At 43.4% G+C, this 55,000-nt stretch overlaps 1 protein-coding gene across 5 annotated transcripts; it reads left to right on the plus strand.

Moving 5' to 3' along the window:
* Window positions 1-5,306: 5,306 nt before the first annotated feature.
* On the plus strand, window positions 5,307-50,528 carry gabrg2 (gamma-aminobutyric acid type A receptor subunit gamma2). Of its 5 annotated transcripts, none has more exons than XM_035527299.1 (10): window positions 5,307-6,052; window positions 14,652-14,800; window positions 17,446-17,513; window positions 20,804-21,024; window positions 21,411-21,493; window positions 22,844-22,981; window positions 36,045-36,197; window positions 37,859-38,064; window positions 39,750-39,773; window positions 45,694-50,528. In XM_035527299.1, exons 1-10 carry the CDS (start codon window positions 5,946-5,948, stop codon window positions 45,973-45,975), a joined length of 1,431 nt encoding a protein of 476 aa, XP_035383192.1. In that variant the 5' UTR covers window positions 5,307-5,945; the 3' UTR covers window positions 45,976-50,528. The 5 variants fall into 5 exon arrangements, with proteins under 5 accessions (XP_035383192.1, XP_035383193.1, XP_035383194.1 ...); XM_035527300.1 differs by having other exon boundaries at window positions 45,697-50,528; XM_035527302.1 differs by lacking the exon at window positions 45,694-50,528 and adding an exon at window positions 40,783-42,019 and having other exon boundaries at window positions 5,308-6,052.
* Window positions 50,529-55,000: the final 4,472 nt, after the last annotated feature.

Consider the following 55,000-nt stretch of genomic DNA (forward strand, 5'->3'; position numbering starts at 1 on the left):
TCACGGTTAGTCCCTCCCATCTTCCCTGTTCCATGTTTTCCCTGTCTTGTGTGTTTTAGTTCCATGCCGTAGTTTAGTTTTCTCTGCCCCTCGTTTGATTGCTCACACCTGCCCCTCATTTCTACCTTGTTAAGTTCATGTATTTAAACCCTGTCTGATTCCCTGTGTGTTTGGCTGTGTGTTTGTGTGGAGTATATTGAATGATTGAAAGTATTGGATGTATGTAAGCCTGTCTTTGTTTTGAAGCCTCTGTGTCCATTAGCCTGTTTGATTCCAGTTGTTTTGTTTTTCCTTACCTCCGTATGTTCTTAGTTTCTGTTCTAGCCTGCTTTCCCTGTTTGCCTTCATGTGCTTTTGGTTTGTGTTTCATAGCCTTCGCTTATCCCAGCCCTTGTATTTGTTATCATGTATTGTAAACTGTCCGTGTTGGCTCTGTGTCCCTGGACTATCCCAACGACTACGACTCTGGATTTGCCCCTAATTAATCTCGCTTCTCTCTGCACATGCGTCCGCCTCCTTACTGCTCAACGTTACATAGTGGAAAATATCAGTTGACAAAGATTTCTCTCTAGGTGCCTTCATTACTGTAACCTATGACTGGAATGAAATGTAAGCAGTGTTGAGAAGTGCAGCCCCTAATGAGGCCATCTTTCTAAAGTGTGCTGCACAGCAGAGAGCAGCTTTGCTTCAGCAGTGGGAGCACACACAGGTCCTGTCCCACTTCACCCCTGCGCTGGCTCGCTTACATGCAGAGATGCCTCGGAAACCTGCAGACCCGATCCACCAATCACACTCCTCATCCACCTCCCCTGCTGGAAACAGAGGTAGCGAGAGGGGAGCTGGGCGAGGTAGGGCCCAGCATGTGGCGGAGGGATACGGCTCGTGCTCCGCCTCATTGTGACCATCAACACTTGATCCTGTTCAGACTCATTCCATGTAATAAAGGCCATTTCCAACAGTACATTTAGAAAGAAAGCAATTTTCTTCACTGACATTTGACATTTCACTTGTATCTAATTAATCTGTTCTTCCTATATATATATATATATATATTTATTTATATATTTATTTATATATTGTTATATTATATTATATATATTTATATATTTTTATTTATATATTGTTATATTATATTATTTTATATATATTTATTCATATATTGTTAAATTATATTATATATATTTATATATGTTTTATATATTCTCCAAATTCTCCACTCACCCTCCTCTAGGCCGTCCTTTTTTCTTTCGAGTTCAAGACTTTGAGGGTTATTGTGAGGGGTTTCTTTGTCTTTATATCTGATAACTGGTGTAGGTGTTGATATATCTGATGACTAGTAGAGTGTAGGTGTTGGTAGGTGTTGATAGCCCAGATCTGACTCTCAGGACGTGTCTCACTCTTTGTAGGTATTTGGCTGGAACTGTTTTCCTTGTGGCCTCTTCATAGTTCCCTTTCCCCTGTGGGATTCCAAGGTAGCTGCCCTCAACACCTGCTCTGTTGCCCTCTGGTAGTGGTAAGTGGCTGTATATTTATACAATTACACACACTGGCATTTGTCTGGTGGAGTATTTAGCAACACAGTTTGCTGTAACACATAGCATTCATCAGCATGAAAGATGCATACAACTATGGCCTCAGCATAGTGAATCTGCCAGCTGTACCTGAATTGTGACTGTCTGTATCTCAACTGTGACTGTGTCTGAACTGTGACTGTCTGTACCTGAACTGTGACTGTATCTGAACTGTGACTGTACCTGAATTGTGACTGTCTGTATCTAAACTGTGACTGTGTCTGAATTGTGACTGTATCAGAACTGTGATTGATTCAGAACTGTGTCTGAACTGTGACATTTAACCACAAGATAACTGGCCACAAACTAACCACACACACACACACACACACACACACACACAGAGGAAGTACATTACTAGTCAACTGTATGTTCATGACGCAACAGATACTTTTCCTGTTGGAAAAAAAAAGTAAAAATAATAATTAAAACTGCTTAAAAATATTTAGTGAAAGGTCACGTCATAGGTTATTGTACTGGTGCAGCACTGTTTTGACGAATTCTACAGATCCATCACGTTTGGTGCTATTACATGTCCAAAATGCAGCAACTAATTTTTCCCTAAATATATATGCAAGCCTGAAATTAAGGCTTTTCATTGTCCGTAAAGATGAACCACATTTTGCTGTGGTTGTGCTCATTATCGGTGTATTTCTAATACACATTCTCAGGGGTCTCCATGTAAACAACAGTTGTGTACAGTTCAGAGTGCAGTGGCATCTGTCATGACTGTTGTGTATTTATGAGACAGACAGCCTGCAGTACACAGTGCTGCACCCCTGCGGCTCAGGTTTACAGCAATACAGAACACTGAAAAAGCAGTGACCGTAAAGCTGGGTTTGGGATTCATTCTCCAATATCTATAGACTCTGACCAGAAACATTATTGACTAAACATGTTTTAAGTTATGCTGATAAACAGAATAACTAAATTATTATTATTCATAATACTACTACTGCTACTACTACTACTACTAATAATAATAATAATTACAGCTTTCAGTTTTGTTATTCTGTTAATTACTATACTTAAAACATGCTTAGCATATTTATAATAATAATAATTATTATTATTTATTATTATTAGAAATACTATATTTCTGCTGCAATATTACACTGGCTGGTAACACAACATATCAAACATGTTTGTTTGTTTTACTCTTGTATCAGCTAAATATATGATTAACATCTTCATTCTTTAAATTCAAAGTTTAAAGGAAATTTGTTTTGGTGCTCAAGTGCTAATCCTAAATGGCACTAAACTTGATTTTACATTCAGGTTTTTTGCTGTTTGTGTGTTAGCCTTGACTCATGAATCCAGCCTAGTTTAAATCCAAATTATACAGATTTGTTTTGATTCAAATTAAGGACTGAGGTCATCGCATAAGAAACAGAAGACATACACTTGCACTGTTATAACTCGTCATGATGATTTGCATTATTGTGTTCATCCAAAATTTAAATATGTAATCCAGCCCTTTGTAGTAAATGGGAATGTGTGGGAGCTCAGACAGTAATAATCTCCCACACTGTTATTGCCTCGTTTACCTCTGAGGGGCTGCCGTGGTTTTTCTCTCTTTAGATTCCAGGTGGAATGTGAACTATGTCTTGCTCTCACATGCTAACTTGCCTGAATCTTCAGTCATTTCCTGTCATTACTGCGGAGTTCCTGCAGGTCACTGAGAGGTTGTGAAGTTCTTATCTGCAGCAACTCATTGTGCTGCACTGCGGAGCGTTCTGACTGCGCTGAGACTGCAGCCCGTCGCCGTAGGTCCCAGGCTGTGGGAACACACATCCCCAACCCTCAAACGCACCGCACTGCCGGAACGCACGCCACGCCTGAAAGACCGTCCATGCCTGGCACAGCAATTGCAGCTCTGTCATCTAATAGCGCAATCAAAAGAGAAAAGCCCACTTTTCTTCTAGAGCTCCAGGGGCTGCCGCTGTGGTCCATGCCTGGCGGTAACTGGGACAGTGGGAATGTTCGCTCTCATTTTAACAAACTGCAGGCTTGGCAAATATGATATAAAACAGTAAATCTCCTTTTGCATGAATCCTCATTGTTCATGCGTGAACACTACAGGTGGTAAGAGGCACCTTTCTGATTAGACGTAGTTGCTCTGTTGTTACCAGTGCCAGAGAAATGGCCCTCAAACTATCACTGAGGAGAGAAGAACTGGGGAATATAATGGATATAACTCAGACATGCTGAGATGTGAGTAGTGTAAGACAGGTATGTGAGAGAAAACCTGACTGTAGAGATCAGCGAGGCTTTTTGCAAGCACTGAGGCTCTGATGAGTAAATTCTTCTTCCTTCTGCTCAGTGTCATGTGACACACCTCCACAGCTCCGGAGGCTCCAAGGCAGAAGATAAAAGTTTTGATGATGTGTTAATGCAGGACTGTCACAATAAGCTTTGCAACAGCTGTACACTCACCCACAGTAAAATAACAAATATAATAAAGAAAATGACAATTCATGTGTCTACTCTTTCTGTGTTTGTTTCTCTGTGTGTGTGTGTGTATGTGTATGTGAGCACCTGTGTGCTTGTGTATGCGCATGCGTGTGTGTGTGCCTGTGTGTGTACGTGTACATGGAGCTGTTTGTAGGTATGACAATACTGTACCCCATCATAGATACTGTGTGTGTGTGTGTGTATGTGTATGCGTATGCGTATGCGTGGCACAGTTAGACATCACACACAGATGACAGTCATGAAGTTCAGTATGTTTCCTCTTCCACAGGCTCACAGGAACATAGCTGCTGTGACAAACTGCTTTTGATGTTCGTGGTGCTGCTTATATTATCTGAGTTTGATGATACAGTAACTCATGGCTAATTTTGTAGTAATTACAGTAGGGCAGATATTGGGCGCCCATGGTGTGTAACAGCTCCCTTTGCGTTCTTAGAGGTTTCCAACAGTAACCAGCTAACATTACTCCGCTCGATTCTGCAACATTATTAAAAAAAACCAAAAAAAACCCAAACAAGCCAGCCAACAAACAAGCAATTAGACAGACATCAAACAAACAGTCAAACCAGTAAAAGAAATCGGCACGTGACGCTACACGAGTAATGGCATCGCGGGTTACATAAGACACTCCACATCATGTTGGGATTCAACGGAGTCTTGAATCGTGGAATCTATTCTGAACGCGCAGAGCAGCATCCTGTGCACTGCCAGAGACGCCCGTGCATTTGAACAATAACAGGATTATGCGTTTACACCAAATCGTCCACGACAGCAAACCAGGAGGCTGAAGAGAGGGCGACGCGCTCATCAGTGTGGCGGCCGCCTGCGCTGTCCGTGTTGCTGAAATGCGACGGCGCTGACCGCGGTCCCGGAAACAAACCCGCCTAAAGGCCACCGCGGAAACTGCTAAAAGCACAAACAAAGTATGTCACGTGGAATTACCACGCTCCCCTAAAAAATAATGTCCATATCGTGATGCACGTGCAGCGCGATCCACCACCATTAATTATTACTTGTCATATATTAACTCAAAAGCAAACCAGTATCGTTTACCTACTCTACGGGATCGGGACCTCGTCCAGATCAATCAAACCCCAGAATTTACGCTTAAGAATTTCATTTTTTTTTCCTTTTACCTATCTTTAAAAAGTAGGTATAGCGATATTTTATGCACAGACCATTTAATGTGTCAGAAACAGATTAGCATTTACACTCTTATAATAAAAATAAGTAAATAAATAAAATTACAATAAAAATAAGTTTAAAAAACAATTACAGCCACGACTTCAAAAATAAATGTATGCAAAATTATAATCATATATAGTACACATACGGTTCATCATATCATAATACTCACTACTCCGGTGAACGCGATTTGGATACGTTATATGTAGACTATTCGGTGCCGAATTTAATGATTTTTCTATATTACTGTCTTGTAAAAAGCTTAGCCAGTACAAGGCTGTACAGACCCGAGCCCAACACGCCTTGCACTACACAGCCGCGGTGTACGGAGTCTGGATGCTGGCTGCTTTTATTAATAGTATCGAGCTGCCGCGCGATGAAACCACGCATGTGTTGCTCTGCGCTGCGCTAGTGATCAGCCGTTCCTGGATCAGCCTTCTGGATCAGCCTCCTGGAGCCCAGAATGAATCTGCACTCAGACTGAAACCTCACTGCGCGCTCCGGCAGGACCACTGCTGTTCCCGAGCGTGTAGATCTGTGGTTTCTATAAGCTTGCCGTTATAGCCCGGGACGGATATAACGGATTTCTGTGGCGGGTCGAGATTCTGGGAGCCGATACCAGTACCGTGTTCCGTGTGCGTAATGTGTCATAGCAAAGAAAGGCAGTAAATAAACGGGACACGTCCATCTGCAATAACGAGCGAAGAAGACGCGATCATGGCTCCTCCACATCCACCCTGTGCGTGCTCGACTGCCATGCCTGCACCTGCGCTCACTTTCAACCTCCTTCTCTGGACGTTTTTAATCGCCGATCTTCCGTCAAGGTAAGGAAAAACGATTGCGAACGACGCAAAATGATATATATATATATATTATATAAATATATATCTTATATATTTATTTGGAGATGAATGTTTTATGAAGTACATCCCGACCATGTTGAAATGTTCCGTTTCTCCCACGAGCCCGTTAAGATGGCTCGATGTGCAAGAAAGTAGCTCGTGTTATGTTTGAACAGCCCACGAGAGAGGGGAACACATGCAATTATGCAGAAAGACGAAAATATGACAAAAAAATATTCTGTAGTTTATGTTTACGCACGAGGCCACAATACACAAGAATCAAACCAAGGGTTTGTCGACATCCGGGTTTGGCCGTTAGGATGTGAGTGGGGAATCTTACCCGTCTCATGGCCTAAGCGTGATTGCCGGGTTGGCGATGCTACAACCGTATTACAGGATTAGTTTGTTGTGTTTTGTCAGTTAAGATGTTCAAATGTCGTACCTCGAATTTCACAAACGGTTCTGACTGTATCATTGGGAAAGAAAAGCCACTGCTGTCGGTTGTGTAAGGATGGAGCAGTTTCACTTCCAGTGTAACTCCGGTTTAAAAGCGGCCTGTACAGTCAGTGTGTCTGTGTCATTACCTGTACAGTCAGTGTGTCTGTGTCATTACCTGTACAGTCAGTGTGTTGGTGTCATTACCTGTACAGTCAGTGTGTCTGTGTCATTACCTGTACAGTCAGTGTGTCTGAGTCATTACCTGTACAGTCAGTGTGTCTGTGTCATTACCTGTACAGTCAGTGTGTCTGAGTCATTACCTGTACAGTCAGTGTGTCGGTGTCATTACCTGTACAGTCAGTGTGTCTGAGTCATTACATGTACAGTCAGTGTGTCTGTGTCATTACATGTACAGTCAGTGTGTCTGTGTCATTACCTGTACAGTCAGTGTGTTGGTGTCATTACTTTTGCAGTCTGCTTCTGCCATAAATTTGCATTAAACACAAAGATGTATTTCCATCGCTATAACGAGCAGAAACAGGGCACGTGGCCAAAATCTCTTTTCGGCAGAAGTATTTTGCCCCCTTATCCATTTGTCCAGTACGAGCAAAAACGGCAGAGCACGAGTGTATTTGTCACGCCATTTCGGCCAGGACACGGGAGCGCTTAACACGCACGGATAAAGGGCTTGTTTGGCGTCTGTCATCCCTGACGTGGGAGGGGTGGGGCAGAGGAGCAGCCTAGCCTAGCTGAGAAATACTGATAGATCTGCTGTTATGGGATTGACTCCGATAGCTGTTTAGTTTCGCATTCTCTAAACATGCATGTTTTGGCCTGAAATTCTGAAGCCAGCTGTTGTGTGAATCAGTCCTCCAGACACCTGGGCAACAGTCAGTAAGATCGAGCCGTCCGACATCTATCCTACAACACATTAACAGGAGGCTGCTGAAGTATTACTTGCACCTGTGAATGACACAAGCCAAGCTCCCCTTATTTGTTTTTACATTTGTAACTAATTCATAGTATTGAAACATGCAATCTCTATTTAAGTATTTTTTTTAGGCCTAGTTGTATAAGTTTAGTGACTCTTGTACACTGCCCTCCTGGATACAGGTGTTGTTTGGGTTTAATGTTACTGTTGTTGCCTGCCCTCCTGGATTAAGGTTTTGTTTGTGTTTAGTGTGACTGTTGTAGCCTGCTGTCCTGGATAAAGGTGTTGTTTGTGTTTAGTGTGACTGTTGTAGCCTGCTGTCCTGGATAAAGGTGTTGTTTGTGTTTAGTGTGACTGTTGTAGCCTGTTGTATTGGATAAATGTGTTGTTTGGGTTTAGTGTTACTATTGTAGCCTGCTCTCCTGGATAAAGGTGTTGTTTGGGTTTAGTGTTACTATTGTAGCCTGCTCTCCTGGATAAAGGTGTTGTTTGGGTTTAGTGGGACTCTGTTGGAAGGTGTTGCAGACCTGTTGTTGGGGTGTTGACGTTTTTCAGGGAGTTTTTTTTATTTCTGAAATTCTGCTGGACACCAGGCAGTTCCTCGTCTGATGTTCTTCAGGCCTCTGCATTTCAGGAATGGAAGTTAATGATGGAAACATCCTTTGTATCATCTTTAGAGAAAATAATACAAGCACTGAGCACTCATTATTTTGAGGTTATAATGGTTTGAGGTTTCATACTTCTGTCATGTCTGGCAGTTTTAATAATTTGGTTCTTTAATTTGGATTTTTTCCCATATGGGCTCCTGCTCTAACAGTCAAAAATCTCAGGCAGATGTGTATGGCACCTGTGTACGGCACCCGGCACCTGTGTATGTCAGTGCCAATGGCAGGTCTTATTGGCTGGAGGTGCTTGAGGAATAACGCAGAGGGACTTTCTCATCCATCCTAAATCGGAATACAGCCAGGTGTGAAGAACCCTAGCCAGGTGTGAAGAACCCCGAGGCTTCACCCTGAGTCGTAGTGATAGGACTCTCCTCTGAGGCAGAAGGGAGCTGGGTGTGTGGAGGATAATGCCTTTGGTTACAAAGGCTGAACAGATGTGATGGGCATAAATTTAGTGTACAACCCTCTACAATTACACTCTTTTCCTGACACCTACTCTACTCCTCTGTTGAGCTGGTGAAGTGGTTGATCATAAATCATACTAGAAAACACAATAACACAACAACAACACAGTAATAATAACTCAGCAACAATAATATTTTTCATGTTAATGTGAAAACTTTGTTGATTTACATCAAAGAGAAGGTTACAGGTGTATAGACCTCAGTTGACCTTAAAGGTCTCAAGACCTTCCTTAAGGTGGGAGACTTTTACAGGAAGCTGCTTACAGTCAGAGATTTCTCCTCTGCACCAGGCCAGTGGGGCGAGGCATCATGGCATTATCTGGCTTTCCTGATTTGTAGGGGATGGACTGTACGCTGTGACATTGCTGCTGACATCAAAAGCGTCGTGCTGAGTTGGTGACAGTGTGTTAGGGCTGAGCTGTGTTTCATCTCCAGGGGTGTTGGGGATATCATAGGCCCCCCATGCCTGCCTTTGAGCACATGGAATCCAGATGCCATGCTGGAGACCCAGGAGCAAGGTCCCCAGACATGCCTGCAGAAGCCTCAGTCTGCAGTCTTGCTCTCTGGGCTTGAGTGGACGACAGTGGCCTGTCTAACTGTGTGGTCTGTCTGCCAATACAGGCATCAGGCGTTTATGTGCTAATATGTGTTGATTGTAATTCTTATTTTATGTATCTCTATATTTTTATTTGATTGATGTCAGTTTAAGATATTTTTTCCATGGGTGTTGGGCCATTTCACCATTTGTTTATTAATCTTTAAGACCACACTGACAGCAGGACCACACTGACACGTCAGAATTCTTTTTAAAAATGACTGAAAATTGTCTTTGTATTAAATATTTCTGAAGCATTGGTGCATTATTCTTTACGTCTTCTGCTGTGCGCGTGTATTTTTACAGTATTTTAGCCCATTAGACCTGGTGAGATGGAGCGCGTTTGGCAGCACCTAACGTGTTCTATTAATAACTGTGCTATTTAAAGGTCATATACTTAGGGAATTGTGGCCTTCAGTGGTTAGCTCATGTGTTGTTAGTAGCGCCACCTCCTCGGGCTGGCAGTGTGGCGGGGGGATGTACCTCCAGCTCCCTTCAGGGGTAAAGCAGACATAAGGGGAAGGGACTGCTCTTCCCCACCACCTGCACACCAGTACACCCAGTGGCACTGGAGGAGGCCTCTTCACCACAGTGATGGCTGTGGCCAACTGAGGAGACTGACATAAACATACTCATTAGATTCTGAGAACAAGCGGGATATGAAACAGAAGACAGTGTGTCTACAGGGCAAGACTGCTTGTATAATTCTTATCCGGGGAATGTAGAACACTGCATCAGTGGAAAAACACATGAATAGGCAATAGTAAATAATTGATTGATTTGGATGATGTTGGTAGTGGTGTTGATAGCGGTGATGGTAGTGGTGTTGGTAGCAGTGTTGGTTGTTGGTAGTGGTGGTGGTGTTGGTAGTGATGTTGGGTGTTGGTAGTGGTTACGGTGTTGGTGTTGCTAGTGGTGTTGGTTGATAGTAGTGATGTTGGTCTTGGTGTTGGTTGAGGGTAGTGGGGTTGGTAGTGGTGATGGTAGTGTTTTTGTTGGTGGTGTTGGTGGTGGCGGTTGGTGTTGGTGTTGATGGTGGTGGTAGCGGTGTTGGTTGGTGGTGGTCTTGGGTGTTGGTAGTGGTGGTGGTGTCAGTGTTTGTGTTGGTGTTAGCTAAAACAAGCTGAGACTAATGGGAATAGAACAGGGAAGCCATTTTTAAATCTTGAAGACACTTGGTTTAAAATTCCAGGACCACACTGACATGTCAGACATTTTTTTAAAAATGACTGAAAATTGTCTTTTTATTAAATATTTCTAAAGCATTGAGGCATAATTTTTTGCCTCTTGTGCAGTGTGCATGTTTGACATGTTTACTGCTGAAGTTCTTACATTTAAAGTCATGCCTGTTACAAAGCAGGGTGGCCATGCATGTTAATACAGGAAATTCAGGTGCCTGGCATGGCTGGAACTTTACCTCCAAATAAAGAACAAACCTCAACTTTAGCCATGGACATTTAAAGGAAATCAGCATGCACTTAAAATTTAAAACCATGCAAAGTCTGGGCCTCAGGGTGAAGCCATCCCTGTGTCAGGATATGTCTGAGTGTTCCAATCCAGAGAGCAGCCTCACACAGCATGGGCTCCTCCGCCTCCTGCTGATTCCATGGTTACTGTTTCACGTTGCCTTTTGTTGCCTGATTGCCTTGGCGAGGTCTTCACAGAGTCTGTGCATTCATCTGCTACCAGCTGTCTCGTGTCCCCTTTCAAAGTTTGTCCTTTCTTCTGTTTACAGCAGTATTTCAAAGCTTTGCTTGTGACTAACATCTGCATCATACTGGCGTAGCACTGGCCTGGGGTCAGGAGTATAAACAGGTTGTGAGACTGAATAAATCAGTAGACTGGAACCTGAGAGAACATGCACACACGAGAGAGGGAGGCATTATGGGGCAGTGGACTAGGGGTATGGGTGGAGGGAGAGAGCAGGTAAAGACTCAGTGCAGCTCAAAGACTATCAGAGAAGACCAGACTCAGTTACTGGGGTAAATAGGTTAAAAAAGTGCATTTGAATAAATGGTTTGTTTTCGCATGCTGAGACACTGGAGGCAACACAGTGAATGCATTAAAAGAGGTGATGATTTATGGAATCGCACCTACCGACCACAATCAGACAGAGAAAGAGAGAGAAAGAGAGAGAAAGAGAGGCAGAAAGACAGAGAAAGAGAGGCAGAAAGAGAGCACACTGTCCACTTTACCACTAATGCATCGATATTACTACACGCCTGTCTGGAGCCAGCAGACTCACCTCTCACTCACCGTCAGGAAACAAAACCGTCTAAACACTGTGTCATTTACACAAATACTGTAGGCCCAAGTGGCAAGAAAAACAGAAAATATTCATTAAGGGGCTGTCTGGGAGACATTACAGCGTGACTGTGTCTAGTGTGTGAGTGTCGCAATCCATATTTACACACAAACACACACACACACACACACACACACACACACACACACACACAAAGTCCTTCCAAATAAGGCTCAGCCTGATTTGTATCACATTAAGAACAATATAGGGAGTGAGACAGAGAAAAAAAGAGACAGAAGAAGGGCGAGAGAAAAGGAGAAAGACTGAAAGAAGCAGAGAGGGGGAGATATATGTAGAGAGGGGTATGGGCAGTGAAAATGGAGGGATTTAATGGCCAGTGCTGCACAGAGAGGTGGACAGGAGCTCACAACCTTCTCCAGACCCAAGCTGCCATACCATCACGCTTTACTGTCCTCTCTGCTGACGGCTCTCCTCTGTGTCAGGAGAGACGGGAGTGTTTCAGAGCTACGGATCATGTACATTTGGTCGTGGAGTTTAGTAGTCAAAGTCAAATTTATTTATATAGCGCTTTATACAACAGCTGTTGTCACAAAGCAGCTTTACAAATGTCCAAGTCCAAGCCCCCAGTGAGCAAACCACGGGTGACAGTGGCGAGGAAAAACTCCTTAGAGCACGAGGAAGAAACCTTGAGAGGAACCAAGAATCAAAGTTCCTCCTCGGGCCAACAGCAGATACCACAATAGTAACAATATAAACAATAAACAACAACAATAAGAACAGTCAAGAAATGGAAATCTATTCTAGGTTCTTAAAGATTCCTAGAAGCTAAGGACTCAATATGTAGCAGCTAGGCTAATGCTATGTGAGCATGTGTGGTATTTGAGTAAGTAATCATCACTCAGAAGCTAAGCTAATGTGCACACAGCCAGAGGTGATGTTTGCACCAGATACAGATGGGCAGTCCCCTCGTGCACCCATAAGCCCACAGATACAAGTGCAAATACAAGCGTTACAAATTCAAATGAGATTTATGTTTTAATTTATTCTTAAATACATGCCTGTTGCTATTGTAGCCATTATGTTTAATAATATTATTTCCCTATGACCTCTGATTAAAGTTGTAACCATGCGTTTTTGCCTAATGAAGCCACTGAGTGAATGCAGACCAGTGATAGCTACAGTGTGGAGAGGTGGAGCTACAGTGTGGAGCCATGCATTTTGAATATTTCTTTGTATTGATCTGGATCTCGAGCTAGGCCTCATTAACTGAGTTTGATTATTTTTTCCAGCATGACATCTCTGAAGATGGTTTACTCACACTGTTACCTCAGACCTCGCGGTGACAAAGCTTCACTGCTGAACGGTGACATTCATTACGTAATGTCTGTCACTTATACAGACACGTGATCTGTGACTCCAGTCTGTGACTGGAGACTTTGGCTTCACATCCCTGTCTGAACGTGGTCTCTTTAAAAGGACCTGACGGCTTCACTGTAACGGTAGAACAGGAACTGTCTGCTCCTCCATGCTCTGATCACTCACTGTAAAGAGCTGGCATACCACACTGGTCGTGATAGCCCTGACACACCCCACTGTACAAGAGCAAACTAGACAGGGCAGTGTGGACGCAGAGGGGAAACCAGAATAAATACCTGTGGATGATGGGTGGGGTGGAGGGGTGGAGCTCACTCCTGGCTTTCATCTAGACACACACACACGTCAGTACTCTGGAGGTATTTTACTTTGGACAATTCGTAAAACAAACTAAAAGTAAAGTTTTCAGTAAAACCGGGCTGTTCCCCAATCACACGCATTACAGTCAGATCTATCTGCTGGAATATGGTTAGACTGATGAGGGCTTATTGTGTTCTTCAGAGGGATGTGTTACTGTTTATTTGCTCAGTAAAAAAAACACAAAAAAACGAGTCAATATCTGGTCACAAATAGACATAGTTTTACTGATTATAGTTCGGTTGAAAAACACAGCAAGAAAACAGGCAGAAGTCACAATCAGAAAAACAACCCCAGCAGAAGTACAATGGGGTAAATCCACAAACAGCAGGAGCAGAAAACACTACCGGAAACAAACATAGAAGAACGTTTCATTGTACAGAGGAAAGAACCGTGGAAATATTTCACAAAGAACACCTGGTTGAGAAGGTGCTTAAACTAACAACAGGTGGTGATGATCAGAGCGAGCCTATTGGTGGAGACATGTGGAACAGGACCGTAGATGATGGGAAATGGAGTTTCCCAGGTGGGGGGTAACCATAACGAATACATCTCCAGTACACATTGAAATACACAGCAGTTCAAAGTCTTTCCATGTGCTTAAATAATATGCCACTAAACTCTTTTTCCCTTTATGTTGGTTTCTGGACTTGAGAATCAAGAACATTTTTGTTTGGAAATCGGAATTTCTGGAATTCAACAATAACCACAAGGCTGTTTCTCCTTTGCAATTAAAGGAATCATTTCAAAAACATTAGAACATTTTTCAATTTTCTATTTTCCTTTTTTAATGTAAATTGTTTATTGGTATCACACAGGTCCCTTAAAGCTAGCTTGTACAAGTAATATAATTTATATTTAAACAACTTTCTAAAATAGCAGAACAAGTTGGCATCTAAAAATGTAAATATATACATTTACATTTATATATTTACATTAACATTTAGAATTTTATATATATATATATATATATATATATATATATATATATATATATATATATATATATATATATATATATATAAACACACACACACACACACATTATATATACACATGTACTGGTACTTGACTAGGTTGCCTATAACATTCATGTGGGTTGAGCATTCACAGATACAGCAGGAGGAGAACACTGTTAGCATGTTAGCATAGCACAATAGCAAGAGTGAAGATCCCAGAGTCTTTATGAGCTTACAGCTCGGTTGTGGTAATTGTTAACAGTGCTGATTAACGTTCTGTAGTCGGTCAGTCGGCTATTATGATTGTGTAAGTGTCTTTTTCATTGTATCAAAATTTGTTTGGAAGTTGGTTCTTTCTGCAGGGGATCTATTATTACGCTGCGCTCCTCAGATTATCTCTGCTTCTGACGTTCCTGTCTCACGTCTGTATTATTTATAATTTTCTGACGTTCGTGTCTCACGTCTGTATTATTTATCATTTTCTGATGTTCCAGTCTCACCCTGACCGTCTTTCTGTCTTTTCTGTTACCAGTTCTGTCCAAACAGAAAACGATGATGATGAAGTGACTAACAAGACATGGGTGCTGACACGGTCAGCGAAGGTGCATGAGAGTGATGTCACTCACATTTTGAACAGTCTACTAGATGGCTATGACAACAAGTTACGACCAGACATAGGAGGTGAGTGTCCTCTATTCTACTGCCAATGAGCCAAGAGCGGCCGATCCCTGAACGGGCTGCCTCCCAATCCCATGGTTAAGATAGGTTAAACAGATGGACACCTAGCTCTGTAAGTGTTAGCTAGGTTAAACAGATGGACACCTAGCTCTGTAAGTGTTAGCTAGGTTAAACAGATGGACACCTAGCTCTGTAAGTGTTAGCTAGGTTAAACAGATGGACACCTAGCTCTGTAAGTGTTAGCTAGGTTAAACAGATAGACACCTAGCTCTGTAAGTGTTAGCTAGGTTAAACAGAGGGACACCTAGCTCTGTAAGTGTTAGCTAGGTTAAACAGATGGACACCTAGCTCTGTAAGTGTTAGCTAGGTTAAACAGATGGACACCTAGCTCTGTAAGTGTTAGCTAGGTTAAACAGAGGGACACCTAGCTCTGTAAGTGTTAACTAGGTTAAACAGATGGACACCTAGCTCTGTAAGTGTTAGCTAGGTTAAACAGAGGGACACCTAGCTCTGTAAGTGTTAGCTAGGCTAAACAGATGGACACCTAGCTCTGTAAGTGTTCGCTAGGTTAAACAGATGGACATCTAGCTCTGTAAGTGTTAGCTAGGCTAAACAGAGGGATACCTAGCTCTGTAAGTGTGTTAGCTAGGTTAAACAGATGGACACCTAGCTCTGTAAGTGTTAGCTAGGTTAAACAGATGGACACCTACGTCTGTAAGTGTTAGCTAGTTTAAGCAGATGAACACCAAGCTTCATAAGTGTTAGTTATGTTAAACAGATGAACACCTAGCGCCATAATTTACCCTGGCCTAATCCGTTTACTTTCCCTTTAGAATTCTGTGGCAACACCCTGCTACTGCCCCGTTCTGTATTAATATCATTCTGGTCCTTTAGTTGTACTGGTTTTACTGGTTCCGTCCTGGCTGAAGTCTAAAGAGAGCAGCGTCAGGAGGGAGTACTGCCTGATATTAAAAGTACAAGCTTGTAACATTGATTCATAGTGTAGGTCTGTGATTTTCACTTCCTGCAGGAATTCTCTATCTGCAGTATCTGCTGAATTTAGGCCCAGAGTTGGACTACAGCTACAACAGCTATGATCCAGATGTTCATCCCTTTTCTAAATTGGTCATACCATCAATTCCAGGACCAGGCTCTGCTCTGAGGGATGCAGGGGGGCCTGATGTTCTGAGCTCTTCCCAGGACTGCTCTAGGTTGAGCGTGCAGGGGCGTGGCATGCTGTGGGCGTGGCGTTGGCGTGGCATGGTCCTGTTGCAGATGCGTTCTTCGGCATGCCTGTGAAGAGCCCAGTGGAGGTGTCGCATACCCTTATACAACCATCCCCGTCTAAACCTAACCCTAACCCTAACCCTAATCCTACCTCTACCCCTAGTCCAAACCCTAACCTTAACCCTAACCCAAACCCTAACCCTAATTCTAAACCTAACCCTAATCCTACCTCTACCCCTAGCCCAAACCCTAACCTTAACCCTAACCCCAACCCTAACAGTAACTCTAATCCTAACCCCAACCTTAACAGTAACCCTAACCCTAACCCCAACCCCAACCCTAACCCTAACCCCAACCCTAACCCTAACCCTAACCCCAACCCTAACCCCAACCCTAACCCTAACCCTAACCCTAACCCCAACCCTAACACCAACCTTAACAGTAACCCTAACCCTAACCCTAACTCTAACCCTAACCCTAACCCCAACCCTAACCCCAACCCTAACCCTAACCCTAACCCTAACCCCAACCCTAACCCTAAGCCTAACCCTGACTTTCCACAGAGGATGGGGAAATGTCTGACATACTTTTTCTCAAAAAATTATAAATGCAGCTCTTTTCATCCTTGAAAGTGCGCTGCCACAGACATACCAGACGCTCTGGACTCAGACTCGGCGCTGTGTTTTCATCACGCTGTGGATTGATTTTGCGTTCCAACCTGTGCTCACAGTGTCAGTGAACACACGGCCCTTCGTGCTTCTCCAGGCACGAGTGACGTGCCGCTTTCCTTTCGCAGAGATCTCAGTCAGGACGTGGGAAGCTTTGGTCCATGCTTCTGTTTGTGCGTGGACAATGTGAGACAGAGACGTCTCAGCCTGCTGTCCGCCGCGCAGGCTGCGTGTATTCCGTGACACGCTGCACTCGTCCTGACATCACACCGCCTGCAGGAGCTGCCAGGATTCCTCTCCCATCCTCCCCTTTCAGGACATTGCAGGACTCCTGTCAGGAGGTGTCAGGATTTATGGGGGATGGGTCTGACCAGCTAAACTTCCCAGAATGCTACTGGTCTTACTGAATAAGATCGCACTGCTGTGAGTGGTGGACAGCTGTGCTCATGTGGTTTATTAAAGTTTATTGCCATAGAATTTCATATTGGGCCAAGATATATTCATGAGTAATAAGATTCTTCACAGTCTCTACTTTAAAGCGAAGGAACCTTAAAAGTATGAGAACCACATTTTGTCCGTTCGACTCTATTAAAGAAGTTTAACATGTCAGCCATTTGGTGATGCATAAAAACTTTTTTTTTTTATTATACTTGCATTTCTCACTTACTCACTCTTTCACTCTTTTTTCTCACTTACTCACTCTTTCACTCTTTTTTCTCACTTACTCACTCTTTCACTCTTGTCTCTTTTCAGTCAAGCCGACGGTGATACACACGGACATGTTTGTTAACAGTATTGGCCCAGTAAACGCAATCAACATGGTAAGTGATTTCCCGATGGGGGAAACCTTGTTTTGTGCTCTTAATGTCAGTTAAAGTGCTGATTACAATTCTGATTCATATTTGGTGAAATAACTGTGCTCACTGTGGTGTTTGATTGTGACATTGTATCCTGTATATATCTCGTTCATTATAAATAAAATGATCAGTGTTTTTACCATGTCAGTGAGAGACTTCAACTGTAACATGCGGGTTTCATGTAGTGTTTCATGCTTTCATGTCTCAGCTCTGTTTCTGTATTTTCTGCTGAATTGAGTTTATCTCTGACTCACGTGGGATTAAATGAGACTTGAATAATCTACTAAGCTTGTGCTTGGCCCCCTTTTGGAGACTGAGCATGGACCTTAAATGAGCAGACACAGCAGTGTTCAGGAGCTAAACTGGTAGTCTACCATTGCTGCGCTGGCCATGAGAAAAATGCTTCTTATCAAACCTATTGAATCATGTTTGTGGTTTTTACAGGTGTGTACTTATGTTTTAGTGATATGAGAGAGACAAATATATATATATATATATATATGAGACAAATATATATATTGCTGGTTTGGATTGCTGGTTTGGATTATATTCAACTTTAGTAGTGGTGTGTAGCAATAAAAACAATATGATGTCGGCAGATCTTAAATTCAGATCTGAGCCTATGTGTCCTTAACCTGAGGATGAGAACTGCACGCTGCTCCGAAGCTCCTGCTTTTGATGTGAGGAGTTTTGCGTCTGTGCCATCCAGAGGGAGCTGAACGCGCCTCTGGAAGCTCGAGCTTTTTCCTTTGATGGTGGGAATCAGAAGACGGCCCTGCCAACGGTGGTCGGACACGGTGTGAATATGATAGATAAAAGGTTTAGTCGAGGTTAAAATCGTGTGAGAAAGGCGACGTGATGAAATGGTCCTGTGTTCAGCAACAGAACTGCACCATGCAGTGGAAGGAGGGTGGGGTGAGACCTGCAACACTCATTCTGGATTCTGGCTTTATTGCAAGGCCAAGCTCTGGAGAAAAGTCACTTGTTAATACCTCTGTCTCCTCGGCCACTACCAAAGATTCGATCTCCACCCTGTCTGAAATAAAAACTAGAAAAAAATCTCAGTGATTTGATTTGGAGCCTTGGGCTCTCCTGTTTCATAAAGTCCCAAATAACTAAATAAATAAATAATAAAAAATAATAATAAATGCCAGCAATAATGAAAGCTCCCACTGCCCCATCTGCTTTTGTGCTGTATCTAGAGAACAGAAGGTGTGCACCTGGGGACATGAAGGAATGGGCATGAAAGAGAGAGAGCTGCAGTGAGAAGAGTGTGGGTCTATGATAAAGAGTGACATGGGAGTGTGAGGAGAGTGTGGGTCTATAATAAAGAGTGACATGGGAGTGTGAGGAGAGTGTGGGTCTATGATAAAGAGTGACATGGGAGTGTGAGGAGAGTGGGTCTATAATAAAGAGTGACATGGGAGTGTGAGGAGAGTGTGGGTCTATAATAAAGAGTGACATGGGAGTGTGAGGAGAGTGTGGGTATATGATAAAGAGTGACATGGGAGTGTTAGGAGAGTGTGGGTCTATGATAAAGAGTGACATGGGAGTGAGGAGAGTGTGGGTCTATAATAAAGAGTGACATGGGAGTGTGAGGAGAGTGTGGGTCTATGATAAAGAGTGACATGGGAGTGTGAGGAGAGTGTGGGTCTATAATAAAGAGTGACATGGGAGTGTGAGGAGAGTGTGGGTCTATGATAAAGAGTGACATGGGAGTGTGAGGAGAGTGGGTCTATGATAAAGAGTGACATGGGAGTGCGATGAGAGTGTGGGTCTATAATAAAGAGTGACATGGGAGTGTGAGGAGAGTGTGGGTCTATGATAAAGAGTGACATGGGAGTGTGAGGAGAGTGTGGGTCTATAATAAAGAGTGACATGGGAGTGTGAGGAGAGTGTGGGTCTATGATAAAGAGTGGCATGGGAGTGTGAGGAGAGTGTGGGTCTATGATAAAGAGTGACATGGGAGTGTGAGGAGAGTGTGGGTCTATGATAAAGAGACGCCCAGGAGTGTTAGGAGAGTGTGGGTCTATAATAAAGAGTGACATGGGAGTGTGAGGAGAGTGTGGGTCTATAATAAAGAGAGACCCAGGAGTGTTAGGAGAGTGTGGGTCTATAATAAAGAGTGACATGGGAGTGTGAGGAGAGTGGGTCTATGATAAAGAGTGACATGGGAGTGTGAGGAGAGTGTGGGTCTATAATAAAGAGTGACATGGGAGTGTGAGGAGAGTGTGGGTCTATGATAAAGAGTGACATGGGAGTGTGAGGAGAGTGTGGGTCTATGATAAAGAGTGACATGGGAGTGCGATGAGAGTGTGGGTCTATAATAAAGAGTGACATGGGAGTGTGAGGAGAGTGTGGGTCTATGATAAAGAGAGACATGGGAGTGTGAGGAGAGTGGGTCTATGATAAAGAGTGACATGGGAGTGTGAGGAGAGTGTGGGTCTATGATAAAGAGTGGCATGGGAGTGTGAGGAGAGTGTGGGTCTATGATAAAGAGTGACATGGGAGTGTGAGGAGAGTGTGGGTCTATAATAAAGAGTGACATGGGAGTGTGAGAAGAGTGTGGGTCTATGATAAAGAGTGGCATGGGAGTGTGAGGAGAGTGTGGGTCTATGATAAAGAGTGACATGGGAGTGTGAGGAGAGTGTGGGTCTATGATAATGAGTGACATGGGAGTGTGAGGAGAGTGTGGGTCTATGATAAAGAGTGACCTGGGAACATTATGAGAGTGGGTCTATGATAAAGAGAGAACCAGGAGTGTTAGGAGATTTAATTTTCTGGTTGAGGGACTCAAGATGTCTGTGTCCCAGGGGTCTATAAATACAGATGAAAAGCAGTACAGCCAGCCTGATCTCAGAGCAGCCTGTACTCAGTACAGCCTTATCTCAGAAAAGCCTGAGCTCAGTGCAGCCTGAACTCAGTACAGCCTGATCTCAGGACAGCCTGAACTTAGTACAGCCTGGTCTCAGAACAGCCTGAACTCAGGTTGCTAAAGAGCTGCTCAGCTCATCTGAGTAAAAATGGCCATCTAAGAAGAGGTGTTGAGTTGTCTGGTGTTGGCTGGAGGAGCTCAGGTCCAGTCCCGCTTCGTTCCGTTTCTGGTTTTCCTGTACACTGTGTATGAACATTTTGAACAAAGTTGAGGTCATCTGTCACTGACATGTCTCCAGTTGCCATGGCCATGTCACACAACGAGCGCGGACTGTGCAGGTGTGTCTTTAAGGAGCTTTGTCCTCTGGCTCCTCCCACAGGAATACACCATCGACATCTTCTTTGCTCAGACGTGGTACGACAGACGTCTGAAGTTCAACAGTACCATGAAGGTCCTGCGTCTCAACAGCAACATGGTGGGCAAGATCTGGATCCCTGACACCTTCTTTCGTAACTCCAAGAAGGCTGACGCCCACTGGATCACCACGCCCAATCGCATGCTCCGCATCTGGAATGATGGGCGGATACTGTATACTCTGAGGTACCCTGGTGGTGCCCCACGGACACATGCGTGATACTCAGACAACATTAGCTGGTTTATTGAGGAGAGAGGACACTGCTGTTAGCGAACAGCTGTGAAATTGCAAAAAGCTCCAGAGGTGTTTCTCTAATTAACTGATGGCCTTAGCAGCAGGTTTAGCACCAACACTAAACGCCAAACGTGGATTTCACTTCCTGTTGTTAAGTCCATTATTATGCCCACTTAAATGGGAGTGATCCAACATTGCATTACAGATGGGCTGCATTTGGACATACATGTGTGTGTGTGCGTGTGTGCGTGTGTGTCTGTGTGTGTGTGTGCGTGCGTGTGTGTGGTAGTTCTTGCCGTGTGCTGGAGATGTAACTGGGGGGTATTTCTGTTGCTAGGTTGACCATCGATGCTGAGTGCCAACTCAAACTGAATAACTTTCCCATGGATGAACACTCATGTCCCCTGGAGTTCTCCAGCTGTAAGTCTGGCCATATGTCCCCATACTTGGACACCTGTCCCTCTCTACGTCCCCTTGCATGGACACCTCTCCCTCTCTACGTTCCTCATTCCTGCTTCTGTACCTCGGTACGCCAGCCAAACCCACAGAGCTTGTTTGCGCTCTTATAGAGACATGGATGCACCAGCTGCACAACTTCATGTCCGTTTCCTTCTCTTGGGCTCTGAGTCACGTAGCATCATATTCATGATGTAGGCTATGTCAGGGGCCAGGAGCCCCTGTCTCTTGCTGTCTCATATGATTGGTCAGGAGGGGTTTTTATGGTAGTAGGGATGTTCAGGAGAGGCAGATGCAGTACACGAACTGTGGATGTTTCTATTGATAAGGTATGAGTCTCATACCACCTGTAGTCTCAGGTGTGGACATAGGGTATGAGTCTCATACCACCTGTAGTCTCAGGTGTGGACATAGGGTATGAGTCTCATACCACCTGTAGTCTCAGGTGAGGACATAGGGTATGAGTCTCAATACCACCTGTAGTCTCAGGTGTGGACATAGGGTATGAGTCTCAGTACCACCTGTAGTCTCGGGTGTGGACATAGGGTATGAGTCTCAATACCACCTGTAGTCTCAGGTGTGGACATAGAGTATAAGTCTCAATACCACCTGTAATCTCAGGTGAGGACATAGGGTATGAGTCTCATACCACCTGTAGTCTCAGGTGTGGACATAGGGTATGAGTCTCATACCACCTGTAGTCTCAGGTGAGGACATAGGGTATGAGTCTCATACCACCTGTAGTCTCAGGTGTGGACATAGGGTATGAGTCTCATACCACCTGTAGTCTCAGGTGTGGACATAGGGTATGAGTTTCAGTACCACCTGTAGTCTCAGGTGTGGACATAGGGTATAACTCTCAATACCACCTGTAGTCTCAAGTGAGGACATAGGGTATGAGTCTCAGTACCACGTGTAGTCTCAAGTGTGGACATAGGGTTTGAGCCTCATACCACCTGTAATCTCAGGTGTGGAAATAGGGTATGAGTCTCAGTAGCATCTGTAGTCTCAGGTGTGGACATAGGGTATGAGTCTCATACCACCTGTAATCTCAGGTGTGGACATAGGGTTTGAGCCTCATACCACCTGTAATCTCAGGTGTGGACATAGGGTATGAGTCTCATACCACCTGTAGTCTCAGGTGTGGACATAGGGTATGAGTCTCATACCACCTGTAGTCTCAGGTGTGGACATAGGATAGGAGTCAATGATCTGAGTCACAGGGAAATTACGGCTTGGCCAGAGGCTTGACTGAACCCTGAACTGTTCAGTGACAGTGCTCCTGACTAAACCCTGAACTCTTTCTTTCCTCAGATGGCTACCCTAAGGAGGAGATCATTTACAAGTGGAAGAGGAGTTCTGTTGAGGTTGGTGACATCCGCTCATGGAGGTTGTACCAGTTCTCCTTTGTGGGCCTGAGGAACACTTCAGAGATCGTCCGAACTGTGTCAGGTAGAGGTCTCTCTATACCTTCTGTCCCATACTAACATACACTGCATCTGCCTTGCCCCAGGCTTGTTGCTCCCAGGCACCTCAGTGGAGAAGCACACATCCATCCCAGCTTGACTCAGGGTGCCATTAAATAACGTCGGCCCAGACAGAACTACACAGACATCAGGAACTCACTAGGAACATGCAAATATTGCATTTGTAATGGTTGCTTGCTCTGAGACTGAGCTTGCTCATGTTGCACATGTGGCATAGCACAGAAATATACTGCACATTACTCTAAGAATAATTATTATCTACTGGTTTGAATTATTATCTACTGGTTTATTGTGCTGGCAAACCACATATTCTTGTTCCATCACTTGTGTGTGTGTGTGTGTGTGTGTGTGTGTGTGTGTGTGTGTGTGTGTGTGTGTGTGAGAAATGGAGATGGACAGAAGAAGAAACAGCGACAGATGAAAAGACCCTCAGAGTGAACACACACTAACAGAGTGTAATACAGAATGAGAGCTGGAAACAGAGACATTAAAAATGTCCCCCCGTGAAAGAGACATGTCCCCGTCCCAATATATCACGTTGTTTGATTGGTGTAGAAACACTCGAGGCAAAGAAGCCATTCATCCCCTGAGAGACCCAGCGCAGTAAGTGTTTACCAGAAGGTCCATTACACGTTGCCATTATCATAAACCTGACAGATCTAGTCTGGGGCTTTCGAGGAAAAGCCAAACAGAGCAGGGAGTGAAATCTTGTTTATCGAAGCGATTTGCTTAAATGGTTATTGATTGAAGTAGGAGTTCTTGCACTCCGCTGATGCATTTCAGAGATTAAATCCCCCCACACACGCATGCATACATCTGTTTTCCACATACGTGTTGCTGTCTGAGGGGTGTGTGTACTGTGATTACTGTGGCAGACACTATAACGCACTGTCATGCTCTCCCTGCTTGTGGTGCAGTTCCTGTCGTGCTAGTCTGATGTCATATTTTGTGTTTTGTCTTGTCACCATGGTGATTTTGCTATGTGATTGATTTGTTTTGGTCCTGGTGTGACCCATAAGGGTTTAAAGGTTATTCCTATTCATTTTGGGGACAGAAGATTTAAATAAATGTGTGCTAGTTACACTCTCAACCTGAGAAGACAGCAGAGAGAAAAAAAGTGAATCCTCTTTAAAATGTAATTTCATATTTTTATATGGTGGTACAATATGTAGAGTTTAAAAATGCAGTAGTGGAATAGTGGAGCAGTGACCTTTACCCTTAATGAGGTCACACCCACCACAGTGCGGGGGTCACACTGAAAAGAGAGAGTGAGAGTACATGTGACTCGATAAGGCTGAGAAACTGGGAAGACGCCTGTTCCACAATACCTGTCAAATCTGGGAAAACAAAATTTTCTCTCCATGTTGATTTTAGGCTAGAAAGTTTGGATTTGTCATGGTTGTGTGTGTGTGTGTGTGTGTGTGTGTGTGTGTGTGTGTGTGTGTGTGTGTGTGTGTGTGTGTGTGTGTGTGTGTGTGTGTGTCACCCTCAATCTAGCCCACCTACACGACTTAAACCCACTAAACCTTAACAGCGGAGGTAAACTCCGACCAAAACAGCGCTGATAAAACAGATTTAAAACTGAAAACACACATTTTATTATTTTATTTCTCTTATTTTCATAGTTCACTGTGACATACACTGTGATATACACTGTGATACTCCTGGTTGTATTGTTATCTATCATTCATACAAACAAACAAAAAACCACATCAGTAAAAGAGGGAGAGTAAAAAAGTTTAGGTGGTGGGTGTTGACACATGCCTGATCTGATAGGTGATGGGTGTTGACATATGTCTGATCTGATAGGTGATGGGTGTTGACACATGTCTGATCTGATAGGTGGTGGGTGTTGACACATGTCTGATCTGATAGGTGGTGGGTGTTGACACATGTCTGATCTGTTAGGTGATGGGTGTTGACACAGGTCTGATCTGATAGGTGGTGGGTGTTGACACATGTCTGATCTGTTAGGTGATGGGTGTTGACACATGTCTGATCTGATAGGTGGTGGGTGTTGACACATGTCTGATCTGATAGGTGATGGGTGTTGACACATGTCTGATCTGATAGGTGGTGGGTGTTGACACATGTCTGATCTGATAGGTGGTGGGTGTTGACACATGTCTGATCTGTTAGGTGATGGGTGTTGACACATGTCTGATCTGATAGGTGGTGGGTGTTGACACATGTCTGATCTGTTAGGTGATGGGTGTTGACACAGGTCTGATCTGATAGGTGGTGGGTGTTGACACATGTCTGATCTGATAGGTGATGGGTGTTGACACATGTCTGATCTGATAGGTGATGGGTGTTGACACATGTCTGATCTGATAGGTGATGGGTGTTGACACATGTCTGATCTGATAGGTGATGGGTGTTGACACATGTCTGATCTGATAGGTGGTGGGTGTTGACACATGTCTGATCTGATAGGTGATGGGTGTTGACACATGTCTGATCTGATAGGTGGTGGGTGTTGACACATGTCTGATCTGTTAGGTGATGGGTGTTGACACAGGTCTGATCTGTTAGGTGATGGGTGTTGACACATGTCTGATCTGATAGGTGATGGGTGTTGACACATGTCTGATCTGATAGGTGGTGGGTGTTGACACATGTCTGATCTGTTAGGTGATGGGTGTTGACACAGGTCTGATCTGATAGGTGGTGGGTGTTGACACACCCTCTCCCTGTCCTCTCGTCCTTCTGGTTGGACTGAAGTCTATTCTTTTCGTGACCTTCCAGAAGCGTCATGCAGGTGCATGCGATTCTGCTCAGGTTGAGTTCACCCAAGGACATTCATTCATTCATTCATTCATTCATTCATTCATTATTCTGCTAAATCACACATGTAAACACAACACCCCCAACACTTCCCCCTCCTGCTCAACCTCTTGCTGTAGTTGTAAACTCTTAAGTGTGTGTGTGTGTGTGTGTGTGTGTGCGTGTGTGGAGTTACATCACTTCCTCCTGATTTCACCAGGCAGTGGGAGTGAGTATTGCAGTGAGTCACATAGAATCCCCTAACCAGCACACAGCTAAATACCAATTAAGCATGTCCCCCCTTCCTCTCCCTCTCCGTCTCTCCCTCTCCATCTCTCCCTCTTTCTCTCTCTCTCTCTCTGTCTCTCTCTCTCTCTCTCTCTCTCTCTCTCTCTCTCTCTCTCTCTCTCTCTCTCTCTCTCTCTCTCTCTCTCTCTCTCTCTCTCTCTTTCTGTGTCTCCTTTGGCAGACTAATAGGTCTGTAGTGACTACCTGCACATTGACATCCCCCTGGTAAGCTAAACAGTGCAGACAGTAGGGGGTGCTAATGATGCTTTCAACCCCACTGGGAACCTGCATATTGATGTCCACCACAGGCCCCTTAGCTCTTACCACACACACCCCACACACCACTATACACCCCACACACCACTATATACCCCACACACCACTATACACCTCACTATACACACCACTATATACACCACACACCCTTACACACCCCACACACCATTATACATCCCACACACCACTGTACACCCCACACCTTTACACACCATTATACACCTCACTATACACACCACTATATACACACCACACACCCTTACACACCCCACACACCTCTATACACCCCACACACCTCTATACACCCCACACACCACTATACACACCACTATATACACCACACCCTTACACACCCCACACACCACTATACATCCCACACACCACTATACACCTCACTATACACACCACTATATACACCACACACCCTTACACACCCCACACACCACTATACACACCACACACCACTATACACCCCACACACCTTTATACACCCCACACACCACTATACACCTCACTATACACACCACTATATACACCACACACCCTTACACACCCCACACACCACTATACACACCACACACCACTATACACCCCACACACCACTATACACCCCACTATACACACCACTATATACACCACACACCCTTACACACCCAACACACCACTATACATCCCACACACCACTGTACACCCCACACCTTTACACACCATTATACACCTCACTATACACACCATTATATACACACCACACACCCTTACACACCCTTACACACCCCACACACAACTATACACCCCACTATACACACCACACAGGCTTTACACACCCCCCACACACCACTATACACCCCACACACCAATATACACCTCACTATACACACCACTATATACACCACACACCTTTACACACCCCACACACCACTATACACACTACACACCCCACTATTCACACCACTCTACACACTATACACACCACACACCCGTACACACCTCACACACCACTATACACACCTCACACCACACACACCACTATATACACCACACACCCTTAAACACCCCACACACCCCACTATACACACCACTCTACACACCATACAAACCTCACACACCACTATACACCCCACTATACACACCCTTACACACCCTTACACTCCCCACACACACCACTATATACACCACACACACCACTATATATACCACATATCCTTACACATCCCACACACACCACTATACACTACACACCCCTACACACCAGGGCCCCTATACCTCGTACATGACACACTCCACACATACCACACACTCTGCACACACCCCACACACATACCATATATTGCACACACCACACACACTCCATACACACTGCACAATGCCCAAACACTTTGCACCATACCCTACACACTACACAGAGCACATACACCCTCCACACACAATGCACTCCACACACCCCAGACACCGAGCCCTAAACTACCTGCAGTCTCCAAATCCCAGTACAGTATTTACACTACAGTGATGGTTGTGTTGTATTTCTACAGTCTGTATATATTCTACTTTGTAATATAATGAATTAGAGGTGTAGGTTATAATTGTAGTTGAAACTTGCTGATCTGTTTCTATCTCTGCTGGTCGCAGTGTCCTGTGATGTGAGCAATAACTCTCGGGGTATTGGGGGATAGAGACAGCTGGATACATGGGAGAAATGAAAGGACTAGTTACTAATGAAGAGCAGACTGTAGTGAGCAGGGTGAGCCCTGGGTGGAGGACAAACCAGCCTGCCATTACTGCAGACACACACACACACACACACACACACACACACACACACAGACGCATGCATGCACGCACATGCACACACACACACACACACACATGCACACACACACACACACACACACACACACATACACACACATACACACAACTCTGATGCAGTCATGACAGTGTTCTGAAAAGACTAGTGTCACTGTCACTGGCACAGGTGAGTGGTGGGGGTTAATAATACAGCAAAGCCAGTGTAACGGGTATAGTATAAAACATATAGTATAATGGGCATAGTATAGTATAATGGGTATAGTATAAAACGCATAGTATAATGGGTATAGTATAGTATAATGGGTATAGTATAAAACATAGAATATAATGGGTATAGTATAGTATAATGGGTATAGTATAAAACATATAGTATAATGGGTATAGTATAGTATAATGAGTATAGTATAAAACATATAGTATAATGGGTATAGTATAGTATAATGGGTATAGTATAAAACATATAGTATAAGGGTATAGTATAGTATAATGGGTATAATATAAAACATAGAATATAATGGGTATAGTATAGTATAATGGGTATAGTATAAAACATATAGTATAATGGGTATAGTATAGTATAATGGGTATAGTATAAAACATATAGTATAATGGGTATAGTATAGTATAATGGGTATAGTATAAAACAGAATATAATGGGTATAGTATAGTATAATGGGTATAGTATAAAACATAGAATATAATGGGTATAGTATAGTATAATGGGTATAGTATAAAACAGTATAATGGGTATAGTATAGTATAATGGGTATAGTATAAAACATAGAATATAGTGGGTATAGTATAGTATAATGGTATAGTATAAAACATAGAATATAATGGGTATAGTATAGTATAATGGGTATAGTATAGTATAATGGGTATAGTATAAAACAGAATATAATGGGTATAGTATAGTATAATGGGTATAGTATAAAACATATAGTATAATGGGTATAGTATAGTATAATGGGTATAGTATAAAACATATAGTATAATGGGTATAGTATAGTATAATGGGTATAGTATAAAACATATAGTATAATGGGTATACATTTACATTTACGGCATTTAGCAGACGCTCTTATCCAGAGCGACTTACAAAATTGCTTTGTCATTTACTCATAGAATATATCCAAGAACAGTATAGTAGGTTAGAATTAAACATACCAATGAACTAGAATACTGTAGAATACAGGGATGAATGCTGATACCTAGAAGTGCAAAATTCATAAGGTCTATCTTAAACAATGATAAGTGCTATAAACAATAAGTGCTAGAGTTTATTAAACAACATACAAGTTCAAGTTCGGTTTATTCGTCACATACATAGTCATACACAGTATAACTCGCAGTGAAATGGTGGAGAGTGCTCTGTCCAAACTGAGGAAAAGAAAACAGGGGTGCATAGAGAAAAATATATATATACAGATAAATATATATATTCTATGTATGTACAAAATATATTAACAATGTATGTACAATATATGTATATTATGATTATATACACAATGTACAATGTATATGTTTGGGTATATATGTACACAGGTGTACAGATATACAGTCATGTTACATGGTGGTGGTGGTCCCCACAGTTTATCAGTTTCCCTGATTCAGGGCCCGAATGGCCTGTGGGAAGAAGCTCCTCTTCAGCCTCTCTGTCTTGGTCTTCAGGGACCGGAAGCGCCTCCCTGACCTCAACAGAGAGAAGAGTCTATTGTTGGGATGGGTGGGGTCCTTCACAATTTTCCTGGCCTTGGTCTGGCACCGCTTGTAGTAGATGGTCTGCAGGTCATGAAGTTCCGTGTAAGTGATGCGCTCTGCTGAACGCACTACCCTTTGGAGTGCTTGTCTGTCCTGCTTGGTGCTATTCCCAAACCAGACTGTGATGTTCCCCGTGAGGATGCTCTCGATAGTGCAGGTGTAGAAGTTCCGCAGTACTTTGGAGGGCAGTCTGAAGTCTCTTAGGCGTCTGAGGTGGTAAAGACGCTGAGGAGCCTTCTTTGCCAGGGAGTTTGTATGGCGGGACCAGGACAGGTCCTGCGAGATGTGAACTCCAAGGTACCTGAAACTATCTACTCTCTCCACCGTGGTTCCACTGATCCTCACAGGTTGGTAGTGCCGCTCCTGCTTCTTGCTGCAATCCACGATCAGCTCCTTTGTTTTACTGACGTTTAGGAGGAGATTATTTTCCTGGCACCAGTTTTCCAGGTGTTTAATCTCCTCCAGGTAGGCCCTCTCGTCGTTGTCCGAGATCAGACCCACGACAATGGTGTCATCAGCAAACTTGACAATGATGGTGGAGCTGGCTGTGCAGTCGTAAGTGTACAGTGAGTAGAGCAGGGGGCTTAGAACCCAACCCTGAGGAGCTCCAGTGCTGAGGGTGAGGGTGGATGAGGCGCAGTTGCCCACCCGTACTGATTGTGGTCTGTCTGTTAGGAAGTTGGAGATCCAGTCGCACAGGGATGTATGCAGTCCTAGATCCTCCAACTTAGTAGTGAGTAGGGAGGGGATGATAGTGTTAAATGCTGAACTGTAGTCGACAAATAGCATTTTAACATAATTTCCCCTCCCTTCGTCCAGGTGAGTCAGTGTAGTGTGGAGCAGATGTGCAATTGCACAATACCCTACAATAAGTACTAATTTAGTCAGTCAATAAGGGAGCAGTGTAAGTTGTCCTTTAAATATTCTTCAAATAGATGGGTCTTCAGTCTGCGTTTGAAGACTGCAAGGGACTCTGCTGTCCAGACAGCAAGTAGGAGTTCATTCCACCATCTTGGACACAGGACAGAAAATAGTCATCCAAGTTGCTTGTTGTCCATGAGACCTAAAGCAAGGTATTTCAAGCCGAGCCATACTTGGGGCTCAAAGTACTCAAGATATAGATAGACCACTGACCTCATGTATGAAGGGGCTGGTCCATTTTTGGCTTTGTAGGCAAGCATCAAGGTTTTAAATCTGATGCGTGCAGCTACAGGGAGCCAATGAAGGAAGCACAGCAGTGGAGTAACGTGTGAACTTCGGAAGACCAGCAAGTAGCGAGTTGCAGTAGTCTAACTTTGAGATCACAAGAGACTGCACAAGCACCTGGGTAGCTTCCTGCGAAAGAAAGGGTCGAATCCTTCATATGTTACAAAGGAGGAATCTGCAAGACCGGGTTAGATTAGAAACATGAATTGAGAACGACAACTGGTTGTCAAAAGCTACAGGCAGCTTCGGATGGTGATACCAGGGAGTATCAGGTATAGTATAAAACATACAGTATAATGGGTATAATATAGCATAAAACATACAGTATAACAGGTATAGTATAGTATAAAACAGTATAATGGGTATAGTATAATATAAAACAGTATAATGGGTGTAGTATAGTACAAAACAGTATAATGGGTACAATATAAAAGATATAATGGGTATAGTTTAAGGGTTATAGTATTGTTTAGTATAGTTTAAAACATATAAGGGGTATGGTACAGTATGAGTGTGAGGCTAACAGAATTGGGTGAGGGATGTTGGAGACCTCGTAGTTAAGCACCTAATCCTGTCAGCACTCATCCTGTCAGCACTCATCCTGTCAGTACTCAGTCCTGTCAGTACTCAATCCTGTCAGTACTCATCCTGTCAGTACTTAATCCTGTCAGTACTTAATCTTGTCAGTACTCATCCTGTCAGCACTCATCCTGTCAGTACTCATCCTGTCAGTACTCAATCCTGTCAGCACTCATCCTGTCAGTACTCAATCCTGTCAGTACTCAGTCCTGTCAGTACTTATTCCTGTCAGAACTCATCCTGTCAGCACTCATCCTGTCAGTACTCAATCCTGTCAGCACTCATCCTGTCAGTACTCTATCCTGTCAGCACTCATCCTGTCAGCACTCATCCTGTCAGTACTCAGTCCTGTCAGTACTCAGTCCTGTCAGCACTCATCCTGTCAGTACCCCTTCTGTCTCTCAACCCTCATACTCAGCCTTCCCAGTCTGCAGAGTGTCAGTTAAAGATCATGTGTGAGGGCACCTGTCACCATCTAAACTGACGTCATACATCAAAAATAAAATGTGAAAATCGTAATGGATTTAATATTTTTTTATCTTAAAAGTTTCACAGCTTTCTGTGTTTTGATCCATATCCATAGTGGTTGAAAATGTCTCCTTTTCAGTCTTTTCACTACAGTCTAATCCTTTTCTAATCCAGTCTAGTGCGTTTTCTTATGGAGGAAGGTGGTTGCTATGCCAACCAAAACAATGAGTGTGTCCCAGCTCCTGCTGTTAGCTGTGAATCTCATCTGATGTCATCGTCCTTCTAACGCCTTTTGTCAAGAGATATTTTTTACACTTCGTGACAGAATATTGAAAGCTATGTTAAATAATGTTTCCGGCAATGTTTGCTGCAGTCCTTGATGTGGATCTCTCTGTGTCTCTCTCTCACTTTCTCTGTACTAGAAATCAAAGTCCAATGAAATCTTGCAAACCAAGCTGGTTTGCTGTATGTGGTTTCTGAATCGCTAAATCAGTGTTTGCTGGATTTTGCTCTTGGTCAGCATGTGTATGACTGTTCGGTAGGTCCAGGACTTGACATACAGAGCTAGCATGTCCAGGACTAGCATTCCCAGTGCTCTCTGTCCTCCCTACCTGCCAAAGCAGGTCTGCCACTTAAAATCTCACCTTGGCTAATTAGATCATGTTGTTTTTAAAAAGCAGATTATCTATTTTCGTGCCTTGCAGTACATGTTGGATTACACCTTCATCTGCGCTGTGATTGCTGGATACAGATTAGCTTCCATGAGAGTCATCCGAGAAGGGATAGTGGAGAGAGCTCCTTTGAGTATCCAGAAAGATCTCCAGAGATCTGAACAGAGAGATAAACACCAGCTAGGAGGCATAACACAGAGAGAGGGAGGGAGAGTAAACTGGATGGTTTTCAAACAATCCGAAGCCAAAGACTTGGTCCAGGCAGCAGTTCGGAATGTTGTGTGCAGTCTAGGATTTGGAATATAATGGGTACATAGTTTACCTTTGCTCCCTATAACTGGTCCCCTATACTCATATTCCCCTTTAACTGTGTTCCCCTATAACTGTCTTCCCATATACCTGTATTCCCCTATACTCGTGTTCCCTTATACTTGTACATACTTGTATACCCATGTTTTCCTATACTTGTGTTCCCCTACACCTGTGCTTCTATACCTGTACATCCCCTATACCTGCATTTACCATATACCTATGTTTACCTTACACCTGTGCTTCTTCTATATCTGTCTTCCCCTATACCTGTGTTCTCCATATCCCTGTGTTCCCCTATACCTGTGTTCCCCTATAGCTGTGTTCCCCTATACCTGTGTTCTCTCTATACGTGTTCCCTTATACCTGTGTTCTCTCTATACCTGTATTCCTCCATACCTGTGTTCTCACTATACGTGTTCCCCTATACCTGTGTTCTCTCTATACCTGTATTCCTCCATACCTGTATTCTCCCTATACCTGTGTTCCCCTATACCAGTGCTTCCTGTGTGCCTGTCTTTTGTCTTCTTTGACTAAGCATTGTGTGTTAAATATACACTATGTATGATGATTCATTCCCAAGCACTGACTTCACCATAACGCATGAATCCCTGACTCAGGAATGTGTTACACCAGCTCCCCCTGTCAAATCACCCAATTTTCTCCTTCAGAAATGGGCAGAAAAGTCATATTTATGGGTGTAATCTTGTTGCGGTGCAGGAGGACGAGTGTGTGTCCTGTGGTGGTAATCCCATTCCTGGATGTCCCACCGCCGGGCTGATAAATGATCTTCACGGCCACATTATTGTAGCACTCCACAATATTATATAGGGGAAGGAGATTACTGTGGGGAGATGATTTCACCAAAGCACATGTGAGAGGAAGATATGATATCATATTAACGTATAATATGTGATAACATATTTAACCTGGACCACTGTGTCTTTCCTCCTGGGTGCCTAGGTTGGTTTTTGCATAGTAATGATAATGATAACCAGGCTCAAATAAATATCATTTTGCATGTTGGTTTTGCATGTTGGTTTTACTCTACAAAGCCAACAGTGATTTGTTTCCATTATGAGGAAGCAGGCGGAGTGCAGATCTCCAGGGCGATCAGAGCTTTCAGGTGTTGTGCTGGCTTTCCCTTCGTTAAAGGGAAAATAATCACAACAAATCAGGTTTGAGCCTGCTGTGATGCCCTTGAGCTGAGCGAGGAGATGGAGTTGAAGAAACAGTTGAGCAGCTGTAGCTCTTTTGTGAGGTTCCCGCATGCTCAGAAGAGGCACATGGCACTGCTGATCAAATCAATGTTTTATTTGTGTGTGTGTGGGTGTATGTGAATGAATTCTTTCAACATGTCAAACTGAATTCTCTGAATGTGGTCCCATTCGCTTTCTGCTGTCTGGAGGTCTGTGCAGTACAGAGTTCGGTCGTGTTAACTGGACAGTTACGGAGCTCCCTTTAAAGAGGGCTGCATCTCCACACGCCTGCTATCGACCCGTCCTGGGCGAGCCATGCCTCGCGTCTTAATGGAAGGCGTGTTGTCAATAGCCATTCACCAGCCTTCACCGCGGCTTCTAATGAGTCTCTGTCTCTCTCTCAAAAAAAGAAAGAACAAAAGAAAGAAAAACACAGGAGCTGGTGCACGCGGCTTCTAGCAAGGTGCAAGCTCGCTCTGCACGAAGACCATTAGCATTATTAATGTAGGGTTGGGGTGGCGCCCCTCAGTGTCGCTGACTCGGCAGTGTGTGAGTAATAACAGATGGACTATGGGCAGCGCAGGCACTGTGGGCTTCTGAGGGGCCTCAGCAAACATGGCTCATAATAAGAACAGAGGAGAGCGTACATTAAGACCCACCCAATCAGCAGGAATACGCGGAAATACACGCATACACAGACACCACAGGCACGCTTAATAATGATGCTATTTGGAGAGACCAACAGTGAGTGAGAGGTAGGTATCTCCCAGTTAAAACGTCGGTATCTCCCAGTTGTCTTTCCAGCCCTCACCCTTCATACCCAGCTGTCTCCATCATGTTGTTGAGGAGGACAGTAAAGGTCAGTGGATCTCTGGATTATTAGCACAGCCAGTGTCTGGGTACAGCCAGAGGGGACAGGAATCCAGGGCTGTGTGGTACATATCACCCAGTCAGAGCAAAGGTGCTTCATCATTAAAGCACAGGTGTCCTCTATATTTACCTAACTGCTGCTCTGATGTTGCAAATGAAATGGAAAGTTCTTGACCTAGTAGGCAGCTATGAGCATAAGGAACGTACTGGGAGAAGGAATGGGTCTTTCTGTACTGGGAGTCGGAACGGGTCATTCTGTACTGAGAGACCGAATGGGTCATTCTGTACTGGGAGACAGAATGGGTCATTCTGTACTGTCATTCTGTACTTGACTAATTAGTAGTCTGTCAGTGGTATTCCTATTGCGAAAGTCAGAATCGGTTTCTTTCAGTTTCTCCTGCAAATTTTAATTTTCAGTTTCTGTAATATGCTATGTCTTTGACATATGTGTGATATCTGTTTCACATCTCTGGGGAATATCTGTATGCTTTTCTTTTCCTCTCTTTCACCCACTCATCCTGACATTGCTTCTGATCCCTCCATCAGCTCGTCATGCAGGGAACAGAAGCGAAAGGGATTCAGAAACAGCTTCAGGATGAGGCGTTAAAGACGTGACCATCATGCAGTTCTGTGGTGTCAGCAACTGCTAGATGGGCAATAGTAATAGACACCCAGTAATCCCTGCTGTGGGAACAGGATAACCTACCCTGGCCAAAAGCAGGACATGGCTTTGATCTACTCATGCCGGCCTTTCCCTTACACTCCATACATGTGGCCTCCATTCTAAATGTCATTCCCTTCTGTTCCACACTGTTCCTCTGCTCTGCAGGTGACTACGTCGTTCTGACAGTCTTCTTTGACCTGAGTCGGAGGATGGGATACTTCACCATCCAGACGTACATCCCCTGCACCCTGATCGTCGTGCTCTCATGGGTCTCCTTCTGGATCAACAAAGATGCTGTGCCCGCTCGCACGTCCCTGGGTACTTATATCAACAACTACAATGACTTAGTGACACACGGGCAGGCGAGAAAAGAGATCTGTTCCCCATCTGAGCCTGCTGTCCCTCGGCTGAGGCGTTACCTTTCATTTCCATAATGGTGCAGCCTCGCCCAAGCGGAGACAAACACCGCGCTGGAATTCATTAGTGAAGGTTGTCTCTAATTAAGCTCTTCCTCCTGGTCCCGTGCACAGCCCCACCCCCACGAATCACAGGCCAGATGAGCTCTCTGCACCCAGTCAGGCTGGATGAAGCTTGGTTTTTGTCTTGTGCATATCTGATAAGTTATTCATTATACAGCCATGTGTGCGTTCAGCGCTGTAACCCAGGCGTCTGGCTTGCCTGAGCCACACAAGGAGAATTTGAGGGATTTGAGGATGTTCTGACTCCGCTCTGGTCCCACTGAGACAGGGTCTGCTGAGGATGCATCTTTGCACCTGACCTTCTGCAGCGTGCTTTCTCACTTATGGTCTTTACTCTGATTTAACACTGGGTCTTTGCAAAACTACTTCACGCTAGCATGGTTAACAGTGGAGATTCTTTATGTTTATTTATAAGGGTAGATTTTCTAAGCATAAGATTGGTACAAGCCTAGAGGCTGGAGTACACCCCCCACGCACACCCCCACCTCCCTCAAGTGTGTGTGATTTTTCCTTTGTAGCTCTGGGTGTGACCCATTGGAGCAGATGGCCCACAGTCATTCCACCATGGCTCATTAGAATGCTCGCTGTTATCTTGCCTGTGGTGCTAATCAAAGTGGTGGGAGTGTTCGATTAGACACGAGCTGCAGTGGAACATGCTAACTCTGCAGCCCTGCGCTAATATTTGCTGTGGTAATGACTGACATGTTTGGTAGATGGAAGCACAGAACGGTTCTTTACGCTGGTTAGGTTAGCATGCTAACCTAAATATAAGTGATGGTGAGCTGTTCTTATTAGCACACGGTCATCCGGGCTAGCCTCTCCTACTACTACTAATATGAGTATTACTACTACTACTATTAATACTACTACTATAGCCTCTCCTACTACTACTAATATGAGTACTACTACTACTACTACTATAGCCTCTCCTACTACTACTACTACTACTACTACTAATACTACTACTTCTAATGCTGCTAATACTACTACTTATATAGCCTCTACTACTACTAGTACTACTACTACTAATACTGCTAATACTACTAGTACAAATACTACTACTACTACTACTACTACCACTACTATTATAGCCTCTACTACTAATACCACTACTAATACTACTATTATAGTCTATACTACTAATACTACTATTATAGCCTCTACTACTACTACTACTACTGCTACGATTACTACTATATCTACTACTACTACTACTACTACTACTACTACTACTGCTAATACTACTACAACTACTACTATAGCCTCTACTACTACTACTTCTATTACTATAGCCTCTACTACTACTACTACTACTACTTTTATAGCCTCTGCTACTACTAGTACTACTACTAATACTACTTATACTACTACTACTAATACTAATGCTACTATAGCCTCTAGTACTGTTCTTTAGTGTTTAAAGTGTAACTTTGCCTTGCACACTAAGACACTGTTTTTGCTCTGGTTCTTAACCTAAGGTGGCTTCTCTCCATTGTGCAGGAATCACAACTGTCCTAACTATGACCACGCTAAGTACCATAGCTCGGAAGTCCCTGCCAAAGGTGTCCTACGTCACGGCTATGGATCTGTTTGTGTCCGTCTGCTTCATCTTCGTCTTCGCCGCTCTGATCGAGTACGGAACGCTGCATTACTTCGTGAGCAATCGGAAGCCCAGCAAAAACAAAGACAAGAAGAAGAAGAACCCAGTGAGTGGCCTTCTAACACCCGCACACGCATCACGGCACTCCGCAGAAAACGTGCAGTACACGGAACCTCTGCTTCTGTGCCTCGTTGGCAGGGAGACAGCCAACAGCTTGTGCTGCAGGTGTGAGGTATTGATTCACGCTACAGGTGTAGTGTATTGACTACAAAGGCACTGAAGGTCTGGGGGCTAAAGATGTGTTTGGGTAATTTTTTTTAATACACACCGAGAGAGGGAGCAACATAGTTCCCAGCCCTTTGATCCAGTTACACTGCAAGGAGCGTCCTGTGTTCAGTGGGTGTCACTGTGGAACAGTGGAGGAGAGAAGAACTGTTCCTTATCCCTGCATTTATCCTCTCTAGTAAGCCCACAACACAAAGTGCTGGAATGGCACCCATATGGCACCTTTCAGTCTGAAGGAGATCATTCTGCCTTTAAACAGACAAATGGGCTCCATGAACCTCTGATTTGATTTGTGTGTATAAGTGTCAGGCAGAGGAATGATTTTTAGGTTTTTCCAAGTTTGGCTTAGAAAGGTCTCTAGGATAGCAGATAGGGTTAGAGTTACAGTTAGGGTTCTCCACATAGTTTGGCAAGGGACTTCTTCTTTAGAGTCTTTCTGTAAAGTTTTTAAGATGTTGATACTGTTGTGTCCAGTTTTATTGTCATTTGCGTCAGACATCGTTTGCGTGAAAAAGAGGACCAGATTCATATTTCAGCTATTGATATTTTATGTAGAATTTGACATAATGATGTACAATCTTGCTTACACTGTAATTTAAGTCTTCCAATAGACCATTTAAATCATAATGAAAATATACTGTAATCCACTGGTTAGATGTGCCCATATCCTGATTTGGGTTGTTCACATTAAACTAAATATGTGCATCTGTTGCCTCTAAGACAGTTATTTTTTTTCTGACTAGTCATTTATGTAAATTATGCTCATTTGGTTAATTATGATTGATAGATAATTGTGGCCAGTTAGAATCAGCTCATTTGTGTAATGTTGTCCATCCCTTCCAGTAACTCTTCATTCGTTCACAGCATTGCTGTGTCTTATTCAATGTTTGTGAGAGGTTCACTCTGAAACGCGAGCGTTTCCGCATGACTTTTGCTGCTACATTAGCTCTGGCCTGAGCCAGAATTAGTGAATCTCCTGCACTCTGGTTTGGCAAGACTGTTGTGCCTGTGCAGCATTCCAACCGTTTGTAATAAGTTTCTATTAGGTAATCACGTAATGCAGTGGTTTGTTTAGACCATAGTTCAGCTTGAGCTTCACATCACAGTTCGTGCTCAGCATAAACCCTGCGCAGAAGCGTTGGTAACGGTGGCTTTTCCAGCTAACACTGACAACCTCAGGCCTGGCCGGTAAAGCATTTACTACCCACAGAAGAGGTACATATTCATTTAATTTCATTAATATTAAACTGATAAGTTGGTGGTCTTGATTTCTCAGCTCACGTGCCTTCCCCCTGCGTCTATGTCGTGGTCGTTACAGTGTGGGAGTGATTGCTCTATTTATTAGACGTTGTTCTTTTCTCACTTTCGGGTTTCAATTTGTCCTGGTTGACATCACTTTGCATTTTTTTACATTTGTTGTTCTTGTTGTGGTTGTTGTTCTTGTTGTGAATTTGTTTCCCTTTTCTTTCTCTGTTTATTATTTTTTTATTTCATGTTGTTTCTCAGCTCCTCCGGCTCTTTTCATCCAAGGTACTTTGCTTGCATGGGAGTTGAACCCCTCTGCATGTGCCTGTGTCGTGCCTGCGCTTTGACGCAGCCCTGCCCTGCTGTGTCGTACCTGCACTGACGCAGCCCTGCCCTGCTGTGTCATGCCTGCGCTGACACAGCCCTGCCCTGCTGTGTTGTGCCTGCGCTGACACAGCCCTGCCCTGCTGTGTTGTGCCTGCGCTGACACAGCCCTGCCCTGCTGTGTCGTGCCTGTGCTGTGACACAGCCCTGCCCTGCTGTGTCGTGCCTGCGCTGTGACACAGCCCTGCCCTGCTGTGTCGTGCCTGCGCTGTGACACAGCCCTGCCCTGCTGTGTTGTGCCTGCGCTGATACAGCCCTGCCCTGCTGTGTCGTGCCCGCGCTGTGACACAGCCCTGCCCTGCTGTGTCGTGCCTGCGCTGTGACACAGCCCTGCCCTGCTGTGTCGTGCCTGCGCTGTGAGACAGCCCTGCCCTGCTGTGTCGTGCCTGCGCTGTGACACAGCCCTGCCCTGCTGTGTCGTGCCTGCGCTGTGACACAGCCCTGCCCTGCTGTGTCGTGCCTGTGCTCTACCCTGCTCCCAGATGTCACACTCCCCTGCAACACCCTTAGCATTACCCCGCCACTAACAGGCGCTGCGTCTCATGCTGGACCAACAATGACACACAGAGACACACACTCTCACATACCTACACACACACACAAACACACACACACACATTTCAGACTGTCCTTACATGAGCTTTAAAACCTAAACACACGCGCGTTACACTGCTGACTATCCTTGAATCTTGTCACATGCACGTTGCAATGCTGGCTAACGTTTGATTCTCGACACACGCACGTTGCACTGCTGGCTAAACTAGGGTTTACGTCTTCAATGTTCTAGTAATTTAATAGTGGCGGTTTCCTTCTCTCCCTGCCTACTGACCTTCCTGTGTGTGTGTGTGTGTGTGTGTGTGTGTGTGTGTGTGTGTGTGTGTGTGTCTGTGTGTGTGTGTGTGTGTGTGAGGGGGGAATCACCCAATTCTTCTTAAACAGTTGACATTGCTTTAATTGTCTGAAAGAGACAACCCTTAAGAACCCCCTTAAAGCCCAATAGCGTTAGCTTTACAATAACACAGAGCTACACTCTCAGGTCTGATTACCCAGCACTGAGAGCCAAAGCCAGCGGAAAGAACTGATAAATATGTCAAATGAATGGAAATGTGAACTTGAAATGTGTAAAATTCACTGATCTCTAATAAATAAACTGATATCTGATGCAATAAAATGTCTAGACATGGCCATATTGCCTTCGGGAGGACTGCATACTATGCTGCCTCTCCATGCCAGTCAACCTTCTGTGACGTGGCAGGACGTTCTGGTACTTTATTGGTGTTGTTCATATATTGTGGATGTGCTTATTCATTTTTCGCTTATTTACAAATTTGAGATCTAGCACCTGCTTAGCTGCTGTCTAGCATCTGTAACTGTCACTTTTAAAATGGTTTAATTAAATTCCAACTGATCTATTGCTAATTTGGCTAATCAGACAGGTAATACTGACATCATTAGTTTGTGCTCAAACCACAATTACACTGAAAGCTTGACCAGGCTTAGTTAGCTAAAGTTAGCTTAGCTAACGTGGAGGGGGACAAAATGAATAACTTTATAAATATTTTTATTTTAAGGTAATATACATTTGTATTCAAGCTAACATTATTGATCACATGTTAAAATAAAAACCCAATCTTTCTTTGGTGTGTTTCCATCAAGGAGTCATTCAGATCTATGCATTAAAATGCTGTAATTACATTGTCTGGTGGATAAAGTAGTTTTTAATACATTGCATAATATATTGGATAATATATTGTTGAGGATTTTTGAGATGGAACTATTACTCACACATTTTATTATTATTTATGGCATTACTACCAGTCCACTTCTTTATTATAGATCAGTGGTGAAATCTGAAATGCTGATTTTAAAGGTCAAAATATGATTTGTTTACACTCTTTTTGCTCTCAGAATCAATCTCTGCGTTTAGAAAGAAATTGAGGTTGGACTTTAAAAGTTTAAAATTTACAGTGAACAAAAAGCAGGAAAAAACAGGAAATGGAAAGTGGAGACAGGCGCAGGCGTCAATCTGAGGGTCGTCTGCTTCCAGACAGGCAAAGCTGTTTGTGGGTAATGGAGACGGACAGATGCTCAGCTCTCCTGGCCTGCCTGTGCATGTCAGGAGCAAGGAGTCATGTGACCCTGCTGGCACCAGGGGTGAGGAGTCACGTGACCCAACCAGCACCAGGGGTGAGGAGTCACGTGATCCTGCCGGCACCAAGGGCAAGGAGTCACGTGACCCAACAAGCACCAGGGGCGAGGAGTCACGTGACCCTTCCGACAACAGGGATGAAGAGTCACGTGACCCCGCTGGCAACGGGGGAGGAGTCACATGACCCTGCTGGCACCAGGGGTGGTGAGGAGTCACGTGACCCTGCTGGCACCAGGGGCGAGGAGTCACGTGACACTGCCGGCACCAGGTGCGATGCTGGGCTGCATTGGCGCGCTTTGTTTTACAAAGGGACTACAAGAGCCCATAATGCTCTAGTGCTGGGCAAAATACACATGACACATGACGTCTCCCATTCTTAAAGGTAAAGGTAATAACACTTATTCAGTTGTTGATGAACTGTTTGTTAATCTGCAGAATCAGTCAGCAACCTTGAGTACATTATCCACAGACTGCTTAGGCAACTGGGGAAATGGGGTTATTGGGGATTTGCAGGAATTACTGTCCAGGGTGAAAATCTTCCCTGGTTTGACAGTCGGTGCTGTGCAGAGTCAGACCTGACGCTGACTGAAGGCTACAGTTCATTAGTCTGGTAAGAAGGCATCAGTTCTCATGGAGGCCTCCTGCACACAGATTAAAGGGAGCCAGAGACTCATTTAAATGTCAGTGGAGTCGATGGCCTACAGTCAGAATGGGTAAATAGACTCACATCTTAAAGCACTGAGTCCTCAGTAAGAGAGATTTAACTGAGGAGCTCTAATGCCAGTGTATTTTCAGACTTACTGAGCAAACCACTGTTTTGTCTTCATACGAAACTGTAACACAAGATCAGAGTGAGGTGAGAAGACGCCACGCACGCAGAGTCCGTCAGGAGCAGATCTACGTAAATAAGACCTGTGATGTCCAATCATTTTCAACTTTGTTTACATGTCTAATGACAGTTGACGGATTTTCACGGTCGTATTGACACTCTCATAACCACGTCCACCTTTTCAAAACACTGAACACATTCACCATATCCGTAGACTATGTGAACTAAAGTGTCGCCACCAGTCAGTCTGTATTGCTACAGCAAATTCCACAGACACATTGAGCACATTGGAAGGACCGCTGATCACAGTGGATGAAAATATGTCACATTTTGACATATTAGACTGTATTAGAATTACCGTATTACAGGACTGTATTAGAATTACCATATTACTGGACTGTATTAGAATTACCGTATTACAGGACTGTATTAGAATTACCATATTACTGGACTGTATTAGAATTACCGTATTACAGGACTGTATTAGAATTACCATATTACGGGACTGTATTAGAATTACCGTATTACAGGACTGTATTAGAATTACCATATTACTGGACTGTATTAGAATTACCATATTACTGGACTGTATTAGAATTACCGTATTACAGGACTGTATTAGAATTACCATATTACGGGACTGTATTAGAATTACCATATTACTGGACTGTATTAGAATTACCATATTACAGGACTGTATTAGAATTACCATATTATGGGACTGTATTAGAATTACCGTATTACAGGACTGTATTAGAATTACCATATTACTGGACTGTATTAGAATTACCGTATTACAGGACTGTATTAGAATTACCATATTACTGGACTGTATTAGAATTACCATATTACGGGACTGTATTAGAATTACCGTATTACGGGACTGTATTAGAATTACCGTATTACAGGACTGTATTAGAATTACCATATTACTGGACTGTATTAGAATTACCGTATTACAGGACTGTATTAGAATTACCATATTACAGGACTGTATTAGAATTACCATATTACGGGACTGTATTAGAATGACCATATTACAGGACTGTATTAGAATTACCGTATTACTGGACTGTATTTGTTACTGATTGCATTTATTTTTCATTATTTTTCTGAACTACAGTGAATTGTACTGTGGGAGCAAACAGCAGATCCAGTGAACCTGAAGAATACAGTGAACCTGAAGAATACTTTTCTTGATCAAATATGGTTTTACTGTATACAGTAAATATTGCTATTCTGGGTTTGCAGTGCAGTAAAACATCTGTTCATTTACAGTTCACTCAGTCATGACATCTACTGTGAGCTGTACACTAACAGATCACACAGATCTTTAGCTGCCTAGGAACAGCAAACAGGAAAGACAAACACATAGTGTGTGTGTGTGTGTGTGTGTGTGTGTGTGTGTGTGTGTGTGTGTGTGTGTGTGTGTGTAATGGTACAAGCTGTTTGTGTTTTGAAGTTGATTGTACTTGCTGATTGTGATTGACAAAGCAGTCTTATGGGAGCTTATGTTAGAATTGTGTTATAGCTGTATTATAGTTATGTTATAGCTGTTATAGTTAAATTATAGTTATGTGAGAGTTGGGTTATAGTTGTGTTATAGTTGTGTTATAGTTATGTTATATTTGTGTTATAATTGTGTATTAGTTGTGTTATATTTATGTTATAGTTGTGTTATATTTGTTATATTGTAGTAGTGTTATGGTTGTTATATTTGTTATAGTTGTGTTATAGTTATAGTTATGTTGTAGTTGTGTTATATTTGTTATGTTGTAGTTGTGTTATAGTTATGTTTATGTTATAATTGTGTTATAGTTATATTGTATTTGTGTTATAGTTATGTTATAGTTGTTATAGTTGTGTTATAGTTATATTATAGTTTTGTTGTAGTTAAGTTATAGTTAGAGTTTGGTTATAGTTGTTTTATAGTTGTGCTATATTTGTGTTATGTGCATTTTGCAATAAATTGTAACAAGTGCTGAGGTATGATTCAAACTGTTTGAAGAGTTTTGCGGATGTGGACGTAGTACTGAGACAAGTGTGAAACGAGTATAAAAACTCTAATGAAATTAAAGGAAAAGCTCAGAATTTGTCCAACGCTATTGCATTCTGAATGACAGCTTAGCACGTGGTTTTATGATTTAGCCATAAATTAATTAATTTGCATCTCATTTGACTCAGGTTTAAGTAGTGCCTTTACCCCAGTTATACACAGATGAGGCCAATATTCTTAGTCATATATGATGTGTGCTAACAGAACCACTACCTAGAACAGGTGCAAATTACCTTTGGGAAATGGGAGGGGTAGTTGGTTCCCTGGTTTGTGTGTGTATATTGGTGTGTGTGTGTCCGTGTGTGTCCGTGTGTGTGTGTGTGTCCGTGTGTGTGTGTGTGTGTGTGTGAGTCTGTGTGTGTGTACGCGTGTGTGTGAGTCTGTGTGTTTGTGTGTGCGTGCGTGTGTGTGTGTGTGTGTGTGTGTGCGTGTGTGTGTGTGTATGTGTGCGTGTGTGTGTGTGTGTGTGCGCGTGTGTGTGTGTGTGAGTCTGTGTGTTTGTATGTATGTGTGTGCGTGTGTGTTTGTATGTGTGTGTGTGCGTGTGTGTGTGAGTCTGTGTTTGTATGTGTGCATGTGTGTGTGTGTGTGTGTGCGTGTGTGTGTCTGTGTGTGTGCGTGTGTGTGCGCGTGTGTGTGTCTGTGTGTGTGTGTGTGTGTGTGTGCGCGTGTGTGTGTCTGTGTGTGTGTGCGTGTGTGTGTCTGTGTGTGTGTGTTTGTGCGCGTGTGTGTGTCTGTGTGTGTGTGTCTACGGGGCACCCCACTGATCTGCTCTCCTCTCCTAAAGCAGACACCGACCGTGGACATCCGGCCGCGCTCAGCCACTGCCATCCAGATGAACAACGCCACACACTTGCAGGAGCGCGACGAGGAGTACGGCTATGAGTGTCTGGACGGCAAAGACTGCACCAGCTTCTTTTGCTGCTTTGAGGACTGTCGCTCAGGCGCCTGGCGTCGTGGCCGCCTGCACATCCGCATCGCTAAGATCGACTCCTACGCACGCATCTTCTTCCCGACTGCCTTCGGTCTCTTCAACCTGGTCTACTGGGTGTCATATCTGTACCTGTGAGATGCCTGGGAATGCCTCGCCCTCCCGGGAATGCCTCGCTCGCCCTTGTCGTCCGCGTTCTGTAGTCCAGCACCATTTCAATTCAGAAGATCTGATCCACTGAGAGAGCAGAAGTTGTACTTTTTTTGGTATCATTCTCTTCTTCTGAATTTCTGAATTTTTTTTTTTCTAATGAATGTGTGTTGTGTACAAAGCAAAACTTGTAGCAAAATAAGTTGAAGAAACAAAAGAAAGGACCTGAAGTTTCTAGCACATCGAGGGTTCTCTGCTATGTTCTGTTGGTAAGAGTTTGGGGCCATGTTCTCGATGACATGGCCTGATGGGAGTAAGGGGGGCGGGTAGCACCGCACAGAGCTATGAAAACAACTTTGGACAAGCACATCCAAACAAGTACATGTTGTTATTTACAAACCAGTCACCATTTTTAAAGGCTCTGTAAGTGGTGTCTGAGTTTACATTGTTTATTAGTTAACAAACCTGTCCTGATGTCACTGTCATTTTAAAGCTACACAAAAAGTCAGCTGTGACACTTTAAGTATTTGAGGTTTTAGAGTACGTGTTAACCCTCTTCTGTTGTCACAGCTGGTCAAATCTATGGTCGTCTGTACAGAGACTGTAAATACTTTAATACTGTACACTGTAGTATTTAAATATAATGCATGCACCTTTTCAGGCCAAAAATGAACAAATATTTAAAAGTCTTCTGTTGATGGTTATGGGTAAAGTACAAACAACAACCACAAGTTAAATGCTGTTTTTAAAAATGAAAAGAACAAACAGAAAACTATTTATTCTTTGTCTCGAGAACTAAGCTTTCACCAGTGACTCAGTTAACAGTATTCACAAGAACTGCTGTTCCATAAAAGCATACATATTTGAACAAACTTATCAAGACGTTTTTTTTCCAGCTCTTGACTGATGTCAACATTTCTCCATTTCTGTTGTTGTATATAGGCTACGCTTCCTGGTCTAAAATATTCTGCACTTTGGTATCTGAAGTGAATTTTGAGTGTATATGCATTATTTCCTTTACCACAACACAGTCTTTTTCCCTTTTTCTCTGTTTGAGACATTTGTCCCACAGCACAAATGTGAGGATGTGAGGATAAATTGATTCTGTGTGGGACATTTCAGCTCAGTGTAGTTTGCCGTGGAGGACATTAGTAGCATGACGTAGAGGATGCGGAGGCGGGTGTGGCTACACATCCACTACATCTAAACCTCTGTACATTTCCCCAAAAGGCTGCAGGTTATTTCTTTAGTTCATCATTTATATGAATATCAGTTTTGCACTAAATTGTTATTTTGTTGATTATTACCAGTCCAGGTAACATGTGGAATATCAGCCTGGTTGTAAAAAAAAGAAAAACTTGCAATATACCTGTCACTTCAATAGAGGCTGTTATCCAGGACACACCTCACACCTGTCACTTCAATAGAGGCTGTTATCCAGGACACACCTCACACCTGTCACTTCAATAGAGGCTGTTATCCAGGACACACCTCACACCTGTCACTTCAATAGAGGCTGTTATCCAGGACACACCTCACACCTGTCACTTCAATAGAGGCTGTTATCCAGGACACACCTCACACCTGTCACTTCAATAGAGGCTGTTATCCAGGACACACCTCACACCTGTCACTTCAATAGAGGCTGTTATCCAGGACACACCTCACACCTGTCACTTCAATAGAGGCTGTTATCCAGGACACACCTCACACCTGTCACTTCAATAGAGGCTGTTATCCAGGACACACCTCACACCTGTCACTTCAATAGAGGCTGTTATCCAGGACACACCTCACACCTGTCACTTCAATAGAGGCTGTTATCCAGGACACACCTCACACCTGTCACTTCAATAGAGGCTGTTATCCAGGACACACCTCACACCTGTCACTTCAATAGAGGCTGTTATCCAGGACACACCTCACACCTGTCTCTTCAGATCGAGGCTATTATCCAGGACACACCTCACACCTGTCACTTCAATAGAGGCTGTGATCCAGGACACACCTCACACCTGTCACTTCAATAGAGGCTGTTATCCAGGACACACCTCACACCTGTCACTTCAATAGAGGCTGTTATCCAGGACACACCTCACACCTGTCTCTTCAGATCGAGGCTATTATCCAGGACACACCTCACACCTGTCACTTCAATAGAGGCTGTGATCCAGGACACACCTCACACCTGTCTCTTCAGATCGAGGCTATTATCCAGGACACACCTCACACCTGTCTCTTCAGATCGAGGCTATTATCCAGGACACACCTCACACATGTCCCTTCAGATAGAGGCTATTATCCTTGAAACACCTCATACCTGCATCAGTGTGTGTTTAACTGCTGTATCAGTAACATGCATCAGTGTGTGTTTAACTGCTGTATCAGTAACATGCATCAGTGTGTGTTTAACTGCTGTATCTGACCTTTGGCAAGTGCCAGCGTGTGTGTGCTGATGTGTAAACGCGGCAAGTGTATTTACCACTGTGCAGAACATCCAGTTCCAACATCACACACACCAACTACACCACTATCACTTAGCTGCAAAAAAATACACTCCTCACATTCCCCTCTCCCTGTGACCTCATCACCTGATATCAGGCTTCTGATGTTGGATCAGTAACTCACATGGGGGTATTTTCACAGGGAAGGTTTTCAACCCATTAAAAAGTTCTTAGCATTTTGGGGAGATGGTGGATTTGGTGTGTGTTTGCGTGTGTGTAGACACTGTAGAACAGGGAGGCGCTTTGCTCTTCTGAATGTCTTACGTGTTGGAGTATCCCAACCCTGTCCAGTTTGCTCAGTGCTTCAGTCGTCTGTTTGCTTTGACAGACATTTCTAGATGATCCCTTTGACATTCACAGTTCATCTTTAAAACACAGGCTGCAACAGAATTGGCGAAATTTGCACTGAGTTGTTTTGCTTTATTTTTTCCTTTGAAAGGCAGTGGGACTGATGTGAGTTGTCTGATTATAATTCCCCCTTCCTGTTAGTAGAGCTGTGCTTCTGTCTGATTATAATTCAGATTAAATCGATGCTGCATGCATCAGATGGGGCACGTCCACTCTCTGTAAATATTGGTTTCACAGTGTGTGGATGACCACATTTAAGTGCCAGGATATACAGTATCTTAATGAACAACTACTTCATACCATTTTGTGTCATGGAGCTACTATATGTACTGATGTATTTATTCATTGTTTGTTTATTTATTTATTTTTAAGATTGTAGAAAATATGTATATGCTCTCAGGTTTCATGGAAACCAGTTTGAATCATTGAATACTTTGTGTGGTTATGACAGTGTTCTGTTTGTATTCAGCCATTCCACCTTAATTTGATGTAGATACCAAAATGATTTATAAGTTATAATAGACGATGTACAAAGGGCAGACAGGGTCATGACCCAAGACAGATGCCCAGTGCCACTGGGAGCACCACGTCTGTTACATGGGACACATACATCATGGCACACAAAGTTCAGACCTGAGAACCCTGAAGAAAGGGAACTTCTGGATATATCAGATTATTAAATATATTGATCAGTCAAGGAATTGACCAGTGATTAATGATGGCTAATATAGCCAGTAGCATGGTTTAGGTTAAAAATAAACCATGGCATTAACTTTAATTCAGTGTTCGTCATTCCTGCAATAACAATGTAGAAATGACTCTTACAGCCCCTAGGGTGATCTGAGGTTTCATTTGGACATCTTCACGATGGGCAGGTTTAGTGGTTGTTCGATATGTTGTTAGCAGCAAATTATTTATGATTTGATTGGGGACGGTGATCTGTCACAAAACTGGTTATATGAGGGACTCTGGTTATATGAAGGAACAAACTTCACATCTGCTAGCTCTGATAGCTGATCTCTGACAGCTCTGTGGGATGCTGAGGTCCAGGTCAACGTTGAGGTTAATGTTGTCTTTTTTTTTGTATCGCTGTGAACACATATGTGCATCACTTAAACAATCACCTGTTTCATACTCCTCAACACAGGCACTGAGACCTGAGCTGCGCACGCAGGAAATAAAACCACACACTCCAGACCTGCATGTGCAGCAGGGCGTCTGTTTAGGGCGCGAGGACTACACGGCCGCTCAAACAGCTGGAGTGGAAATGCTCTGGACACCGACCCCTCGTCCACCTGCCCTCGCCTTGACTGTACAAACAGGTCCAACCCAAGTTATGAAAAAAGAAATCAAGACCAAGTGTTTTTTATTTTGGAAAATAACAGACGTTGTGAAGAAAAAAATGTAAATAATATATATTGTTATATATATTGTTTTATTGTCAAACTGGGAAGACATTATTTACCATTTATGACAGTATCTGACAGGCTCTAAAACAAACAATTCAATTGATTTGTTAGTTGTTTGCCATCTCTCTCTATATCCATATATTTATTGAGTAGTGTACAGGACAAACACCGATGGTTTGTTGTTAGGGTCTGCATTATATACTTGGATGTACTGATAATCACTTTCTGAAGGGAAAGGAACAGAGGTGTGAAATTTTTTTCAATAAAAAGAATGAACTTACTATGTGTCCAAATTCCATAAATATCTTACATCAGATCAGTTTGAGCAGACTAACCCACAACACACCAGTCCCCTTACACACCTAGACATGTCCCTGTAAACCTCTGAATTTTCAGAGCCATTTCACTTTTATTTATTTCTTCATTTCTTTTGCTTTGTTAACTATGACTCATCTTAAGTGAATGCTTTAATTTTCCACTATATTTGAGTACATTTGTTTCAGTTTTGGCTGATGGCACTCCACACCATGTTTCTCTGATTCAGACACTCCACAGGAGCCAGACAATCACAGATTCATATTTGCTCTGTGCCTTGGCCCCTCCTCCATTTCCCATAAGCCCATTCACCTGCCTAATGAGTGAGGTTTGGGTTGGACCAGGGCACTGACACACATCGGCTGGTGTCACACACACTTGCAGACAACCAGGTCAGTGGCGTGGAGGAGCTACGGTGTGTCCCCTTCCCCAGTGGCTTGGTCCCGCCCCCTTCCCAGAGGCCAGGTGCAGATGTTGGAGTTGAGATGGCAGCGAGTGTCTTGGTGATTATGCGACTCTTCTTCATCCAGAACTTCACACCTTCTGGACGGGCAGCAGAGCCCCATGCCACATCACAACACTGTTCTGTTATTCTCTGTTCAATAACTCTTTTCTGTGTAGTCCTGCTGTCTAGTGATACTGACTTACACTGAAGGTTGTTTCTGTAACATTTACATGATATGTGAGAAATATTTCACAAACATTTTACAGGTGTTAAGATTTACAAACTGTGCTTACATCATTGAAGTACCTTGTGCAGAAGTTTAACTTCTGGAAAAATTATAATAAAATCTAAATGAGCAAATAAACAACATGAATCCTCATTTTTAGTCAAAAGATGCCCAAGCATTGAATGAGCAGACAGGTGCCCTAATTTTTGATCTTATGTTTAGATTACAGCATGTTCCCCTACAGTTCCACAGATGAAAGGCAAATTCAATATAACAGTGTTTAATTATGCAGCTTTGACTGATTCGATTAATGGTGCAGTCTCTAAATAATTGGACAGTGATATGAATGTAATCGTTTTAGCACTGTAATCCATCACATTAAATTTAAAACTAAACAATGACAGGTTATGAATGTCAGCATGAATTTGCATCTATATTGGGTAAATCTTTGCAAGCCCTGAGTGCCTGAGGTCTGTGCTGCACCGCCCTCAGCAGACAGGGGGCGCCTTCCCTCCTGCTGCTCTGTGCTGACACACAGGTCCTTACTCACTTTGCTTTAGCAACAATTTGCCTTTGATATTGTCTGAAGGTAAATGAAGAGTCATACTCACTGCAGCTTACGTCACATGACTCATCTACTGTTCCAGCAGTGCAAAGTCACATTATTCCTCTGCTTCTCCAGTGGTGCGAAGTCTGAGGCTGCAGTGGTCTGAGGTCAGCGTCCTGCTGACTGGCCTGCTGTGTAGTGATTGCTGAGATGCTCGGCTGCACATAGTACACAACCTGCAACCTTCAGCAGGTAGATCTTCACTGGATCTCAGCACAAACACTGGATCTGAGCACCATCACTGGATCTCAGCGTCAACACTGGATCTCAGCACCATCACAGATGTTAAATCATCGCCATCGTCATCATCACTATCATCATCATCACCACCATCACCATCATCTCTTTGAATAAGAATGATCTTATTCATCTTAATGATCTCTAAGAACGACAGTAATGGTAAGCTTGTTTTTTAAACAACAAAGCACACATGCACCTGACCGAGTGACGTTTTTCGGTTCCAGCACTTGGAAGAGAACAGCAGAGCCAATCAGCGAGACCCATGATGTCAGGCACATGACTCCTGAGAACAGGGGGTTGTTGTCATGACAGGAACAGAAGGATAACCAATTGATTAAATTAGCATATTATAGTTTTATATGTATGTTTTTCCTTTATGAGTGAAATATGGCAGGAGAGTCAGACTTCTGTACCAATGCTACTTTACAGATCTTTGTCTGTAAGGTGTGAGATTTTGGACTATTATAAAATGACATTCTTGGTTTCGGTTTTTGCTTCTAAATGCATTCAACAACTTCCAGGATCAGCTGTGTCGGATTGGTTTCGGAACAATGCTGTGTACAGTACATACACCTCCTGAAAGTATGGAAAGACACATGTGCGTCCTTGAATTATGACCCATTTAACCTGTCTCAGTCATTTTGATCGCAGAGCTGTTCAGAAGGCTGCACACTTCACATAGATTTACAAATGAGGTTAATAATTGAAGCCAAACTAATTAGTTACAAAGTGCAATTAGATGAATACTGTGACATGGACCTACAAAGGTTGCTGTAAATATCAGAGTTACACTAATGAGAATATGAAACTGATGTACAGCTCCGGAAAAAAATGAGATCACCACAAAATCATCAGTTTCTCTAGTTTTACAACTGATGGGTATGTGTTTGACCAGGCTGAGCGGTTTTGGTTTATTCTATAAACTCCTGGCAACGTTGCCTCCAAATTTTTTCTGGAGCTGTCTGTATATATATATATATATATATATATATATATATATATATATATATATATATATATATATATATCTGTCCTGATCCATCTGTACATACTAGTGCTCTTTCTTAGCTGGGGGAATTCCCTTTCACTGCACTAGGTTTCCAATTTCAGCCTCATCTTGACCAAATGTTGTGTTTTAAGTCTGCCTGCCACTGACCAATCCAGAGCAAGCGCATGCGAGTAGCACCTACCATCATAAAACACTCCTCTGGCAAACCGCACAGCCAAAGAGGTTTGTATGAAGTAAACAGAGCTTTCCAACCATGATAACAGCTGTACAGGGTTATTGTAGGTTATATTGGCACAGGGGTAATATTTACCACATCCTAAAGCACTATCCTAAAATAATATCCATTATATTTTAATATTAAATGCAGTTTTACAAATGTAAACAAACAATTTGTCCTCTTTCTGTATCACCCCCCGTCAGTACTAATCTGTTTGCCTCAGTGATCTCGGAGATCTATAGAGTCTCACTTTAGGCAAGCACAGATAAATGAAAGGTGTTCCACGGTCTGCATCATAAGGCAGGTCTGAGAGGAGTGCTTCTCTGCTTACTGAGTTGCCCAGAACTACGTCTCCATGGGCAAAGTTTCTCCTAAGGCCTATAACATTTGTCTTTGGTATTGTTTTAGGATAGGGGAGTGATTCCACTTTATATTCAAGCAGGAACAAGCTCTCATCAGCGTGAGGGCATCTCGGGAACAATAGAAGAGCTGAAATGGATTCATTTGCTCTGCTCTGCCATGGTGAAACACACTTTCTCTCATTTGGTTATGAATTTAGCAGCTATTGGCAAATAAATATTTTATTTGTGTAATTCAAGGAAGAATAGGAGTGAAAATCTTTGGACACAATTTCATTGTGATTTATTTCCTGTACAGGCATGAAACAGGTTTAAATGTAAATGAGAAAAGCAATAATGAGGAAGAAATTGGTGTTGGAAGGTTATGATTCACAAATCTGTTGGACTCATCACAATAGCAGTCTTTTTCAGATCACGTGTACACATATAATATACCAGTACATCTATTCCCCTGCTGGTGGTGAACTGAAGACCCAGGCAGGTCACTGACTCTGGACCTGACGAGACAACTCTGGAGCATCTATTCTCCTGCTGGTGGTGAACTGAAGACCCTGGCAGGTCAATGACTCTGGACCTGACGAGACAACTCTGGAGCATCTATTCTCCTGCTGGTGGTGAACTGAAGACCCTGGCAGGTCACTGACTCTGGACCTGACGAGACAACTCTGGAGCATCTATTCTCCTGCTGGTGGTGAACTGAAGACCCTGGCAGGTCACTGACTCTGGACCTGACGAGACAACTCTGGAGCATCTATTCTCCTGCTGGTGGTGAACTGAAGACCCTGGCAGGTCACTGACTCTGGACCTGACGAGACAACTCTGGAGCATCTATTCTCCTGCTGGTGGTGAACTGAAGACCCTGGCAGGTCACTGACTCTGGACCTGACGAGACAACTCTGCTCGTGTTTGTGTCCTCTGTGTCCTGTAGATCTGCAGCAGTGACAGACAGGCCTCTCCGTTGCTTTATTTTGGAGTAATAAGTTCAAAAGTGTATAGCCTCACAGCAGTGGGACTGTTGGACATAATGAAAGGCTAATTGAGCAACAGCATCTCTGAAGCGCTTTGAGATTTTGAGTTCTGGATGCGCTTTCATGCGATTGATGAACCCAAGGGTTCTGATTGACAGAGGACATCTAATCTGTTCTGCTGACGAGTCCCCTCCCAATGTTCCCCTTTCTCTCTCTCTCTCTCTCTCTCTCTCTCTCTCTCTCTCTCTCTCTCTCTCTCTCTCTCTCTCTCTCTCTCTCTCTCTTTCTCTCTCGTTCTCTCATTGTAGTGTAGAGCCTCCTGAAGAGAATCAAATCAAATCTGTGGAGCAGTGAGATGATGAGGAG

This window comes from Electrophorus electricus, chromosome 6, assembly GCF_013358815.1.
Source record: "Electrophorus electricus isolate fEleEle1 chromosome 6, fEleEle1.pri, whole genome shotgun sequence".
Taxonomy (NCBI): Eukaryota; Metazoa; Chordata; class Actinopteri; order Gymnotiformes; family Gymnotidae; genus Electrophorus; species Electrophorus electricus.

What these genes read in the sequence shown, in the direction of transcription:
- gabrg2 (XM_035527299.1), top strand. Translation starts at nt 5,946, where the DNA reads ATGGCTCCTCCACATCCACCCTGTGCGTGCTCGACTGCCATGCCTGCA. An exon ending in CGGATACTGTATACTCTGAG is followed by an intron (nt 21,025 to 21,410) that starts GTACCCTGGTGG and finishes TTCTGTTGCTAG; the next exon opens with GTTGACCATCGATGCTGAGT. An exon ending in ACAAGAAGAAGAAGAACCCA is followed by an intron (nt 38,065 to 39,749) that starts GTGAGTGGCCTT and finishes GTTGTTTCTCAG; the next exon opens with CTCCTCCGGCTCTTTTCATC.